Raw genomic sequence first — 72,089 nt, 5'->3', positions numbered from 1 at the left:
TGGGGCTCATCAAGAAATGATTTATAGTCTTAGATGTCCCCTTTCCTAATTATCCCAATGTCCAAGTATTTTGGTCTTGAGAGAAATTTCTTCTTTAATTGGTCTTAACAGCATACGTTTTCCCCTTGTTTCTTTCTTAGCATGGCATTCAAAACTCCCTGTGTTCCCAGCCCGTGTCCCCTTGACACACACACATAACATACTTCATCTACCTTTGCTATACCTAGAACACCTATTTCACTTTACACTTCATATTGTTTTCTGTGCTTGGATTTTTATTTTTTCCTCTTTTCCATCTAACAAACCCCACGCATTCTTTAAGAACCAACTCAAATAGGATTTCATGTGTCGTCACCTTTTTCCTAATGCCCTCTGTTAGAGGGCACCTCCTCTCACCTCAGCTCCTGCAACAATGTCCCCACATGCCCATTGTCCCCTGTTATCACATTGCCTGCATTAGGTGAGCGTGCAGTTATACCACTCACCTAACACCTTCAGCACAGAAACCATGTCTAATTCCTGTCTCCTTCAGCTTTGAAACCTCAAAACTGTGTGCAGTGCTTGAAGCCGTCTAGATAAGCACTCGCTTTATGAATGCACGCGTGCACGCATGAGTAAAGGAAGGAATGAATAACACTGTAAGTGGTAAAATAAAGACTGGTTGTTACATTCCTCCATGAAATAGTCTTTAATTCTTTAAAAAGTATCAAACCATTCCTTAGCAAGTTGGCCTCTCAGAAAAATAATTCCCACTTAAAGTCACATTTGTATGTCTCATTTTATAACTCCTTGTATAGTGGAATTGCTACATCTAGGATTTAAAGTACAGGATTTACCATTAAGTATTCATTAAAAAGGTCAAAGAAAATTTCAGCCTTTGGGTTCTAGTTCTTGCTATTGCATATTTAAATGTTCAGGTGTTTCCAGCTATTTGGAAGTTAATAATTAAACCCTTGAGGTTTCTCTTATTTGTCTGGGTTATTTATTTATTTATTTATTGTGCATGTGTTTGTTTGTTTTATTCCTATGACAATTATTACATTCCTCTTGTAATTCCAAAGAGCAACTAGAAAGCTTCCGGTGTAGGTAGATATTATGTTTTTAGTGAGTAACTTACTTAACCATGGAAATTTGCTCACCATATGTAATAGGCTGCTAGATTTGCTTCCTTTCTGTCAGACCAACCAAAAAGTTTTTGCAAATGTAAGGACATTGGAGGTGAAGGGCCAGACTGAAAGGGCCAGTTTATTAACTGGTGATTAATAGGTAACTTTTATGGAGGGTTATCCTGGGCTAGACACTGTGCCAAGTACCTGTCACCTGTTACCTCATATTCAGTGTTCACAATAGCCCTGCATCAAACCCATTATTATTGCTATTATTAATCTATCATTATTCACAGGTAATAAAAGAGAGCCTAGGGGAAGTTAAATCACTTGCCATAGCACTCATAACTAGTAAGTAAAAAGAGGTATAGCTGAAGCTCTGCAGATTCCAAAGCCCTTGTTCTCTTCACCAGATCCCGTTATTCATGTCAGTAGAAATTTGGTAAGTCAGCAGCGCCTGATAATCGGTTTTTATCAGATTCCTGCAAGGCTCCTTAAAATACTTCACTCACCGTGAAAAAGCAAGTCTTCTGATGTGCAGGGTTTCCCTTGGGTACACTGAGTAACTGAGCTCCTCAAGAGCCACTCCCTCAGGAGAGCAGGTGTGAGCCGTGACAGTCTCACCCAAAGTCTCCTGCACAGGAAGAGCATGTCATCTGAGTTATTCTGCAATTAACTCAGGGTTATTGTTTTTTCTCAACAGCCCACAATTCCCAGCTATCCCATTTTCACAGACCAACTTTTCAGTCTTTGCTGCTTTCATAGATTCTTGTTTGTTTCTTGGCTCCTCATTTGCTTATTTGGGATGGAATGAGGAAAGGCCATGTCCAGACTTTCCATGTGGATCAGAGATGGTAAAGTGAGCCCTGTCCCTGCAGAGTCCTTCAGGGCAGAGCCTGGAGGAGAGAACCTGATTCCATACACCTACTCACAAACAAATGAATGAAGTCTTTACTAGCAGCTATAACAGCAACAACAACAGAAAGCTTCTGCACTCACACAGCCCTGCTGGCCTTGAACCTGGAAGTACCTAGAAACAATCCTTGAAGCTATTGCAGGCAACTCAATTTCACCTGCTCAGGGCCATAAAGATAGCTCTAAACACAGCAGGGAAGAACATAGGGATTATCTCTGGACCTTCATCCACACCCCTCACCTGAGCAGTGTTATGATATCAGTTGCCAGCTGATAAAAGCTTTCCCTTATCACTTTCCTACAAGAAGAATTTGCCTGTTGACAGATGAAGTGAGGAATTCACCAGTTCTAATTTAGTGTTGAATATTTATTTCCTCTTGTATAGTTCTATTTCATATATTTTTCTCTTCCCAGTTAGAATTGATGAATTATATAATCTGTCAAGCATTTAATGAGATCTCTTCCATTCCAGACACTGTCAAATATAAACTCTGGTTGCCAATGCATGTTTTATTTACCTTCTTCACCTAGGTAGCTTCTAGTTTGAGTCCAACAACACCTGGAGCTTTATGGGCCACTCAAATTCAAAGGAACATTAGAGAACCACAACATTCATCTTTCCTCTTATAGTTCTTCCCTCCATTCCTTCCCTCAGCCCTGGTCTGCTGGAAAGTATTTTTGTTCTCTTAGTTCTTACTCCTCCATGATTGTGAAGGAAATTCAGTGCTTGTCTGCTTGCACCTAGCTTTTGTGATATAAAGTAGGGAAAGTGCAGAGAGAGAGAGAGAGAGAGAGAGGGTGGGGGGAATGAGGAACTGAGACAGAGAGATTGAGAGAGAGTCTAGGGAGGAAGGGAGGAAAGGAGAAGGAACTTGAAAAACTAGGACCAAAGGAAGCTGTCTGTGCAGAAATCTGGAATGCTGAGTTGAGGGTAAGGCTTTATTTTGTTTATGTATTTTAAAAGATTTTATTTATTTTTTCTTAGAAAGAGGGGAAGAAGGGAAAATCGAACTGGTGAACACCCAACCAACTGAGCTACACCAGTTAGGGTTAGAGTAAAGCTTTGAAAGTGCAAGAGGTTCCTGAGTAGCAATAGGTGTGCAAAGGAGCTGGAGAGATGAGAGCAAGAGTTTTAAGAAAAATTTCTGAGGGTTGTAAATTAGGTCTTCTTCCTTAAAACTTTCTCAAGATACATGGTAATGATCGCAATTACTTTTTAATTTATATTGGTGGGTACACAGTGTTTCTCGGAATAGAATGGCAAGTCAGGAATGAGTCACATAATCATTTTACCAGCAAGTATCAAACACCTATTTTGTTGTAAGGATGCAAAGATAAGCAAGGTAAGAGCTTTAGCAGTAAGAATCTTACAACAGGTATCTCCCTTCCTACCTGGATTGATAGGCAGAACTTTGCCCTTCTTGGCTCTGTGCCTGATAGACGGACCTGTACCCAGTAGGGAAGAGAACAAAATGAATTCAAGGTTCTTGGCCTGGGAGGGGTGGACTATAACCCACAAAACCAGATGGAACTAAAAGGCAACTTATTTTAACCTATCTGTTTTACAAATAAGGAAACTGATACCCAGAGGTGAAGTGGCTTACCCAGGGCCTGTGCAGCAGGACCCCAACAGGGACTAGAGACACCTCACCATCCATCTCCTCTCACAGTGGGGCTCTCTGGCATTACTGGGGTGAATCTGAGACCCCTGCAGAGAATCCCATCTCACTGATCCATAATTGTGAGTACAGGGCATTGTCAGGGACTGTGGTAGGAGCTGAATAGAAACTAGAGGCTGGAGGATGCTTGCACATTGCCTAGCTATAAGTCGCTCTCTCAGCTGGAGTCCTCTCTCTTGGCTGCTCTCAAGTCCTGTCTCCCCTTGGATTTGGGGTTGGCATCCCCTGCATGTGGGTAGAGGACTCTGGTCATTCAGTTTTACCCTTTGTTGAGGGGAGAGGAACAGAGAGCTAAAGAGTCTCTGCTCTTTTCTGGACAATATTGGTTTTCTTCCTCTCTCCACAGCCTCATCGGTGGAGGCCCACTCATTGGTGATAAACTGACACTTGGGAAGATCAAAGCTTCATCAGGGTGCAGTTCATTGTGGTGATTTATCAGCTATGTGGGAAAGAAAGGACAGTCTGCTTGAGGTGCCACCAAAATGCTGCCTGCATGGCAGTGGAGCCAAGGAGGCTGGGCATCTGGACATGCCTGACCTGGGCCATCGGTCAATGGTGTAGGTTGCCCTGACACCTGACTTACTTGTTCATTTGGCACATGGGAAGGAGGCATACCACTGACTGATAATGTGGTGTGGATCAAGTCTGCCATTCTCCTGTGGAGCAGCTCAATTGACGGAATGCACTGTCCAGACAGAGGAAGAATTGTGTGGGGGCAGATTTTGTCGTCACCAACGAGTCCTCAGAGCTGTGGGTCTGCGAGGTCCCACAGTTGAAGGAGGTAAGGCAGAACTTTCCCTTCATCGCTTTCTCTCACATGCACAGGGCCCAAACCTGTACAGCCCCCAGAACTGGTAACCAGGGTGTTGCCCTGGTGGCACTGTGACTTGGGGCTGGCCCTGGCCTATGGTCACCCCACTGGGGGTCAGTGTAGATGACTGTCATCCTAGCCTTTCTTACTCCTCTCCCTGAAATGCAGGCCATGCCCTGAATGGACTGTGTGATCTTGAATAAGCCACTAAACTTCTGCACTCGGTTACCCATCTATCACCTCAATTTAGAGTGTGGTTTGTGCCACCCTCTGCCCCCACTGCCTATCAGAATTCCTGGGGAGGTTTACTTAAAATATGTATTCTGAGATTCTGTGCCAAGCAATTGTGATTTTATGGTACTGGGTGGGTCCAGATATCTGAATTTGTAACAAACTCCCAAGAAGACATTTTAATGCATATTGCCTCTCTAAATCCATGGAATGTTGGTAAACTGAGATATTCATTTAGTGCTAGATCATGTAATATATTGTCTTGATTTCTAATTCTTTCACTCACATAATGCTTTGGCTAGTGTGCATGCTCCATATGAACCAGAATTATATATATATATATCTATATATATATATATATATAGATATAGATATATATAAATTTTACAAAATTACCCTATAGGGGAGATTAATTAGAAAGTGTCAAGGGGAAACTTTGTAGGGTACTAGAAATATTAGGTGTGTAGGTGACACTGACTTAGTCATTTGCTAAAATTCACTGAATTCTAACACAAAGATACTTGGGATTGCATTTTACAGTATCTAAGCTATCCCTAAATTAAATAAATTCACATTAAAAAAACAACACTGATTCAGAATTCCCTATAGACAACACAAAGGCAGACAGCATAAATCAGAAATGTGAGCAGCATTAGAAAATGTGATTCATATACACAGAGGACATTTTGCCAGTTGCCAGATAAGAGGGGCTTTAAGGGGCTGGTGAGAAATGTGAAGGGATGGAGAAGTACAGATTTTCACTTCTGGCCAAGATGGAGATGAAGGTAGATACGCTTTGCTTCCTTGTATAACCAAAAGAAGGACAACCAATTTAAAAACAAAAACAACCAGAACTGCTAGAAAATTGAACTGTATGGAAGTCCAACAACCAAGGAGTTAAAGAAACATTCATCCAGACCGGTAGGAGGGGTGGAGACAGACAGCTGGGGTGGAAAGGATGTGTGGCAAGGCTGTGGCTGGGGGACCTGAAGGGTGAGGAAGCAGCTGATGGACCAGGCAGTCCCTGTGCAGATAAACAGGGAGGAACAACCTGGGAGTGAGACGGACCATGCAACCCAGGGTCCCAGCACCGGAAACTAAAGCCTCAAAACCTCTGACTATAAAAAATTTGTGGGGGCTAAGGCAGTGGGAGAAGCTCCTAGCTTCACGGGAGAGTACCTTGGAGAGACCCACAGGGTCCTAGAATGTACACAAACCCACCCCCCTGGGAATCAGCACAAGAAAGGCCCAATTTGCTTGTGATTAGTGGGGGAAGTGACTGAAAGGCAAGAGCCAAACAAGTGGCATTGTTCCCTCTCTGACCCCTCCCCCACATACAGCACCACAGTGCAGCCAAATGTGTTGCCCTGCCCTGGCAAATACCTAAGACTCTCCCTCTTTCATTGTAACTGGCGTGCCAAGACAAAGAAGTATAGCCCAAATGAAAGAACAAATCAAAACTCCAGAAAAACAACTAAGCAACAAGGAAATAGCCAACCTATGAGATGTAGAGTTCAAAACACTGGTAATCAGGATGCTCACAGAAATGGTTGAGTATGGATGCAAAATAAAGGAAGAAGTGAAGGCTATAAAAAGTGAAATAAAGGAAAATATACAGTGAAGGGAAGGAAACTGGGACTCATATCAACAATTTGGAATAAAAGGAAGAAATAAACATTCAACCAGAACAGAATGAAGACACAAGAATTCAAAAAAGTGAGGAGAGGCTTAGGAACCTCTGGGTCAACTTTAAATGTTCCATCACCTGAATCATAGGGGTGCCAGAAGGAGAAGAGGAAGAGCAAGAAATTGAAAACTTATTTGAAAAAATACTCAAGGAAAATTTCTCCAATCTGGCAAAGGAAATAGACTTGCAAGTTCAGGAAGCTCAGAGAGTCCCAAAGAAGTTGGACCCAAGGAAGAACACACCAAGACACATCATACTTAAATTACTCAAGATTAAAGATAAGGAAAGAATCTTAAAAGCAGCAAGAGAAAAGGAGACAGTTACCTACAAAGGAATTCTTATAAGATCATCAGCTGATTTCTTAAAAGAAACCTTGCAGGCAAGAAGAGGCTGGAGAGAAGCATTTGAAGTCATGAAAGGCAAGGACCTCCATCCAAGATTACTGTATCCAGCAAAGCTATCATTTAGACTGGAAGGGAAGATAAAGTACTTCCCAGATAAGGTCAAATTAAAGGAGTTCATCATCACCAAGCCCTTATTATATGAAATGTTGAAGGGACTCATCTGAGAAAAAGAAGATCAAAACTATGAACAGTAAAATTATAACAAACTCACAACTATCAACAAGTGAACCTAAAAAACAAGAACAAAAACTAAGCAGACAACTAGAACAGGAACAGAATCACAGAAATGGAGATCACATGGAGGATTATCAACAGGGAGGGGAGGAGGGAGAATGGGGAGAAAGGTACCGGGAACAAGAAATATAATTGGTAGGTACAAAATAGACAGAGGGAGGTTAAGAATAGTATAGGAAATGGAGAAGCCAAAGAACTTATATGTACGACCCATGGGCATGAACTAAGAGGGGAATTCTGGAGAAAGGAGGGGTGCAGGGTGGAGGGGAATGAAGGGGAGAAATCAAGAAAAAAAAGAAGTACAGATCAATAGTTACAAAGTAGTCACATGCATATAAAAGTATAGCATAAGGAATATAGTCAATGATATTGTAATAACTATGTGTAGTGCCAGGTGGGTACTTGATGTATCAAGGTGATTACCTAGTAAGTTATGTAATGTCTAATCACTGGGTTATACATCTGAAAAGCTGTAATTAGAAAACAAAAAATTATTTTAAAAAATTCTCTCACTAACAATTTCTTTCTAAAATTAACTGTTTCCTACCAATGGGAAGGCAAGCCAATCATAGTATTAGCAACAGGAGTGGGGACTGCCAGTGACTTTGGAATGATTCAGGGAAGCTGCATGGAGGAGGAGTGTCTGTCTGTCTATCCCTTCCTAGGCTTATGTCTGATCTGCAGACCCCCAGCACTTTCTCCCTGTGTGCCTACTGCCACCCTCACTGGAATAAAGCTGTGAAGACTGCCTCATCGTCATTCCAGACATTTCCCTCAGCCTGCTTTCATGAATGAATTTATTCATTCATTCTTTGAGCATCTGAGCATCAGGCCTTGGGCTGGGCACTGCAGTCACAGAAATGAATGAGAAGTTTCTGCCTTCAAACCGCACAGTAAAGGGAGCCAGCAAAGTGTATGTGAAATTTTATGGCAGGATGTGAACCATCGATCTGTCACAGATTCAGTGAGCCTGAGACCTCAGAGGAAGAGCACATTACTTTGGGGTGGGGGGAAATGGCTCCAAGGAAGGGGCTGCTTTTGGGGGTGGGCTCTGGGAAGAGGAGTGGTATTATTTTTGCTGGGATAAATGATGCAAAAGGAGGTTTAGAAAAGGGGGGTGCCATGAATTGTCTAAGGAGTTTGTACTTTATCCTAAAGCTGCAAGTCCTATTTATTATTTCATTAAAAAAGTACAAGACAATAGCCAGGGGGGGAGTGGGGAGGGGACAGTGGGAAGAGGGGATTACAGGAACTACTATAAAGGACACATGGACCAAATCAAGGGGGAGGGTGGAGGTGGGGGAGGGAGATGGGTTCAGCTGGGGTGGGGTGGAGGGATGGGGAGAAAAGGCATACAACTGTAATTGAATAACAATAAAAATTTATTTAAAAAAAAGTGCAAGAGTGACAAGCTTTGTATTTTATTTCCCTTCCCTTTTAACCTAAGGAAATGCACAGTAATTTCTGTCATCCTTGTCCTCTTTGGGGTTGGATGCCCTTGGGTGCCACCTCCTTCACCACTCCCCTTCTAGTGATCAGGAAACCCACAGGCACATCATATGAATCTCAGGTTCTTCAAATGCCAGCTGAATACAGCAACCCTTCTCTTTCATAATTATACCTGAGGCTCTTACATTTCTCACTGCTTTTCGTGATTTCTATACTGTCTTGTTAAATAACTGGTTCCACCAGCTGAAACATCAGTAGCAGTTCATCCATCCCAAGGTGGTTTGTCTTGTAACCTCAACCACACCAAAGGGAGCTGGGAGAAAGAGCATCTCCAATGTATAAAGTCAATGCCATCAAATCATTCATGTTTTTGACATTGTTAGGATGTATTCAGTCATTCAGTTCTTTACTTGGAAGCTGATCCACTCATCTTAAACACATTTGGGACAAGCCTGGAATTTTCCATTTTTCAGCCCAGGAAAGATTAGAAGTAACAGTTAAGTGGGAGGGAAAGAACAACTCATAGCAAGCAGGCCAGAAGGAAAATTCAAAAGGCACAGCCACCTGCAGCCACTGAGGAGAGTGATAAGTGGTCTTACACTGCTCCTTGGCCATGCGGGCATTTTCTCTGGTGGAGCACAAATGAAACAACCATTTTTAGCCATCATGTAAAGGCTGCTCATGATTGCCGAACTCTGTTTCATAAGACAGGAACATGTGCAATATGCTTCAGAAAAAATGTTATCGAAATGATGACAGCATAAAAATGTTGGTGATTCAGGGAAAATATTTCAGTTGTCTGGAAATTTCACTTACAAGGACTACATCAGTCTCCCATGGTGCAAATGAATGAGACAGTTCTGTGTTTGCAAATTACACTGAATTGGTGGCAGTTAGATAATATGGTTGAAATGGTCTTTACAGCTAACCTTGCAAATGGAATTGGAAACCTCTCCATTCCCACAGTAACAGCTCTCCTTTGTGGATAACAGAGTACTCAGAAAGGGCTCCTTTACCCATTTTTACCCTAAGGACTAGTGGAGCTCACTGAGGCTGGCTCAAGAGTCTTTCTAACACCTGAGAGAAGACACCATTTCCTCCCTGACCCTGAGGACTCCATTGGAAGTGGTTGCATCTCAGGGTTAGCACTCCAGCAGCACCTGTTCTTAAGTGAAGGCACTATTACAAAGGAATTCCATATACATTAGCATTTGCTGAGAGTCTGCTGTGTCCATGGTCAATCCAGCTTTGTGTAGGGAGGTGTTGGTAGAGTGTTTGGTGGAGGTGAGATTCTGATGCTTGAGGCTGAGTAAGGCTGAGATCCTTGATTGGTAGCCTCGAAGCTTAAAATCCAGGGATGGCATGAGTGGACTAAAAAACTCTCTAGGAGCTATTATTTGGTCCTCTGAAAACACTTTATGCTGGTCCAAATCTCTCAAGTTCTATTCTCTTTCAGTAATAAATTATTCTCTACAATTTACAAAATGCTCTCAAATATATTACCTTTCCCCACACATACTTCCCAGTGCTTCTAAAAACCTCTGCTTTCTTCTTGCTTTGGCTCCATTTGAAAAAAACACATTGGGACGAATGGCAAGTCCATGTTTCTGTTCATTCTATTGACAAAATGGGAGCCACTTTATGGCCTAAACTGTGGGATTTCTAACGTCTTCAGCTAACGACATCAACAACAACAAATTAGCAAAATCAAAAGAGGAAAATAAAAGTGTTATTTTCCTTTTTACATGTTTACTAGCATCTTTTAAATTCTTTCATGTTGCTCCTGACAAATAGTTTGCTAGGTGAGGTTCAAACACTTGTGCTCAAGTCAGGGTTTGGGTTATTGCTCAGCGCTGCCCTCACCACTCCACCCCCACCTTTCCCTGGCCTTCCTTTGAAAGGAATCATTGCAGCTCAACAGAAGAGCACAGAGGCGTGGGCTTCTGGGCTACAGCATGAGCTGGTGTATGGCCAGTGGGACACAGTCTGTGAAAGCACTCTTTAAAGCAGACTCCTCACATCAGGTCGAGACAAGGTTCATTATCCAGGACAGTAAGGAATTGCAACTCACGGGACTAGAACCTGCCCTTTCTACTCTTTGAGGAATTGTTAGAATTAACCTCGAAACCAGAAAAGTTGCAGAGACTGTCTATGTGTTTTGGGGTACAATGTCAAGTTCCATGCTTCTTCTTACCAATTCATACAAAAGCGTCTCCCTTGAGAAATGGTGTGGTTAGGGTTACTGGGTGTGTCCCGTTAGCTATTGAGATGGGGTATTGTCTGAAGCAAGAGTATGAAGAATATCAGGAAAGTCCATTTGCATCTTCTCTTTACTTGAAATGTTTTCTATATGCACTCATTCTGATTCCGGTGTATTTGTAAAGGGATGATGAAACAGCCAGCTGCTGCTGGTGGGGATTCCTGAGAGCATTGTTGCAATCAGTCCCATTGTGTGAAAAGATACGGTCAGTCACACTTCTTGTCACTGTGCACATTTTTAGCTGCTAAAACATTTCTAGTGGAGGGGGTGGATAAGAGACTGTACAGTGTCTGTGGTATGAATGCAACTATCCTGACATTTACAACCTCAAGAGTCTGCAGATTTGGGTGGATGCTTTATTTGCCTTTCACCTGCTTTGTCAAACTCCCAGCTGGCTGGTATTTCCAACTCCCTGTTGTCTACTGCAGCTGGGGATGTGTTTGGCTATTCAGTGCTTGGAACTAATCATTAACTCTGTGGGGGAGGTTATTGTTTTATGTTAATAGCATTGCAGGGGGCTTTGAGATGCTGTGGCCTGATAAGACCTGAGGCTCTTCTCTTGGGGTCTCCCAGAGAATGGCACCCTGACCCCACACTGGGACAGACCTAGTGTCCTGAGGAGGAAATGCTTTGCAGTGAGGGCAGAGAGAGCACCCTGTCCTCAGTCTGGCTTCCTGATCTAAAGCCAGGAACTTTAAGCAGCCAAAATCCTTTAGGCGATGAGGTTCAGGTTTCACATAGAGCTGTCCTATTTGTCAAAAATAAGCAGCCTGTTCACATATATCTTGGACCACCCCTCTGGGCTGCCTGAGGACACCTTGCAACCTGTTGTGCAACCTGCTTGGTGTGGAGAGTTATGGGGAGAACAATTTGAGAAAGACATCCAAAGTGAGTAAGCTGAAACTGTGTTTTGAGAGTTCTTTTGGGGCAGATGCTGCATGGACTCTGGGAGGCAGGGAGAGGAGTTAGGGGATCAAATGGAGAGAATGATGTGGTTGAGGAAAAGGACTAAAGTGGGAGAGAGAGCTCCCCCCACTTTGCCCTTGAGCAGTGAGCACTTTAGCACAGAGACAGCACCCAGGCCCGTGGAACCCTGCTGGGGCTTAAGGACATGGTTCCCCCTGACTATGGCTATCACAAATAGTCCAAGTGAGGCAGACAGGACTGAACTGGAAGCTTGATGCTCTGAGTGTGCATGCCACTTTGGATATAAAGCAAATCTTTGGTTAGTTTCAACTTTTCAACATTTCTCAGCCCTTAATATGAAAGCCATCAAACTGGTGAAAATCATTACTATGCAATGCTGGCCCCGCCCCCACCTTTGCATGGCCTAAGCCCCAGATTTTGCACATCTGTCTACCCTCCTGGTCAGCTCTTCCTCCTGTCTCTAATTGCTCAGGGGCTGTCTTTTCACCTATTCAAGCAATCCTGACCCCCAAACAAAGCCTGCTCACTAGGAAAGAGCCTGAACCAAGACCGTTCACACTAACAAGGCCAATATGTTACCTCTTCCAATAACATTGGCATAATTATTATCCTCATTAGGGAACAAAATCTCTGAAAAGAAAAACATATCTAACTATAAACTTTTGAGAGAAGTGGAACAGCATTTAGTGAGTGCCTACTATGTCCCAGGGATCATGCTGTGCCCACGATCTGATTTAATCTTCAAAACCATTCTCTGAGGAGATAGTTTTATATTCGTTTACCCAAGGAGGAAAATGACAGTAACCTCTTTAAAGCTACATAGTGGTTTTGGCCTAAAATGGCTTCAGATTTCATTGTTAGACCCCTGGTTCATCAGAATTCAGGGTTACATGGAGGAATCCTAGAGCTCCTCCCAGGAAGCTGAGCAAGTGAGGAGAGTCTAGCCCTTTCTTCTTAGCTTCCCCAGAGCAGTGCCATTTGCATATATTTCAAATATTTGATTTCAGAAAAGCTTCTGTATTAAGAGTTCGACTAAAACGAATTTTTAAAAGAACTTCTTTGGAAAGGGAATCTTTTGAAGGGATTTAAGAAGGAGCATAACATGGTCATATTCCCCTTTTAAATTATCAGCCTGGGATGTGTGGAGAATGGATGGAGCTGCAAAAACAATTCCCCAGGACAGAGAGGCACAGAGGACCTGAACTTGATGGGGGCAAGAGGAGAGATGTGAGAAATGCCAAGGCCAGTCTCCTGGACCCAGTGACTCCAGGCATGGTTTCAGCATCACTGGGGAAATTGTGAGAAACACAAATTCTCAGGCCCCCACCCTAGATCTACTGGCCCAGAATCCCAATTTTTACAAGATCCCCCAGGTGATCCACATGCTCGCTGCAATTTCAGCAGCTCTGTCTAGGACTGCTTCACTGGCAGTGTGGAATGAAGAAAGCCTATCTGCTGACTGTGACCCTGTGTTTAGACATCACAAAATAGGCGAGACCTTTCAGAAGAGTGCTTCTCCCTCAACAGCTCCCTCAACACGTGCTTATGGCAAGGGTGTTCTGGTGTCATGACATTTATCTAAAGGAGCCGGTGATAATGACACTGATGTCCTACTTCAGGCATAGCATGAGAAGGCACAGTTCTTTTGAATAAGACTAGAATGCTGGGAAAAGTAGAAGGCAGCAGGAAAGGAGCAAGAACAAATATGAGATGAATGGTTTCCACAAAAAAAAAAAACCAAAAAAAAACCATGGGCATGAGTCTGTAGGAGGTGAGCAGAGCTTTTGAGGACAAGCTATTGTGGACATCACTCATTTACAGGGTTGCCAGGAGTCAGACCTGACTCAATGGCAGGTAACACACATTTGCTTTTTTATTATACTCTCCTTTTCTCTGTTGGTACAGATTTTATCAAGCACCCAGGACCATTTTCCATGACTTTGGGTGTCCTACAGATTTGGTCCATTATAAACCTTTTATGCCTAGGCTAATTTTGACTTTTTTTTTTATTAGATGCTTTCTCGTCTAATGTTTCTTTCCCTCAGGGCTTGCTAAGTTAAGCTAAAAGGCTGATGGCAAATAATACTCAGATATTTTACTTTTTTAAAGAAACATTTCAGTATTAACAGAACCCTAATTCAAAGTTATTACAGATGAGACTATTTTCAAGCATCGAGTTAATGAGGAAACATTTGGAGGCAGGGGGTCTTTAAGATCCTCTAAAGTAGACAACATCATCTCCTGTTGCTCTTTCTTGTACTCCTGAAATTCTTGATCTGAAAGTACTATATTCACTCATTCCTAAATTGCTACACCCCAGTTCCCCTGCTTCCTCCAGACTGAGCTAGGTGCCCCCACCTGTGTGGTCTCCTTGGGCATACTTCCATCACAGAGCGCTATCACACTACACTCTAATTGTTGATTTACGTGTCCCTCCCACGCTTGATTCTGTGTCTTTTTATCTTGATACCCTCAAAGCATAACAGAGTGCCTAACTCATACCTGAGGCATAATAAATATTTGTTAAATGAGTCAATGAAAGAATGTGTGACTGTGGTTGAGGCTGGTTTGGGGGTAGGATGGGTTTGGGGAGGCAGCACAGTAGTGCACTGAGCAGTAGGGGTTGCATTTAGCAGTAGAGGATTAGAACCCATGAACTTCTAGACTTAGGCTGAGATCAGGGAGCTAGTCTGTATTCTGACGTGGGTGTTGAATATCTCTGAATTACAGTACTCTTAACACCCTATGTGCCCTTCTGGTGAGTGTGAGCTAGAACATTCCTCCTCACCTGAAATTTATGGGCAAGCATTGAAATCTGCTGCTCAGTGTTTTTTCTTGAAGAAACTTACATACCTGTAAACTGGGTTTGGTCACTTATTTTTACTTTTATGTGTGTTTTATTATTAGTTGAAGAGATAATTTTAATTTGCCTTTGCTTGTTGAACAGTTAGAGCTCAAAGAACAATAGACTTGCCCTTAGCGCAAGTCAACTCTGCCAGCACTGTTTGCGGAGGGATTCCCGGGCTTAAGAATGATGCCCTTTTACACAGTCTAAACACCCCAAACAAATTCCACGGCAGTACAGGATGTCAAGAATACCAACGGGAGAAAATACTTTTGTTGTAGTTTCAAGCTCAAAGGACACATTCCTCCCCAACTTTATTTCAATAATCTCTCTACAGAAAGAGGAAACAAAGATCCCTGGGAACAAAGAGTAATAGAGTATGTGTGTACATGAATGGCCACATGTGGTTTTTTTGTTTGTTTTTGTTGTTTTTCTCAATGATCCTTTGTTGTTGCAAACACAGACTATAATTTATCTTGATTGGCAAGCGGGCCTTGTGATTTATCTCTTATTTCTTCTCTTCTAATGATCCTCTGCACAGCCTACTGATGACCTCTTCCTTGCCCTTTACCCTCTATAAAACACCCCTGACATTTTGTTTTCACTCTTCATACTTCCAACTCACACAGTGGCCATCTCTTTTCTTTAATTAAGCTCCTTGTTTTTGCACAGCTCCACTTACTGTATAACATTATTACTGTATTAATGTATAACATGTATAATCCATGGTTATATGTGGTTACACATTAGTCTTTTCTGGTCATTACCACCAGACTTACATACTTATATGTATTATATAAGAATACTGAGAGTCTTGAGTTAAAAAAAAAACCTCAAAATTTATTTTCAGCCTTTTCTTTCCCATGGCATGGGAACACTGCTTGGCTTACCAGAAACCACGAGTGAGGCACTCATATCGATCAAGATCATGTTTCCTGCTCTCCAGCATGAGGACCGTAGCCTGCCCCTCCTGCAGCATTGGAGAGAAATGCCCCGATGTCATGCTCTGATTATCAGAATTTAATGTCATGCACATGGTCAAGATCAAAGTGAATGAAGGCCCTAGAAGTAACATTCACTGAAAGGAGGGAGGCACAAGGACCCAATTTGTCTCTTTCACAAATGTTTCTTAGAGACAATTCCAACGTTAGTTATATTACTTTTTGTTAAATATTTTATTTATTTATTTTAGACAGAGGGGAAGGGAGTCAAACTGGCAACCTTTTGGTTTGTAGGCCAGTGCTCAATCCAATGAGCTACACCAGCCAGGGTTATTTATTTTTAGAGAGAGGAGAAGGGAGGGAGAAAGAGAGGGAGAGAAGCATCAATGTGTGGCTGCTTCTCACACAACCTCAACTGGGGACCCGGCCTGCAACCCAGGCATGTGCCCTGACTGGGAATCGAACTGATGACCCTTTGGTTAACAGGCCAGCACTCAGTCCACTGAGCCACACCAGGCAAGGCTAGTTATATTACTTTTCATTTAAGAAACTTCACTGGATTTCTCCAGCATCTGCTATAGTTTTTATGCAAATTCTCACAACAATATTGTTTCAACTGTAACAATTTTTGACCAACTGGAATCTAAGATTGACTTACACAAGGCCAAGTAGGCCTGCAATGATTAATATTTTTTCAAGTTCCTTTGTTTCATGTCTTGAGTTAAATTTATGTCTAGGTTAAGATTAATAATCTATTGTGAACTTGGGTTACCACTACCATTTAATCAATGTAGATCCAAGGATCTTTCAACACAAAAGTGGATGCCTGGCTATGGTGTGTTCTCATAGCAAAGCAACAACTCTTAACTTAATTTTGTGCTTCATTTATTATGGAGAAGCCAAAAAAATGAAACACCATGGCCAAATTAAAAAATACATAAACATATCTTAGTGAAAATAGATTTGTCTTTTTTAACATCTGCAGAATGGGCACAAATATATTGGGAATCCTCCATTTCATTAAAAAAAAAACAACATATGGGCAACACTTTGCATTTAAAGTCCCACATTGCAAAAAAGCATAGAAGCATTATTCCTTGCTTCATCTTGATTATTTTTAACTCCCCCCCGCTTTTTTTTTTGTATGTGTCTGTTTTGCTTTTTTGCTGTCTGGAAGATGACAAATAGTATAGTTCAGTTACATAAATTACCTGAACAACTGACTGGAAAAATTCCTGGCAGAACTTCTTTCCACCTAACTCCTATGTTTCCTTCTTTGCTGCTATGAGAACACAATGTACCCTCAGGAGCCTGGTGAGGCCTGGTTGGGCTGTATTATTTTCACATCCATGGTCAGCTGTTTACTCCAGAGGTAGTGTGTACTCTCCCACTCTGCCTAAAAATGGTCATGCCAGACCTTGTTATTGCTCCTTCAGCCCTGCTATTTTGCCTCCAGTAATGTTCAGTATTTGATGATTTAGGGAACAGAGACCACCAGTTATATACCTAAAGAATTACAAAATGAATGTTTTTCATGGTGTATGAGAATTTCATAAATTCCAGCCTGTGATCAGTTCCCACCCTGAAGAATGTGTTCTGATTGTATCTATCTTTTCTGGCATGTCCACAAATAAGATATAAACACAGTTATTAATCGTCTGGCACCTTTTAAAGAGACACAATCATCCTACTGTCTAGTTTTTGATATTAATAAGGTCTGACATGCAGTTGTGGGAGATTCTAGTGTTTCCTTTAGTGGCTCTGAGTCAGTGATGCTCAAATGTTTGCAGACAAAGGCTCAGCCAAACCTCTCAGCTGCAGAGGCTGCTTTCACCTGACCAGAAAGTGGTGGCTCCACCAGTTTCATCCCTGCTTGTTTCTTTCATACTTCTCCTGGAGGGCATACATATAAATACATCAGCTGTGCCTAGAAGATAAAAAGTGTGGGTAAAATAGTCTCTATTGCTTCAAAGTATTCCAGGGCAGGGAATGGAGTAGGATTACCCACCTCTCTTCTTTGTGGTCCAGTCACTTCAAATGTGAGTTTGGTGTTGCCCAAATGCCAGACACACAACATGCCCAACACCAAACAGAACAGTAGGTTATAGCCATCGGTTTCTCCCCGAGGTGGTCACCCTGCCCCAAATTCCTCATTTCTCTAATCCCAGTATCCCAGGTGTGATTTTGAACACCTGACCCCCTTCACTTTCTACAGCCTTGGGACAGTTCTTAGATGCATGTCTTTGCTTGTGATCACTACTACTAACCACCCAAAATAAGGTTCATATCTGGATTGTGGAAGCAGCTTCTAATCATTTTATTTGCCTTTAACCTTTCTCTCTGCCCTTCATGTATCTGTCAGAACAAGCTTCTGCAAATGCTGTTTGCAGGTTATCCACTGGCACGATACAAATGCCAGACTATTTTCACTTGGGCCCTCCATCAATTGGCTTTATTTTTACTTCTCTTCCTTCTCTCTTATTTCTCCCCAACATGTCTTTTATTTTCAATCAGAAAATGTGCTTATACTTCACAAAACTGGTTAGCTCTTTGCTCTTTAGGCTTCACTCAAATCTTTCCCCTAATCCGGCATAATCTCTTCCCTATTCTCTCTGTATCTCTCAAAACCTGACCTCCTCATCCAGGAAATCACTCTAGTTAGGCTCCCACTCTGATTACCTCTTCACTCTGCTTCCTCTGATCCCTGTAAATTTTCAGTCTACTGAAGCTTGACTCAATGTTAAATAACTTTACACTGATGAGATTTGTTTTATAATTACTCACAAAGTACTTCCAATATATTTGGAACGTACCTTAACCAAACTCCCCTCAACTTATTGACATGATAGAAAACTTTCTGAGTTGGAACATGTCTTCTATTGTTTTTTATGCCTTCTCCCCACCCCAGTATCATGTATCTATTCAGTATTCATTCAACAAATGTTCATAAGCTGCATATACATGAGTGAGGGAGTCGGACTGCTCCTTGCTCTCAAGAGCCAGTGTAGAGTAGGCTAATAGGATTAATATCCTTGGAAAATAAAGAGAAAATTAAGCACATATTTATTAAAGGAATAAGAAGATATGTGTGATAGCTTCACAAATAGTGGCAAAAAAATGGGAGAATTACATTCAATTTTAGATTTTATGATGCAACAATACAATTAGAAAATAATATGACAGATATTCGAGACAGGGCACCTACCACATTGTGTAGACCTACTGTGTCCTCCCAAAATAGTAGGACCAGTCTTCAAAGGGGCTCAGAATGTTCTTCATTTTGATCTGGGTAAGTATATACATAAAAATTAATCAAACTGTAAAAATATTATACCTCAATAAAAAGATTATTTTAATTAAAAAGAAAAATGCTAAGAAAGCAAAGTATAAAATCTTGGCTTTGAGCATGTCCATGGGCTTAGAAATTCCAAGGATCAACTCCACACAGATCTCTAGGACCCAGGCTGGAGATGCTGTTTGTGAGCATAAAGCCATCTGATGGACTCTTGACTCTCCTAGGCACATGCGCCTTGGGGTGAGGGTGAGTACAAAATTTGTAGAATGCTGAGGGATTGGTAAAAAGCCTAAAGGTCAGTGCAGTGGTTCTGAACTCTGGTTGTGCATTAGAATACCTGGGGCATTCTAAAGAAACACCAGGGCATGGACCTCTCACCCTCAGGTACTCTGATTCAGTTGGTCTGGGATGGGGCCCTGTACCACTATTTTTTAAAAAGTGTCCCAGGTGTTTTTAATGTGCGGTAAGCATTAAGACTCCCTAGTGAGGCCCCTGCCCTCTTTATAGGCTAAGGCAGAGATTTTTAACTGGTGTGCCGCAATAAATTTTAAAACATGTAATACCTGACTACTTAGTCAGGGGCACTAACCTTTTTCCCCTTAGACTGTCAAATTAAAAAATGACAACAGGCCACACAACAACAGCTGTCCAGTATGAATGAGTCAAAATTATACCTTTTTATTGTCAAATCAGCAAAAAAAACCCAAATATATTTTTTGATGTGCCGCAGAATTTTAGTAATTTACATGTGCCATGAGATGAAGAAAGTTGAAAATCACTGGGTTAAGGTAATGTAATCTCACAAAGTTTAAGTGATTGGCCTGAGGCAGTGCCTCGGGGTGCCCCTCTCAATTGTGGGGAACACGTGGAGTGTACCCATGCCTGGGAAGGACTGCTGGCTTGAGGTTACAGAGGAGTAAATCGTCAGAGCCAGGAATTAAATCCAAGTGGTTTGATCCCTAACCTCTAGTTTGTTCCACTTCATCTCCCTCAAATGGAGACATCATTATTGGCAAGAGCTTTTGAAATCAAAGTTGCAGCCATTCCTTTAATCTAAATTTGAACTCATTAGAGCAACCCCACAGACTGGGAACATTAGAAAGAATCTAGGAGGGTGAAATTTACTCTTCCAAATTCTTCTTTATGTGAATAAACATTGCCAAGAGCCCTTCCAGGTCTTCTTCTTAATTTCCCTCCACACCAGCCTGTCCTCATCCCCCCACTGATGAAACCTGTCAGTTGGGTTAATGGTTTTGATTTAACAGGTTTTGTGGCATCTCTCTGCCACACTCCCACATTAAAACATAATAATTCGAGAAACCACAGAAATAAAAAATAGTCAGAACAAGACTAACGGAGAAACTGATGTATATTGAAATATTTACTTGAGAAAGGGCATTGGTGAGATCTTTGCAAGCTAGCTTAAGACTTCCAGCAATATGTAAGCTGCCCAACTAAAATGACTTCAAGACTCTCTAAAATGGTTGCTTGAAATCTACAAGAGCTATTTAAGACATTGAATACAATGTCTGGTTTTGATGGCTCAAAGAAAATTCACTTAGAAGAAAAAGTGAAGAACTTTCTCAGAAATTCATTACCCAGATGGACTGAAAGTAGTCCGTTTTCCTACTGCTTTTTACCATAGCTTTCCTTTGAGAAATTTCTTCAGAGATTTCTGCCAGAGCAATTTCTTCATTCCCATGTGATGACTGCTTTTTCCTTTATTTTATCACTTTCATCTGGATAGCCATGTAAGTTTTCACTGGATGATGATTATGTCTTTAACAAGGACACACAGTATATTCAAATACAAAGGAAAGGTATGTCTGTTAGGTGCTGTGGAAACATGGTTGAGTGAGTTCATGTAGGTGAGAGATTGGTTTAAGTTGGCTCTAAACTTCTTTCAGGATTGGCAAATGTGGGGATTGCATTACAGTGGCGCTCTGATGCCAAATAACACTCCAAATGTAGCTCTGGTCTGACACGAAAGATGGCGTGGGGAACTTGTCTTTCGATGCTCTCAACCTGTCTCTCTGGCTCAGAGAAAGAGTGAGTTGCTTCATCTTCCTTTCCAACATTATACTCCTAATTTTTATTCTCTGTCCTCCCCCATCCCACCTCCTCTAGGAACTTGCTATATGTCTTCCTGTTTTTTTAATTTTCTTCAATTTCTAACCTCTATATAGGTTTTACTCTGCTGAAAACAGGAATAGTCTACTTTCATTTGCAGAAAAAAAATACAGACAAAATGAAACTAATAAGCTGATGGTTGACCACCTTGACCCTTCACGCTCTCACTTATTTAATCTCTTTCATTTGCTCCCAAATCTCTGAACCATATTGTCCAAACTTCTTGAGTTCTGTGCATCATTTGCTATCAATGAACACTCTCTTCTTGAAATTCTTTTTTTTCTTGGTCTCTGGATCATGTGAATTCTGATTCTCATCTTTCCTTGTCTACTTCTTTTATGTTTCTTTTATCTGTGGTGTTTTTCACCTCCCACCTCTTAAATGCAGGGTTCACACTTGATTTTACTTTTATCACCCCATATCTTCACTTAGAACTCATTCACTCCCATAATTTGAACTGTTTTCTGTGTGAAATGACTTTCAAGATTGTCTCTGGCTCTGACAGCCTTTCCTAAAGACTAATCTCATTTCTTTTTTTTTTTTTTTAATTTTTATTGTTATTCAATTACAGTTGTATGCCTTTTCTCCCCTTCCCTTCCCCCCACCCCAGCTGAACCCACCTCCCTCCCCCACCCCCACCATCCCCCCCGATTTTGCCCATGTGTCCTTTATAATAGTTCCTGCAATCCCCTCTTCCCACTGTCCCCACCCCACTCCCCCCTGGCCACTGCTAGACTGTTCTCAACCTCAATGTCTCTGGTTGTATTTTGTTTGCTTTTTTTTTGTTGTTGATTATGTTCCAGTTAAAGGTGAGATCATATGGTATTTGTCCCTCACCGCCTGGCTTATTTCACTTAGCATAATGCTCTCCAGTTTCATCCATGCTGTTGCAAAGGGTATAAGCTCCTTCTTTCTCTCTGCTGCGTAGAATTCCATTGTGTAAATATACCATGGTTTTTGGATCCACTTGTTTGCTGATGGGCACTTAGGTTGCTTCCAGTACTTGGCTATTGTAAATTGTGCTGCTATGAACATTGGGGTGCACAGGTTCTTTTGGATTGGTGTTTCAGGGTTCTTAGGGTATAATCCCAGCAGCGGAATTGCTGGGTCAAAGGGCAGTTCCATTTTTAGTTTTCTGAGGAAATTCCATACTGTTTTCCACAGTGGCCTCACCAGTCTGCATTCCCACCAACAGTGCACTAGGGTTCCCTTTTCTCCGCATCCTCTCCAACATTTGTTTGTGGATTTGTTTATGTTGGCCACTTTGGCTGGTGTGAGATGGCACCTCATTGTGGTTTTAATTTGCATCTCCCTGATGGCTAGTGATGCTGAGCATCTTTTCATATGTCTCTGGGCCCTCTGTATGTCTTCCTTGGAGAAGTGTCTGTTCAAGTCCTTTGCCCATTTTTTAATTGGGTTGTTTGTCTTCCTGGAGTGGAGTCGTGTGAGTTCTTTATATATTTTGGAGATCAGGCCCTTGTCTGAGGTATCATTGGCAAATATGTTTTCCCATACTGTTGGTTCTCTTTGTAATTTGGTGCTATTTTCTTTAGCCTTGCAGAAGCTTTTTATTTTGATGAGGTCCCATTTGTTCATTCTTTCCTTTATGTCCCTTGCTTTAGGGGACATGTCTGTGAGGATGTTGCTGTGTGGAATGTCTGAGATTTTCCTGCCAATGTTTTCCTCAAGGACTTTTATGGTGTTACAACTTATATTTAAGTCTTTTATCCATCTTGAGTTTATTTTTGTGTATGGAGTAAGTTGGTGATCGAGTTTCATTTTTTTGCACGTAGCTGTCCAGATCTCCCAACACCATCTGTTGAAGAGGCTGTTTTTGCTCCATTTTATGCTCCTGCCTCCTTTGTCAAATATTAATTGACTGTAAAGACTTGAGTTTATTTCTGGGCTCTCTGTTCTGTTCCATTGGTCTATGTGCCTTAATCTCATTTCTTTAGTATCTCTTAAATGATATTTTTGAACAATTTCCCACTCCCTAACAGAATTCACAAATTCCTGCTTAATAAACTAGCTCTTTTCTTTCTTTAAAGAAAGGTTTATTGCATTTTTTCCCATTACCATTTAGTCCCCTTATGCCTCCTTTCACCCTGCAATCACCACACTGCTTTCCATGTCCATGAGTCCTTTTTCCTCTTGCTTAATCCCTCCATCCCGTCACCTCCAGCTCTTTTTCTTAAAATCCTTATTCACAAATGGGACTTCTTTCCAGGTACCCATGCTCAAAATGTGAGTCATCTTGCTCCTTACTCTTATATGACTGCTATGACCAATTAATGGCTTGTGGACTACTGATTTTTAAAGATCTCACTCTCATTTTCCTTTTATTTCAATTTCCAATGTGAGGCCAAGTTCAGCTCCTTATTATATCATGTCAGTATTATTATCGTAACCTCCTTGCTGATCCTATTGTCTCCAGGCTCTGACCTATTAAGTACGTTTTAGGCAATATGCCTTAGTAACTCTTTCTTGTACATTGTCATTTGTATAACATTGTTTCAACTAGATTGTAAACACAGCAAAAGTTTGGTTAAAAGCCAAACTTTTAACCAAATTTACACATTTTAGGTAGTTAATAAACATTTGCACATTTGTTCATTTATCCTTCCAACCAATATTATAAAGTCAGAAACTGTTTTTGACTATTTCTATTGGTGTTAGACTCTACATGTGACTAAAATACAGCCCATGACCATAATCATTATGGTTTTGTGGATTCCTTGTAGAATGAATGAATATAAGGAGGGAAGCAAAACAAGTGTATAGAGGGTATGGATAGAGGGTGAGAGAAAGAAAGACTAGTCATTTTTGCCAGCCTGTGCATTGAGGGTAACAGAGGTGGCATTTTGTTAGATGGTCAAGACTGACAGAGGGCAGAGAGAGCTAGAAAGTTCAGAAGGACAGATTGGACACCTTAGGCTGAGATTCTTATTAGCTACCCAACTAAAGATGTTGAGTAGACAGTTGGATACATAAGTCTGGATTTAGACTAGAAGTCCAGACTGATATATAAATTTCAGAGTCTTCCTAATACGCTTACATATCATTAACTAGAACTTTGTCATATAGTAAGGCTACAACTAGCTGCAAAGAAAGCAGAGAAAGCCAACATTTACCTTTCCATCTTCCGTAGAGAAAAATAGCAAGAGAGAAATGGATTGGTCATGTCTGTTGGGTCATTCAACAAGCAATGTCTATACTTAATTTCTCCATAGTTCTTCACATACAAAATAAAAATAATAAAATCTACTTTGCATCATTGGTGAACTTTACCTGAAGTTACAGAAAGTTTCAGTCATATATAACATGTTTTTGAATATATGAGTCCCCCTTCCTTCCCTTTCAGTGACTTAAGAAGTCATGGTAAGTTGTTAACTCAGTCTAAAATACTTATTTTTGGACTTCCTCATTTAATGAAACAGTGGCACTGCTATTTTTGTAATCACTACTGTGTCACCTCTCCCCTAAAGCCACATATTTTCCGGAGCTGGGTTCTCTTCCTTTCAGTCATTCTTTCTTCTCATTTCTAAGGTTTTGTTTTCACTCTGATGTGTCAGTCTCTGTGCATAATGGTAAAGTATTTCCAAATTCTTGGTAATGATTAACCATTCCAAGACAGGCATAACTTTTCCTAAATCTAAGACTTCACTGGGGAGTGTGTGGGAAGAATGCTCACAAAATACAAGAAGTCCAAGGCAAAATGAAGGGTGTCTAGTTAGAAGCCAAATGAAGGCAGGTGTTTGAGTCAATGGAACAAAGTCAAAGAAAACCTGATGACCATCAGATGAAAAATAACTCTAAAGAAGTTATTCTTCTGCAAAGAGAACCCTCCTGTCCCAAATTTGGCAGAAAGCTATGTGCAAACATTTGTAAGTCTTTTCCCAGCTTTATCAGTTGACTTTATGTTAACTTTACACTCCTTTCTCTCTCCCAGTACATGGATAAGGCAAGATGTTTGTACCTAGAGATGATGGCCATGAAGTCTTGACTTTTAGATGATATTATTTTATCATTTATTGTAATATAATAATAAATCTTTTAAAATGTGTTTTTTTCCAGACTTTATGGTCACCCTGTGTGTGTATGTGTATTTATATGTATTAGTTTGCTAGGGCTGCCATAACAAAGTGCCACAGACTGGGTGGCTTAAGTAACAGAAATTAATTTTTTCTGGAGGCTAGAAGTTCAAGATCAAAGTGTCATCTTTGGCTTACACATAGGTGTCTTCCCCCCTGTGTCCTCAGATAGTCTTACTCCTGTGATTTGTCTACAGCCCAATCTCCTCTTCTTATAAGGACCTCAGTCAGACTGGGTTAGAGTCCATCCATATGACCTCATTTGAACTTAATTTACCTCTCCAAGTATAGCCACATACTGGGGTACTAAGGGTTAGGACTCCAAAATATAAATCTTTTTTTTTTATCCTCACTCAAGGACATGCTACTTGAGTTTAGAGAGAGGGGGAGAGAGGGAGAGAAAGAGAGAAAGAGGGAGAAAAACTCCAATGCGAGAGAGAAATATCAATGAGTTGCCTCTTCTTATGTACACCACAACTGGGACCAAACCTGCAGCCTAGGCTTATGTCCTGAATGGGAATTGAATCTGCAAACTTTTGGTTTATGGGACAATGTTCCAACCAACTGAGCCACACTGACCCTAGCAATATAGATCTTGAAGTGACACAATTCAGCCCATAACCGTGTGTGTGTGTATGCATGTGCATTATTATATATGTGTGTATGAGATTTATTATATATGAAAATAAACATATAAAATATACATTACATTACATGTAATATATTTATACCTCTTATACATACATATACACACATGCACTACACATAAAAAATTCTGAGATGCCATCCAATTTACGCTTGAAACTTCCTCCAGTCTGTAGAAATACCAGTCCCTTTATGCCTGGGGCAGTTTCCCTTTGTAACTGTAGAGCTCATATTCCTCTGCTCTGCCAGAGGCGGGTTGTCCTGATTAGTTAATCTTTGCAAAATGCTTTGAAGGACAGGCTACTTTAACCTTCTAACCTCGTTATGCCTCTTAAGTAAGAAGGGAGGTGCTCTGCTCCTGGGGCAACTTCACCTGTGGAGCCAAACAGCAGAATCTTAAAGAAAATAGTTCTCCTGGATGGACTGTGGAGGGAGTAGGGGACTCTGTATTTTTGTTTTCCTAAATATCCTTTAGCAGCAAGCAGGAAAATTGACTACAGTAGGGTAGACTTCTGTTTAGGCTGAAGAAGCAAGGAGGCAGCCAAAGACCAGGAAAAGGCCCATGTTTCTGGGTTAAAGATAAACCAGAAAGGTATTTTAAGAGGTAGCTGTTAGGCCAGTGGGAACAACACATAAACTAAAGAGCCAGGGATTAAATCAATTTCATCTCTGAAGGTTTTTTTTGGTGGGGGGACTGTAAATGACATAAAAATTGGCAACAGTCATTCACTTGAAAAGAGATTTTTCAAGAAACCTTGACTTTCCCTTAATAGATGATGGTTAAAATGAGTAGAAGAAGCTTATCTTTTATTATAACCTATACTTCACTCATTGGAGGTGATTTTTCTACTTGTTAGTTAACAAATTGGTCAATGTATTTTAACTCATATGTAGGTACTAATTTGTCTAACTCCCTGCTACTCAAAGTAGCACAACTGAACCAGCAGAGTCCATGTCTCCTGAGAGTTTGTAAGGAATACAGAATCTCAGGCCCCACCCAGACCTGCTCAATCAGAATTTGCATTTTAACAAGATCCCCAGTTGACCTATATTCATAGCTCAAAGTTTGAGAAACTGTGGTATGAGTCTCTCCCATTTCATTAGTGATTTTTCTGGAAGGAGGAGGCCTCATACTCTATTAGGGATTATTTTCACCATAGTACCTGATGACCAGTAGGTGATAAACAAGCATATTCTGATGATTGGTAGGTCCAGCTTCTTTCTGCTTTTTAGTCTATACATTTACAGCCTTATTATTTATCTAATTACACTATTTTTATGCTGTGCTCTCTTGGATCAGTTACTTGACCTTCTGTCTTCTGTAAAATGGGATTTAAATAGTATTTATTTCACCCTGGCCAGGTGACTTGGTTGGTTGGAGCATTGTCCCCTATACCAAAAGTTTTTGGGTTCAATCCCCAGTTGGGACAGGTATGGGAGGCAACCAGTTGATGTTTCTCCCTCACATTGATGTTTCTCGCTCTCTCAAATCAATAAACGCATTCTCAGGTGAGGTTAAAAAAATACTACTTACAGTATTTCATAAGATTCTTGTAAGCTTTAAATGAGTTAATACCTGTGAAGCACTCATTGGCATACTGTAAATACCCAATAAATGTCAGCTAAAAACACAACACAGCAGAACCTTCATAAATGCTTATGCTATTCAATTCTTTCCAGGTGAGAATTGCTATGATGTTTTCCTTGAATGTGTTACATTTGTATATGACCTACCCTGTTGCTTTCTTTAGGTTGCTTAAAGGAAGAGTAAAATATAATCACCATCTCCCTATACTGATATATGAGTATACTACATTGGTTAGCACACAACTGATTCTTAGTCAATATTGTGGAATTATCTATGTTAATAGGCACAATTTTGATGTTAAAACTGATTTGACTTGTTTGGCATTTTCTACTGCTGCAATGGCTAAATTGGCTGTAGTTGTGCATTTATTCATTTGACAATTTTTTTAATACCTACCATGTTCCAGATTCTGTCCCAGATGACAGAAATACAGCAGGAACAAATCTTCTGAAAATCCTTTGAGAAGTCTTGCTCTAAAAAGAAGCAGAAACATTAATTGGTCATGGAAGGAGATGAGGGGTGTGAGTGTCAAGAAAAGGTTAATAAGATGGAGGAAGTTATAGCATGTGTGCATATTCATGGAATTAAATGAGATGATGATGATGATGATATATGTAGAGAGAGATCCTTGAGACTAGAAGAGAAGATGCAATCCAATGCGCAAGTGCTGCAATTGGCCTTGATTGGCAGCAATGACAGCTTATCCTTAGAGAAAGCAGAATATATAGATATGCACATACAGCAGTGGGATAGATGTGATGGTGGGAGAATGGGGAACTTCTCTTCTGATTGCTACTTAAAATGTTGCAATAGGAAGCAAGGTTGGTATCAGCTTAGGGAAATACGTAAGGAGGAGAGATGGAAAGTTTCAGAAGAGAGAAGGTGGAAAATAGTCTTCAGTGAGAGTGGGGGAGGGAAAGGGGTCTGCACACACAGAACGCCCCACAGCAGTAAGGCCCATTTGAGGTTTGTGGTCATGAGTTTAATGTGGGGCCAGGCAGCACATTAGTGTGTTTTTCTTTGGCCCCTTTCAGCTATCCAAGTGTAGGTGTGGAATAGGCCAAGAGTTGTGCTTCATTAGGTTGTATTCATGGTTTGGAACCATGTGCACACAGCCTGTGGAAAGAGTAGATGCACCAGCTTTTTAAGAACCCAAAACAATTACACTGGACATAAATTATTTATTTACATTATGGGAAATCATTTATTTCCAAAGAATATGCCATTTTCTTGGTGTTATGTTGTTCACATTTGAAGTCTAATTCCTATTTTCAAAGACATTTATCCCTGGAGGTGGGACATATATCACACATTCTTTCACCCATGTTATTCTTCAACTCTGCTTAGACTCAAAGTTTACCTACACTTTTACATATTCCCTAAACCTTGGTAACCTTATTTAGTGCCTATGCTTTGGAATGGGCAGCCCCCACCTGGAAACCTCTTTATTTTACTGACTCACTGATTTGTTGAAGAGCCTGAAAGGGTTAATGCAGCTGTTTCTGGAGCTTTCATATTTCTTGTATGTCAGAATATTGCCTATTTTATATCCCAGTTGAAACCTTTGATTTCTCCCTTAAGGTTGAAGAAGTCTTTAAGGATATATTAGTGGTGGCACCCAAATGTCCTTTTTTGTCTCTTCCTCCACAGTCGACTTACATTATTACTAACCGTGCATGACTGTTCTTTACCTGGAACAGCAGCATTTGAAAGAGTTCTTAGAAGCTTAGGGCCCCAACACGAAGGAAATGAATGAGATTTATTCTCTCAAAAATCTTTTGCAACTTCCTGTGTTGAGTGCAGGGGTTGCTCTGTGCACTTAAAATTTTCCCTGTTCCAATCTCTTCTTGGGCAATGGGAAACTGTCTGTGTTTTTGGCCACTAACTTGTCTTTGACGTGGGGTTTTATTGGCTGCATATTTCTTACCAGGTGCAGGAAGTACCCAGGGGGCTTCTCCACAGCTCTGATTATGCTCATTTGGTTGGATCACATCCTGTACCCTCTTCACACATCTCCTCCCTCAGTCCTCCCTGATAATGCCAAGGTAGGAACATTCTGTTTCAAGTTCATTAGTCAAGAATGTTACCAGATTGCTTCAAGGAAGTTTTTCTCTGATGCAGGCTCTCCTTGATTGTGTAGAGAATCTGAAAATCCTGCTGTTTTTATACTGAGATCAACCCAGCATGGCATTTCCTCACCTGTGTCTAGCCACTAGTTAGATGACATCTTATGATTCTAGCAAATTCACAAAATGCCAACATTAACAGTTATCCAGCATGTGAAATAATTGGATGGCTCTCTGAACTATTAATTGGATGGTCGGTCATTCTTATACTCATTTTTCTAAATGGTTCAGGATTCGGCTTGTCTTGCTGGGGAGAGTAGCACTTTTAATACTCTAAATCAGAGGAGGTAACATTCTTGTCTGCCTGCAGCCTCTTTGTGGGAATCCTTGGGAAAGCTAAAGGGTTAAGAGTAATTCAGGGCTATTTATTAAGTGCCTACTATGTTACAGGTTCTGTACTTTAGACAAGTGATTCTCAAATTTTGTTGCATTTCAGAATCCCCTGGGAGCTTTAAAATAATTCCAATGCTTGTTTTACAGCCCATACCAAACTCTGGGGAAGGGACCCAGGCATGAGAATTTTTTAAAAATATTTTATTTATTAATTTTTAGAGATGGCGAGGGAGGAAGGGAGGAAGAGTCACATCAATGTGAGAGAGAAACACTGATCAGTTGCCCCAACCAGGAACTCGAACAAGCAACATTTTGCTTTGCAAGACAATGTCCAACCAACTGAGCCACGTTGGTCAGGGCCAGGCATCAGAATTTTTTAAAGCTCCCAGCAGATTCCAATGTGCAGTCAAAGTTGGAACCAGTGTTTATGACAGTGCTCAGCTTTCATGTGAAATCAAGTTCCCTGGACATCTTACTAAAAATGCAGATTTTGAGTCAGTAGGTCTGGGGTGGGATCTGGGATTCTACATTTTTCTAAAGTTCCCAGAGATCACTGATTATGCTGGTGTGCAGACAACACTTCCTGTGGCAAATAGTATGGTTCTCTTATTCCTTGATGGGTTAAACTTTCCTGCTCCTGAACAGGCTTTTCACTTTCCCTGGAGCCACCTCCCCGGATATCCTCAGCAAAGGTGCCTCTTTCATCTATCAGTCCTTCAGTTTCCCCCTGACCACCCACTATAGAGTAATCTCTATCCTCTTTCCCTGTAATTTTATCTATCACTAGGTTCTGTTTGCTGACTTCTTGGGATTATCATAATTAATAGTTATTTATTTGCTTCCTTGTTTCCTCAATGGTCACTCCTTCTAGTGTTAAAGTGCCAAGAAGTTAGGAACCATGTCTATCTTGTTCTATATAAATTATATTCAACACTTAGCAGTTTCTAACACAGAGAAGGGAGTTGATAGATACTTGTTGAATGAATGACAAGAAAGAGCCTCGCCAGTTTCATCACCTTTTCTATTTCGGTTGAGTCAAGAAGCGGGAGGGAAAATAATTCAAAGTTTGCCATGAGATAGAAGAGACTATCTTTGGGTATCTGAGAGTATGACTTATTTGTCCCTTCTTCTAAAATAAGCTTTCAAGAAGTCTGGTCTAGCTCAAGAAATGTAGAGACCTTCTTAAAAACAGAGCTTGAGGGAAAACACTAGGAAAATCTACTGCATTGACTAGGAAGTCACCCAATTCCTATAAATAAAAGGTTGAATGATCAGCTTGCCGGTATTACCTTTTCAGCTAACTGCAGTTCACTGAGATAGCACCAAAGTAAATAATCAACAGAGAAATGTCAGGAATTGAGAAGAAAGTGAGGAGGCCTTGGAGCTGATTCATTACTAACCTGACACCGTATCAGAGGCTCTAACTTGCTAAAAGTAGAATCTCTTCCTTTGTTAAATCTGGGACTGAGATGGTAAGGGCACCAAAAATATTTTAAATTTTTAACTTTAATTCATGAACACACAGAAAGTCCTATGGATTTCTCATGGATGGTGTAGAGATCATAGATAATAAAGTCATGGAAAGCCTAACTAAAGTAATTTGGTGAGATTAAGAGATACGAAATTTATCATTTCCCTACAGCCCAGAATGTGAGGAGAAAAACATTATTGTCTCCCTTACTCTTGAGAAAACTAAGGTGTATAAGGACGAACTGATCACCTGAAGTCACTAAACAACCTTAGGTTGGGAAGGTTGGGTACAAGAATAGGACCAGAGCATCTCTGCTCCCAATGGAGGCCTCAATTTGCACAGTTATACAGTTTCTTCCTAAATTCGACAGTTTCTTTCTAAATTCACTACAAGTGATGTATATATTATGTTTTCTTTATTTTTTTAAAAAAAACATTTTATTTATTATGCTATTACAGTTGTCCTATTTCCCCACTTTGTTCCCCTCTGCCCTGAACACCCCCTCCCACCCACATTGGCCCCCTTTAGTTCATGTCCATGGGTCATACATATAAGTTCCTTGGCTTCTATATTTCCTATACAATTCTTAACCTCCCCCTGTCCATTTTCTGCCGACCTTTTATACTACTTATTCCTTCTACCTTTTCCCCCTCTATCCCTCTCCCACTCCCCCACTGATAACCCTCCATGTGATCTCCATTTCTGTGATTCTGTTCTATTTCTTTGCTTAATTTGTTTTTGTTTTAGGTTCAGTTGTTAATAGTTGTGAGTTTGTCATTTTACTGTCCATAGTTTTGATCATCTTCTTAGATAAGTCCCTTTAACATTTCATATAATAAGGACTTGATGATAATGAATTCCTTTAACTTGATGTTATCTGGGAAGTATTTTATCTGCCCTTCCATTCTAAATGATAGCTTTGCTGGATAGAGTAATTTTGGATGTAGGTCCTTGCCTTTCATGACTTGGAATACTTCTTGCCAGCCCCTTCTTGCCTGTAAGGTCTCTTTTGAGAAATCAGCTGAGAGTCTTATGGGAACTCCTTTGTAGGTACCTGTCTCCTTTTCTCTTGCTGCTTTTAAGATTCTCTCCTTATCTTTCATCTTGGGTAATGTAATGATGATGTGTCTTGGTGTGTTCCTCCTTGGGTCCAGCTTCTTTGGGACTCTCTGAGCTTTCTGGGCTTCTTGGAAGTCTATTTCCTTTTCCAGATTAGGGAAGTTCTCCTTCATCATGATTTCAAATAAGTTTTCAATTTCTTGCTCTTCCTTTTCTCCTTCTGGCACTCTTATGATTCAGATGTTGGAACATTTAAAGTTGTCCTGGAGGTTCCTAAGCTGCTCTTCACTTTTTTGAATTCTTGGTTATTCATTCTGTTCTGGCTGACTGTTTATTTCTTCCTTCTGGTCCAAACCATTGATATGAGTCCTAGTTGGCTTCCTGTCACTATTAGCTCCCTGTACATTTTTCTTTATTTCACTTTTCATAGCCTTCATGTTTTCCTTTATTTTGCAACCATACTCAGTCAATTCTGTGAGTTTCCTGATTACCGGTGTTTTGAACTGTGCATCTGATAGGTTGGCTATCTCTTTGTGGCTTAGTTGTACTTTTTCTTGAGCTTTGAATTGTTCTTTCATTTGGGACATTTTTTTTTTTTAATCTTGGTGCACCTGTTAGTAAGGGGCGAAGGCTTAGGTATTCACCAGGGCAGGACAACCCATGTCATTGAGTTGTGGCACTGTCTGTGGGGGAGGGGTCCAAGAAGGAACAGGGCCACTTGCTCCACTCTCTGCTGGCTTTCAGTCACTTCTGGGGCTACCCACAAACAAATTGGGCCTTTCTCGTGCTGATTCCCAGGTGGGTGGGTTTGTGTACATTCTAGGACCCTGTCGGTCTCTCCAATGAACTGTCCTGTGAGGCTGGGAGTTTCTCCCGACACCACAAGCCTCACAGGTTTTTTCAATCAGATGTTTTGAGGCTTTATTTTCCCACACTGGGACCCTGGGTTGCGTGTTCTGTCTCACTCCCCAGTTGTTCCTCTCTGTTTATGCGCATGCAAATGTGGGACCACCCACTCTGCCAGCCGCTGCCTCACCTGCTCTAGTAGCCACTGCCTTGCCATGAGTCCTCTCCGCCCCTGCTGCCCGTCTACAGCCTCCCACTACCAGTCTGGATGAATGTTTCTTCTTTAATTCCTTGTTGTTGGACTTCCATACAGTTTGATTTTCTGGCAGTTGTGTGTGTTTTTTTTAATTTGTTGTCCTTCTTTTGGTTGTGCAAGGAGGCACAGTATGTCTACTTATGCCTCCATCTTGGCTGGCAGTCCATGTTTTCTTTAAATTTTCTAAATGGGGCATAACAGAGTCACAAGGCTATAAATATACATTCTGAGTTTTTGTGTTTGCCTCAAGTGTTTATTTAGTTTTTCATGTTGAAAAATCGTCTTTTACCATTGACCTTCTCCTTGGTGCTGAGAATTGCCCCTGGGCTGTGTATGCTGGTGAATTAGTGACGCCACGTTTTCCACATTTTAGAACAATAAACAGAGAAATATGGCCTGAAGGCACTGGGGTGATACTTACAGAAAGGACACATATCTATGGTTTTGGTGACACTGCTTGAATCAGTGCCACGAACTTATTTAACCTGATCCCCATGTGGAAAAGGAAACTTTTAATAAGGCTGTCCATCTTGATCATATTTCCAAGGTCTAGAAGTCTTTATAATACCTTGAAATGACATGTTCTGTGTGATTAAAGCCCCTAGACATCTCTATTTGTTCTTCAGCCATTCAATTCTAAATTCTAGGAAAAGGGAATGAAATTCATTTTGTTGTGGTATCTAGGATAATCTTTGAAGAACAAGAGTTTGATAAGGGTTCATTATCTCACCTTGCCAGCAGAGCTGAAGATGAAGGTTCCTTGAAAGATCATAAATGCCATAAGATCTCCACACTGGATACCACCTGGATGGTCTCACCTTTTGCAGTCCTCCTCACACAGCATCCCCACATGGCTGGTGAAGAATGGAGAGCTCAAATCTTTGCAAAAAGTCATGGTCTGTTGGTTCTAATTTCAAAAACAGGTTTTTCTTAATTTAAGCCTGTGCCTGTATCACTCTAACTTCTACACATGTATCTTAGTTTCACCATTTCGTACCCTTTTAGAAGTAAAAGGAGTTTAAGTAGTAAGTCTAAAAATGAATGATTCCTTCCTAACAACAATCCAACAATCTTTTGGACATCTAAACAAAGATTTTAAGACCTTACTTAATGTTATTTTTTACACTTAGAATGTAAATGATTGTTTTTTGTATATGGTTCTAGACCTCTCATGCTAGATGTCCTTCATGCATTCACTTATTCATCAGGCAATCACTTATTCACACAATGGTCTATGTATTTTCTGAAAAATAAGTTCAATCCCTGATTGGGGTGAGTAGGTGAGGCAACACATCAATTTTTCTCTCCCACATCTATGTTTCTCTCTTTCTGTCTTTCTCTATTTTGTGTCTCTTTCTATTCCTCCCTTCCTCTCTCTGTAAAATCAAAATATGCACTCAGGAAAGGATTAAAAAAGAGAGAGAGAGACATAAACAATTAGAGTTTCAAAGAGGTAGTGGGTTGTCTTTTGGGGTAGAAATTTCCCCTAACTGGAATTTTTTTAAAATTTATTTATTTTAGAGAGAGGGGAAGGGAGGGAGAAAGAGAGGGAAAGAAACATTGATGAGAGAGAGAAACATTGATCATATGTACCCCAAATGGGAACCAGGCCTGCAACCTAGGCATGGGCCCTGACTGGGAATCAAACTCTTGACCTTTTGGTTTGCTGGACAATGCCCAACCAACTGAGGCATGCCAGCTAAGACTTCACTGGAATTTTTTTTAGATGTTGTTGAGGGGCTTCCTACCACTAACAGCACAAACTACAAGATTTGATTCAATTAATTGCCACAGATTTTACTGGTCTCTGTATCTTTTTTTAAAAAAAGATTTTATTTACATACTTTTAGAGAGAGAGGAAGGTAGGGAGAAAGAGCGAGAGAGGAACATCAATGTGTGGTTGCCTCTCACATGCCCCCACCAGGGACCTGGCCCACAACCCAGGCATGTGCCCTGACTGGAAATCAAACCAATGACCCTTTGGTTCACAGGCCAGCACTCAACCCACTGAACCACACTAGCCAGGGCTAGTTTCTGTATCTTTGGATTTCTGTACTTTTCTTGCTCAGTTATTTGGTATTGTTTTCAATACTGTAGAGAATTAACCCTTCTCTCTGTTGCATTGCTGAATAAAGTAACCAGCCCACTCTTTGCTCCATGGAGCCATCCATGTATGACATGGACAGAGACGATGCCATTTACTTGGTTCAAGGCATGGCTCTGAGAGCTTCACATGCATTAATCTTGTGATTCTTCTAATAGTTTTATAGTTCTAGCTCTAATATTTAGGTGTTCAATTCATTTTAAGTTACCCTACACCTACATGGTGTAGGGTAAGAATCCAAATTCATTCTTTTGCATGTGAGTATCCAGTTTTCCCAACATCAGTTGCTGAAGACATTATCCTTTCCCTATTGAATGGTCTTGGCACCCCTGTCAGAAATCATCTGTCTCCAGGGTTTGTTTCTAGACTTTCTATTCAATTCCATTACTCTAAATGTCTGTCTTTATGCTACTACCACATTGTTTTAATTACTCAAGCTTTGTAGACAGTTTTGAAACCAGGAAGCATAAGATCTCCAACTTTGTCCTTTTTTAAACAATGGTTTTGGCTATTTGGTGTGTCTTAAGAATCCATAGCAACTTTAAGATAAGTTTTTCTATTTCTGCAAAAACACCATTGGGATTTTCTTAGTGATCATATTGAATCTGTAGGTTATTTTGGGTAATATTGACATCTTAACAATATTAAGTCTTCCAATTCACTAACATGAGACATCTTTCCATTTTTTGTGTCTTTAATTTATTTCAGCAATATTTCGCAGTTTTCAGTGTATAAGTCTTTTGCCTCGGTTAACTTTATTCTTATGTATCTTGTTCTCTTTGATGCTATTGTAAATGAATTTTTTAAAATCTTGCTGTTAATGTCCTGTTTTATAGATGACAAAACTGAGGAACAGCGAGATTAAGGGACTTTTCCCACTAGTAGTCAAGGTGAAGCCATGATTTAAACTCAGGCAACAGGACTCCAGAGTTGTGTCCTCGAGCGCCTCACTGCATTGTCACTGCAGGAAGTAGACTAGACCCTCAAGAGCCTACAAAATAGTAAAAACATCTAGCTGATTTACAGTGGAAAATCAGGATTTCTGTAATTTCTGACCACCCTCTCCCTGTCCTTCCTTCACCCTTCCAGACTACCTCTTTTCAATAGTTCCTTATGAAAGGGAGACAAATTATAAACAACAGACCTTCAGCTTTCAAACTTTAGAAGCTTGGTGAAGATTTATAACCCATTCTCTTTAGAGTGCCCCTTTTCCTTCCTTTCTTAACTGGACTGTGAATAACTCTTATCTACTTAATTTTTTTTTACATTTTACTAAAATTTCCCAGAATAATTTTAATAAATGACTAGAAACCAGTTTGGACACACAGCAGAGGTTTTTTGTTTTTGTTTGTTTTTAATTGAGCTTTGTAGCAGTAACTCTGACATTTTCCTTATCATGGATATGTCTGGACTATACAGGGATCTCTTTGTATAACCAGCCTCAATAAACTGATGGGCCAAACAGAGACTTCATTTAAACTTGGCACAGTAGCACTAACCTATTTCAGGTATCAGACATGAATTAGTATGGTAATGTCTCTCCTGAGCCCTGGTGTCAAAGACATGAAAATGCTCATGGAAATACCCTAGTGTTTCACTTGTTTTATTAGCGCAGGGTTTTATGAACTCAGTGGGGGATCCCCAAATGAGACTACTAGGAAAATATCTATTTTGTAACACCTTGTATGCAATTTAATAGAAAAAAAGCAGTGTTTTTTCATTCTTTTCTATGTCTTCTTCCATCCAATTAAGCATCAAACATTACTCATCCTTATTCCTAAATATCTTTCCAGTCTATTCACTCTGTGTGTCCATTGTCACTATCTACTTTTATTATTTGCCCAAATTACTTCTGTAGTTTCCTGACTGGACCCCTTCTTACAGTTTCCCTCCAAGGTAAAGATCCTGGGGGAAAAAATCTCATCAATGAATCTCTTCACTGGAAAACATATGATCTTCTATCATGCTACTTCCCCTTGGTCTCCTCTCCTCCCATTATATTTCTGTCTTTCTTTGCCTCTAGCAAGACTAACTTTTAGGATATGCTATGCTCTCTTTCTGGAATACTAGTCCTCATTATCTTATATATCAGTCAAGATCCACTCAGGAAAATGAAACCACCATAAAATTTCAGACAGAAAGAAATTTAATAAAAGAATTGGTCACCTGGATGGTGGGAGAACTGATAAAGCTAGCATGGAGGTGAGTAACCTAGTGAATGCCAAGAACAAGGAATAACTACCACCCTTAGGCTTGGAGGGATAAAGAGAGAATATGGTGTTAATTGACACTAGAAGCCAGGTAGATGCTAAAATCAAAGCAGAAGCTGGGGCCATGGAGAGAGGAGACATATGAGACCTGGAGCCCTGAAGGAGATGCAGCCAGTGCTTGGGATCCTATTGAAAGAAAAAGGAAGAAGATGACTAGTATTGAATTTTTCTTCCTCTCACCATCTGGTCCCCCAGTGCTTCTCACTGGCTGAATTTACATTGAAGTCAAAGGAGAGAAGGCCTGAGAAATGTGACTTGTTCTGATACACAGCCAGGCAGAATAGGGTAGTAGAGTGATTTATATATTCAACTAATTTCCGTTTTTTAGGATTCAGCTTAAATATCATTTTCTAGAATACTTTTCCTGATGTTGCTGTAGTATCTAGTTGTGGTCCTCATATTAAATTTATTAACTTTTATTATTGATGCTCATTTAATTGTTATTTTCTGAGCTAACCTGTAAGGTCTCTCAGAGCATCCATGGTGCAAATAGCATAGTGGTGTAATAATAAATATTTGTTGAATGAAGAAATAATGTTGATAATTGCCCTCTGTAGAAGTTGTATCAGTATCCAAAATCATAATGGAGATACTAAGACTGCTTTTCCAGTATGCAATAGAAAAAGAAAAGAAAAGTAGTAAAGATAAGGAATACTATATTAACTAAGTTAGTTTAATTGATGATAGAATATTGCATACAAAAATGATGGAATCAACATTTTCAAGAGGACAGAGAATATTTTCTAAAATTGACCATATGTTAGGCCATAAGAAAGTATCAACAAATTTCAAAAGATTGATATTATTCAGGGTGTTTCTTTGCCACAATGGAATTAAACTAGAGATCAGTAACAAAAGAATAAATAGAAAATTCCAAAATCATGGAATTAAATATACTCTTCTAAATAATCTGTATGTCAAAGAAAAGATAAAATAGAAACTGTAAAATATGTTGAATGAATGGTTACAAAAATACAAATCAGAAAACTTATAGAAATCTAGCTTAAACAGTTATTGGAGGAAAAATGATACCCTGAAGTATTATATATACTCACATATATTAGAAAGTAAAAACTGTAAAAATGAGTGATTTGAATTTCTATCTCAAGAAAATATAAAAATAACAGCAATCTAAAGTTAGGAAAGTAGAAAGAAAAAGATACTGAAAAGTAAAAATGAAATAGAAAAGATACAAGCAATTGAGAAAATCAATAGAAACAAAAATTGGTTATTTAGAAAAAATAGAGAATAGTATTAATAAAACTCTATTAAGAATGAAAAGTATACTTATGGTCAAGATGGAGGTGTAGGTAGATACACTTTGTTTCCTTACACAAACAAAAGAAGGATAACAACCAATTTAAAAACAAAAAACAACTAGAACTGCCCGAAAATCAAACTGTATGGAAGTCCAACAACCAAGGAGTTAAACAGAAACATTTATCAAGAGTGGTAGGAGGGGTGGAGACAGGCAGCCAAGGTAGAGAGGACATGTGGCAATGTAGTGGCTTGCAGACCAGGCAGTCCCACATGTGTGTGCAGATAAACCAGGAGGGACAACTGGAGAGCAAGACAGGCCACACAACCCAGGGTTCCAGGATGGGGAAATAAAGCCTCAAAACCTCTGGCCATAAAAACCTGTGGATGTTGCAGTGGCAAGAGAAACTGCCAGTCTCACAGGAGAGTTCATTGGAGAGACCCAAAGAGTCCTAGAACATACACAAACCCACTCACCTGGGAACAGCACCTGAAGGGCCAAATTCGCTTGTGAGTAGCAGGGGAGGTGAGTAAAAGTGGGGTGAGAGCCGAGCAAGTGGCATTGTTACCTTTCAGACACCTCCCTCACATGCAGTGCCACAAGGCAGCAATATGGGTTGCCCCACCCTGATGAATACTTAAGGCTCCGCCCCTTACTACATAACAGGTGCACCAAGACAAAGAAATATGGCCCAAATGAAAGAACAGATCAAAACTCTGATGAGGAGATAACAAACCTATCAGATGCAGAGTTCAAAACACTGGTAATTAGGATGCTCACAGAAATGGTTGACTGTAGTCAGAAAATAGAGGGAAAAATGAAGGCTATGAAAAGTGAAATAACGGAAAATGTACAGAGAACCAACAGTGAAAGGAAGGAAACCAGGACTCAAATCAACAGTTTGGAGCAGAAGGAAGAAATAAACATTCAACCAGAACAGAATGAAGACACAAGAATTCAAAAAAGTGAGGAGCTGCTTAGGAACCTCCAGGACAACTTTAAATGTTCCAACAACCAAATCATCCAAATCATAGGGGTGACAGAAGAAGGGGAAGGACAAGAAATTGAAAACTTATTTGAAAAAATAATGAAGGAAAACTTTCCCAATCTGGCAAAGGAAATAGACTTGCAAGTTCAGGAAGCCCAGAGTCCCAATTGGACCCAGGGAGGAACACACCAAGACATATCATAATTACATTACCCAGGATTAAAGATAAGGAGAGAATCTTAAAAGCAGCAGGAGAAAAGGAGACAGTTACCTACAAAGGAGTTCCCATAAGACTCTCAGCTGATTTCTCAAAAGAAACCTTACAGGCAAGAGGGGGATGGAAAGAAGTCTTCAAAGTCATGAAAGGCAAGGATCTACATCCAAGATTACTCTATCCAGCAAAGCTGTCATTTTGAATGGAAGGGCAGATTAAGTGCTTCCCAGATAAGGTCAAGTTGAAAGAGCTTACTATCTGCAAGTCCTTATTATATGAAATGTTGAAGGGACTCATCTGAGAAAAAGAAGATCAAAACTATGAACAGGAAAATGACAACAAACTCACAGCTATCAACAACTGAACCTAAAAAACAAAGACAAACTAAGCAAACAACTAGAACAGGAACAGAATCATAGAAATGGAAATCATATGGAGGGTTATCAGTGGGAAGAGGGCCAGGGGAGAATAGGGGAAATAGTTCAGGGAATAAGAAGCATAATTGATAGGAACAAAATAGACAAGGGGAGGTTAAGAATAGTATAGGAAATGGAGAAGCCAAGAAACTTATATGTATGACCCATGGACATTAAATAAGGGGGTGGAATTCTGGAGGGAGGTGGAGTGTAGGCTGGAGGAGGACAAAGGGGAGAAAAAGATGGACAAGTGTAATAGCATAATCAATAAAATATACTAAAAAATACAATAAGAAGAAAAGAAGAGTGATCACGTAAAAGAGAGAAAACAAGTTTTAATTCTCAGTAATGAAAATAGGACATCAGTACACATCCTAAGACATATGTAAAAAATACAAAAATGTTATGTACAATTTTATTTTAATAATTTGAATCTGAAAAAGTGGAATACATAGAAGCAGAGAGGAGAATGGTGGTTACCAGGGACCAGGAGGAAGGGGGATGGGGGGAATGTTGGTCAAAGGGTGCACAGTGGCAGTTATGTCAGATGAATAAGTTTAGAGATTCTTCAATTTGTTGGTTTACTTGACTGCCTTTCATGGTTCTCACCTTACTTACATACTTTCTGAATTCTAAGAATTACCTTCTCTGTGGATTTTTTTCTTCCCATTGGACAGTATTCTGGTTACTTAAGCCTCTAGCCCCACAGATGCTGTGTTTGAATCAGTGGCTATACTTAAGGCTCTCATCCTGTGTATGTAGCAAAATTAAGTGCCCAGCATCCTTACAATGGTTCAAGCCCAGATACCACATCAGCACCTCTGAGTTTGCCTTCAGGCATTGTGAATTTGAGAATTTTTTGTTGTGAGGGGTCTGTCCTATGTCCTGTAGGATGTTTAGCGGCATTGTTGGCCTCTACCCACTAAATGCCAGTAGGGCTCCACCTCCAGTCATAACAACAAAAATGTCTACAGACATTGCTAAATGTCCCTTGGGGGAGGACACATGTTTTTCCTGACCAAGAACCACAGTTGTACAGGAAAGAGTGTGGAGGTAAGGGGGATAGAAAAGTTGGCATAAACCTATTATTGCAACCTGAGCAGCTACTCCTTATTCCCTGGTAGGGCCCAGAGGACACTTTCTCCACCAAGGCATTAGGAAATGAACCAGCATTCTCAGAAAGCTATGTAGTGGTTTTGCTGTGAAGACTGAAGATGGTTGTGGGGAATTCTGCTGTGGAAATTAGTTCTCTAATCTCAATAGGAAATGAGATTCTTAGGTGATGGAGATCAGGTGGCTGTGTTCTATTCTCAGAGACACTGTGGGTTTAATTACCACAATAATACAGAAGGATAGAGTAATATTCAAAGGGTTTGGCCCACAGGGATCTGTGGTAATGGCTGACTCCTAGGAGTGATTTTAAGGGACAGCACACTGAAGTATTCCTTGTTGTACATTGGTAGAAAAATTCTAGGTCTGGTGGGTAGAAACATAACTTTAGTTGCCATAGGGGGTGTTTATAACTTCTTCATCAGCTTTCAAATCTTAAGCTAATACATAGATTTTGAACATGTCAATTGAAAGAGAGACCAAGTTCCTTTAAGAAAAGATTCTTCAATGAGGTCACAAATATATCCATCACCATTTATTATGACAGATCTGCACTGGAAGAGGGACATACCTGAATCATCTAAGACTAGTAGATACTGGCAGTGAATTGATGCTAATCCTTAGAAATCAAAATTATTACCATGACCCACTAGTTAGAATGGGGCTTAAAGGGATCAGGTGACAGAGTTTTGTCTAACAGTGTCAAGAAGAATCACAAAACTATTATGTAGTTATCTCCTTAGTCACAGAATATGTAATGGGTATACATAAGCTTACTAACTGGCAAAATTCCCACATTGGTTTCCCAACTCTTACTGTGAAATGTACTGTAGAAGAAAAGGTCAAGTGGGAGCCCTTGGAACTGGACCACAACCACCTAGCCAAGATAGTAGTACACAAGTAGCCTAACATACAGAGATCAGGGCCACCATCAAAGATTTGAACTCACCTTTTTAGCCAGTGCAAAAGCCAGATGTATTTTAAATGATTATAAAATATTGTAAAGTTAATCAAGTACTAAATTTTACTTATGATGACCTATTTTTCTGGAGCAAACCAATACCTGAAAATTGATATGCAGCCTGAAAAATGTTTTTATTCCCCCTGCTTTAGTCAGAAAAAAGAGTGGGAAATAATTTGCATTTACATGGCAGAGACAGCATTACACTGCTGTTTTACTGCTTTGCCTTGGGCTGTGTCAATTCTGCTCTCTATTATAATATAGTGTAAAAGCAACCTGATACCTGATATGCCTCAAAACATCTTTGGGTATCATTATGCTTATAGGAACCGGTTTCTAGATGCAGCAAGAGCCCTAAATGCCTTTGTTAAACACAAGAGTGCCCAAAGATGAGAGGAAATAACCACAAAATTTAAGGAGCCTGAAATATTGTTGAAGTTTCTAGGGGTCCAATTTCTTGGGGGCACTTGGGATGATATCCCTTCTAAAGTGAGACAACTTGTCAAACCTTGCACCACTGACTAAAGAAAAGGGCACATGATGGATAGTTCTCTTTGGATTTTAAAAGCAACATAAACCACATTTAAGCATCCTGCTTTATTTATCAAGTAATCCGTAAAGATGATAGGTTTGAATGGGTCTGGAAGAATAGAAGGCTCTGAAGCAGGTTTGTGCTGTACCACAAATCGTCCTGGCAGTTGGGTCACGTGTCCCTCCAGATCCAATAGTAATGGAAATATCAGTGATTCTTAGAAGTCTCTGAAAAACCCTAAATAGGGATTTAAAGAACAAGGTCAACATTGTGGATTAAGGAGTAATGTCCTCTTCTGCCAACAATTCTTCCTTTGAAAAGCAGCTCCAGATTGTGTGGGAAGACAAATGACTATGTAACTCCAGCTTCTCTCAGTGAACTGGGTGTCATCTGATGCACTGAACTGTAACATTCCATTTTCAAGTGGAGATGGCATATATAAAACAAGACCTGAGTCCCAAGTCCAAGTACACTGTGCAAGTAGACAGCTCACACTCTGGTACCTGCCTGTACCACTTTGGAACTTCAGCTTTGACCCATACTCATGAGCAGCCAGTGGAGGAGAAAATAATGTGAGCCTGGTTTACAGATGTTATCTACACAGTAGCTACATTGTAGTCCTACGTGGGGCTGTCCCTGATGTGAAGGGAAAGCCTCCCAGATGGCCAAACTTCATAAAATATATCCAGTCCATTTCATGTGGAAAGAAGATGGCCTCATAAGGATCTACATTCATTCATGGGAAGTGGCTGGTGAGTGGATCTGCTGGGTAAGAACTTAAAAATTTCACATATTTGTGCAAGAAGTTTTGGGGAAAGTAGTAGTTGAGTGAACTTTTGGAATATGCCCAGAGTAGGTAAATAAATATTCATGTCTTACATAAATGTCCAGACGGTATCCATTACAGATACTTTCAATCATCAGGTAGTAAAGAGAAGCCACCCTGTGGATCTCAGTCAGCCTCTTTCTCCTATCACCCTGCATTGCCATGCAATAGGGCATGAATGGCCATGCTTGGAACTTAACGGATTCACTGGGGTGCCTCTGAACACTGCTCTTTTGCCCAACAGTTCTGGTAAAAGGAAAACTGTGGCAACCCAATAAATATAGGATGACTAAACACTCACATCCCACAAAAAAAGGTAAAGATTTAGCTACATCCTCGTAGAAAATCCTGTCAGGCTACAGTGACTGGAAGGGGCCATGTTTATCAACTCAGTCTCATGACCAGCTGTGAGAGTAGATCTGTGTTCAATATTAATTGATACTCCACCCCACCCCAATGTCTTATACTGTATATTAAGAGTGTTGACAGGGACTAATGTTTCACATTTCCAATGGAAGTATGACTGAATTTATCCTGAGAAGACACAGCAACTGCTAGGATTGTGTGTGTCTCCTGTGTTGGCATCATAATGTTTTCATCCAAGGAACAAGAATATTTAATTTTGTGCATTGAATCCACTCTCTACTCTTCCCCCTCTTACTCTGGGCACAGAGAGGGTAACTTTTATGAACTACATGGATGGGCATCTCCACCTTCTGCCTTCTTGTTGGGTTTGGCCAATAAAAGGTCCCAGCAGGAGCCCAGAGGGCAAGAAGAAAGAGATTTAAGTCAGAATATTTATTCTCTTTGCTTCCATCCAGGAGGTAGGTTGCATTGCTGTACTTAAGGCTCAGTTCTTATTAGGAGATTCTCAGACTTCTAGCAACTACTCCTTCTCTGTCTTCTTTGGGTCTAGTAGTGGTAATGGCCCCTGCTGGGGTAATGTGCTACCCCTGTTGGTTTCCCTAAACCTTGCACGCAAACTTTGTAATTAGGCTTTCTACCAAATTCCTCTTAATTACTTGAGAATGCCATGTTTTCTGCAAGAACCCTGACATATAAATATTTTATACTTCCTTTCAAAATGTTTCTTATTAATGCGTTCCAGATCTTGACATATGACATACCAAGTTACTCAGACCAGATATCTAGGTGACATCCTGGCAGAGTCTTCTCCTCTCAGCACTCATACCGTATTCACAACCAATTTCCCTCTTTAACGGTACCTTTAAATGTCAGGTAAAATTAAACATAAGTGGAAAAAGTGGAGAAGTTTATTCCATAGCCAAATACAATTGACTTTAGCATGCTCAAATATCATCAATAGTATTAATACATTCTTCCATTTTATATTGTCTTATGGTTTCCAAAGATCTTTTGTACACGTTTTCTCTTATAATTTTTATAACCACTCTGGGACAGAGTGTCAGTGAGGATGTGACTTGCCAAATACAACACAATTATTAAACAGCAGAACTTAGATCAAACCTGGTTGTGTGTGTGTGTGTTTGACTTCTCTCTATACCATCTTATCTTACTGGTCTCTAAATTTTTAGTATAAAATGTTGAGTTTTAAAGCTCTATTTTCTACTGAAAACAATTGTAAAATAGGTCCTGACTCTGTGTCATAATGATTTTTTAGAGCAATGTAGAAAACATGTTTGGTGAAATTTGAAGGTGATTCCTCACACTTGTTAGAATGGCTATTGCAGAAAAAAAAAACCCAAAAGATAACAAGTGTCAGTGAGGATGTGGAGAAATTGGAATCTCTGTGCTCTGTTGGCATAAATGTAAATTTGTGCAGCAACTAGAGAAAACAGCATGGTGGTTCTTCAAAAACCTAAAACTAAAATTACCATCTGATCTATCAACCCCAATTATGGGCATTTACTGCAAAGGGTTGAAATCAGAATGCCACAGAGATAACGCACCCCAGAGTTCATCACCATGCTGTTTACCATACTCACATTCTGAAAATAACCTAATTGTTTGTTAATGGGTGAATGAATAAAGAAAATGTAACATGCACACACACAGGAATATTATTCAGTCAAAAAACAAAAAGAAACTTTATTAAATGCTACAACATAGATAGACCTGGAGGACATTTTGCAAATTAATATAAGCCTGTCACAGAAGAACAAATACTACATAACTCCACTTATATGAGGTGTCTAAAAGAATTATCCTTGTAGAAAGAGAAAGTAGAATGGTGATTGCCAGGAGCTGGTGGGAGGGGGGCGAGGGGTTGCTGTTCAGTGGGTATAAAGTTCTACTTATGCAACATGATTAAGACCCAGTGATCTGCTGTACAACATTGTGGCTATACTTAACAATATGGTATTGCGCACTTAAAATGTTAAGAAGGTAGCTGTCAAATTAAGTGTTCTTAATATGATAAAAAAAATGGAGGTGGTCTGTTGCCCAGAATAGATAACGTAGAGCTCCACTTTTCTGTAAAATGCTGGAGAGGGCCCTGGCCCGGCAGCTTAGTTGGTTAGATTGTTGTCCCGATTTGCTGAGGTTGCAGGTTTGATCCCCAGTCAGGGCACATACAAGAATCAACCAATGAATGCATAAGTAAGTAGAAAAATAAATCAATCTCTCTCTCCCCCCCCTTCTCTCTCTCTCACCCCCTCCACTTCTCTCCCTCTCTCTCTCTAAAATCAATAAATAAAACATTTTTCAAAAACTAGATGGGTCGTTGATTTACACAGCAGGCTGCAACACTAGGCATCCGCAGCAGGTCAGCCTGGCACAGATGCTGCCAAACGAAGTAGATAACATTGCAGAGCCTCAGTTGGTAACTCTGTCTTAACATTTTCAGTTACCATTTTTTAGGCATGTACTGGAATAGGACACAATCTTCTGCTTGCTGAGTTACATGCTCCAAAATTTAAAGCTGATGTTATTGTTTGCATTTTTTATACCAGCCAGTCTCTCATTTTTCTGTCTTTTTCAGGAAACTCTCCAAGACTCTGCCAACCAAAAACTACTTGGCATTTATTCCATCAATATTTTCCCTGTGCATTTAGGAAAGGACCCTGGAAAAGAGGTGGAATTGACACCAGAGCCACAGCTCTCATCCAGGACTCATGTCCTTTCAGATTCAACATTCAGAGTATTTTCTTTCTCTTTTAAATTCAGTGCAGTGATGAAAGACATCAAAGGAGGCTGTGTGGATTGCTTACAAGATGCAGAAACATAGAATCATGTAGAACATGGTGTATCATGAAATATCCAGGCCTTCCTCCCTCTCTCTGCGGGGGTAGGGTTCCAGAGTGTTTTTATTCCTCCAGTGAGGAAGACTCAAAGACTTCTATGTGTAAAGCATAACCAGCCTTCCCACATCAGGAATACTCACACATCTGTTTGCAGAGAACTGCTGGAGGGGGTCAGTGTACCCTGGCTCTGCAGGCTCATGCCATCACAGCAAGTCACAGCATCTCTCCCCGGAGAAGCTCTGAGTTGTCCACTGCTGCAGCTGCAGCTTCATTCTAGCTGATGGAGATTTGCCAATGATGGAGGCACCCTTCTCTTCATGCTGCTCCCTAGGCCAGACTGCCCTGGGGATGTGACACCTGGGGCATTCTGGGAGTGAGATCTCTAACTGTAGTTGCACATCCACCCAGACCCCATCTCCCTTCTGCCATTTCCTTGTGCATGTGCCCAAATTTGGCAGCTAAACTTCAAGTCTGAATTATGCCATCTTCCTGATTGCCCATGTCACCCTCCTGTCTTATAGTTGCCTTCTTAGCTCCTTTTACCAGTTTGTTCTGGTCACAACCATTTCTCAGGTGTTGAATTAAAATAACCAGCATGATTAAGAAATTCCTGCATTTTCACAAAAATCCTTTATTCAATCATGCCTTCTCCTGGAGGCTTAGGTTTGAGGTCAGAGTTTTAATGGTGTTCATTCCAAGGTGTCTTCAGTAGAGGTTCTAAGTCTGTAAGTGCTCAGATGCTACCATGGTCTGAACTAGGACCTAAAACAATACATTCATTCTCTGCACCAGTATTTCATGGAAATCCAAGTGTGGTGAGTCTTACTTTTATTTAAAATTTTCCAGAAAATAAAATTTCACACATCTAAATTTCAAATTATCTTAATCATTTCTTTAACTTTTAGGGAGCTGCCTACCTCTCACTTTGGTCAACATAATAACTCTTTAGAAAGGATAAAGGGGGAAGGAGGTGTTGAAATTGTAAGGACACGAGGAGCAGGTCTTATATTTGCTACAAAGAGCAGATGTTTCTGATCTATAATAGTGGGCCATGCACTAATTAGATGATTAGGTCCTGTCTTGGTTTCTTTCTCTAAAACTGTCAAAATAATAATTCTGTACATTTCTTTTTCTCCAAACTACATATTTTAATCGACTCTGACTTTTATAAAAGCTCCTGATTTTTTTCAGGACCTGTACCTTTGTCCTGGGGAAATTTGAGAAATATAAGCCTCTGATTTCACTAGGTCTGAGAAGTTACAAGAAAAGGCGATTATAGTACAGCAGGACCTAATACATATTTTTAAGTGATTAGAAACATTTTTCAATTAATTTTTTTCAAATTTGTTTTAACAAAGTACATACTAATTTGTATGTTTATTCTAACCCCTGTGGAAGGCAAGAGCCTGCTGGGTCATGCTGGGGTCTTGTGAAATGGCCTCCTTTCTTACACGCACGCTACTCCATGAGAAGAACAGCTCTCTGGGAGAGTGTTATTACTGCTACCACTCTAACGAGGGTCTATGAAAACAAATAAATGTACTCAGAGTAAAACACAAATATAAATTAATCATAATAATACAAACATAAAACATCGTGGAGCCAGAGTTGTAACTTCTTCAAAATTTAAAGTAAGAACTGTGGAAAATTGAACTCCAGTGGAAAGTAGCTTAGATTTCTGGCTTGCATTCCTATACCAAAGAGAATTTATCTGTTTGCTGGTATATTATCCATTCCTTGGAAGTTTACAACTGTTGTTCTCATACTCTTTCCTAGTTAATTATTAATTTTGAATTTATCTGAGGAAATCATTCTCTTCTATTTAAACTTCATCGGGATTAAGATTACTTAAATAAATCCAGATTATACAACAAGACTATTAAAGATGCTTTCTGAAAGATGCCGCCAAGCAACATGCACATGCTTGTGTATTTAAGAGCACACGTGTGCACAGGGGCACCTGTGTGCATGCACACACATGCATTGCTTCAGGGGCTGGCGGTAGGACAATTCAGTTCTTCCCCACCATGTGCTCTATGCATACCCCTTTCACTGGAGCCTGCCTGTTAGTGGTTCAGTTGAAGGGGTTGGAAAGAGGAGTGGCATTTTAGGAGCCTGCTCTGAAGATGATTAAGACGGACTGCTTAATGGGCAGAGCAGAAGATCTTTTGTTGTGGATAGCACCCAGCAGTAGACCTGCCAGTTCAGGGCTTAGTTAGTCGGCTTCATTGATTTCCTGGGGCTGCTCCTACTTAGCACTGAGTAAAATCTGACTTGCAATATTTGGAAATGTGCTCCTTATCTGGGCTGCCCCCTTTTAGTTATTGGCTGTCTGTATGCTCCATAGGGTCATGCAGTAGGTATACTGAGGGCATATTGTTTATTATCCCCAATTTATTTGAAGACTTATGTGTTTCCAATTTCCATTCTACTATTGAGGAAACTGAAGATTAGACAGGTTACCCTGGCTTCAGTCTCAGGGCTACTGAATAGTTTAATCTTGGGTCTGTTGGACTCAAGGCAGATACTTCTAACTCCTCTGCTACATTATATCCAGAGTTCTGAAATCTAGCCTGGACCAAAGGTCCTCTCCATCTCCAGTCTAAATTTAAATTAAGAAAGAAAGAGAGAGAGACGTGGGCGCTGCTACTCCATGCTGGGGTCGCTGCGCCGTCGCCGGGATCATGGTGTTCTAGTTCACCAGCAGCAGCATGTCAAATTCAAGACCACCGGTGTTATGGACCCACAAAATACCTCACTTTGCTCATGAAGAGTTAACTCATCTGCTTACACTATTTACATGGGAAAGGGTAAATATAAAAATGAGGATCTAATAAAGTATGGCTGGCCTGAAGATATTTGGTTTCATGTGGACAAAATCTCTTCAGCTTATATATACCTTCAATTACATAAGAGGGAGAAGATAGAAGACATTCCAAAGGAAGTATTGATGGATTGTGCCCATCTTGTGAAGGCCAATAGCATTCAAGGCTGGAAGAGGGACAACGTTAATGTGGTATATACACCGTGGCCTAACCTGAAGAAGACAGCTGACATGGATGTGGGACAGATAGGCTCTCACAGGCAGAAAGATGTAAAAATTGTGACAGTGGAGAAGAAGGTGAATGGGATCTTGAACCGATTAGAAAAGACTAAAACAGAGTGGTTCCCAGACCTAGCAGCAGAGAAGGAATGCAGAGACCATGAGGAGAGAAATGAGAAAAAAGCCCAAATTCAGAAAATGAAGAGGAGAGAAAAGGAAGAGATGAAGAAGAAGAGGGAAATGGATGAACTTGGGAGCTATTCTTCACTAATGAAAATTGAGAATATGTCTTCAAATCAGGATGGCAACAATTCAGATGAATTCATGTGAATGGAGAAAAGGACTTTTCAAAGATGAGAATTTAGGGATGTTTTGATTTCATCCCTGTTCTGAGTTACAAAAAACAACCAACCAAAATTCTACTTTCAGTCTACACAAATATCAACTTGGGAGTTTTTTTAAAAAAATTGTTCCATTTTTTGCTGACAGAAAGGATCAGATATATGTATCAAATATAGTAGGACTTGAAGACAGCATAAAACTCTAGGAAAGTGAAAATATATGTGCCAGAACATGTCTTGGTAGCTCACAGAAGTTGGCTGTCCTTGTTCTTGGGATAGGCTTTAGAAAGAACCAGCTCAGAAAAGTATTTCTGGTATGTGGTCCGTCTCTGAAAACAGATGTCTTGAAAAGCTTTTTATATTCTTAAAATAGCTTCACTTCTGTGAGGAAGAAGATGTTGGTGAGCAATATATAGGAATGTTCCATTCACCCTTGATTTCCTGATTAGAAAAAGAAGCATGTGGGTTCTGAAGATGATAACGATGTGTCCAGAAGATGGCTGGCTCCATTGTCCATGTTCCATTGTGTTGTCTGATGCAACAAGCAGAGTTGTCCTTGCCTCTGAGCTCACCCTGGGTTCTGCATTCAACACCCGTACTGTCCCTGAGTGAGGCCTCCACCGAGGCACCGTCAGACTTAAAGAAGCAGTTGGTGTTAGTCAAGGGTGGGACTTGAGGCAGTGTTTACCTGAGCACCATTGACTCTGGCCACGTGCATTACCTCCAGGCCCTGGAGTCGTTTCTGGGCACTGAGAGGAGAAATAGGGAGGGGTGCTACGTGAATCATTGTGAGGATGTAGGTTACCTGATTTTTGTCTTGGAATGCAGCATAAAGCAAAAGTCCAGGTTGTAATTACGATTTTAAGAAGATTAAGCATTTCATTAGCTAGCCAAATAATTTGTTTATTTACCTCGAAATAATATTTATTTCCAGTTGTAACCCCAGAGTTCAAATTTCTCAATTGTAGACTCAGTAACTTAATATGTAATAGTACTACTCATTCAAACTACCTGCTCTCCAGTGTGATTCTGAATAGAAGACACATTTTTGTTGAAACTGTAAGGCAACCCCTGTAGAGAAAAACAAAGCAAAACAATTAAAGGAAAAGAGATCACAGCCTGCAGGTCAGGAGGCATGTAGACTCACCTTTTAACTACACCCAGAACTGTGTGTGCATCATTTTTCTGGTTCTGACCCAGCAACAGTGGCCCCCAACAAGTTGTTTGTCTATAATAGCACTTTGGGACTACAGCTAAAACCAAGAGACTTCCATATTTCTTTTTATTCCAAGTTGGTGTATGGGGTTGAACTAGAAATTTTCCCTGAGGCATAGGCCAAATTTTGAGACAGAGTATGGTGGACAACTCCAGAAATTAGTGATTGTGTGTGTGTGTGTGTGTGTGTCTAATGATATTCAGCCCAGAGTTCTGTGATTTAAAAATATAATAAAGACTTTTTTTAAATTGGGAATTAAAAAGAAAGAGAGAGACACTTACATATTCATTAAGTTTCTCTACAAGACTATTCTCCAGAATAACCAGAGTAACTTCCCTTACAGAAAGCCCTAATTCAAGAAGTTTCCTGAGTCACAACAGCCTGAGGTTTGGTAGTGTTATGGTAACAGCAATAAAACAGAAATCTATGGTTTATCATCCATTAGTAGGTCACTAGAATCCCACTGTAAACCAAAATTAACTTTAGACTGTAATAAAAATTAAAAAGCATTTATTTGAGCAAATGGGGCTGCAGTTCGGGAGATGAAGATTCAGGTAGCAACTTAAATTGTGTTCCCAAAGACAAACGGGAGGCTGGCTGCCTTTTACAGCAAAAGTACCTGCCCAGGTTCCCAGTTAGGTCCATTTAATGTAAATGAGGTATTCAAACTGTGCAGTTCTGATTGGATGGGGCGTAGTTCAGTCCATTGGTCGAAAACAAAAACCAGTGATTCCTTGAGTTCTTAGTTTCTCATTGTTCTTTCAGCAATTCAGCACTCTATTCCCCCGTTTCTTTATGGTCCCCTAGTTCTTCAGTCACTAAGTTCATTCACCAAGGCAGTCTGTAAGATAATGAGTGTTGGGTCCCACACTGTAGTTAGAGCCCAGAGGCAATGTCAGTCACCTTGCCCCTCTCTGCCCCTTAGGAGCCAGGCCTGTATGTCAAGGAGTTGCCTCTATTCCAGGAGAGCTCTGTTTCTGGATTGTAGCCCTCAGCCTCCCCGTGTCTAGTCACTGTGCTTTTCCTAAAGCTACTAGGGCCTCCAAACAGGCTCAGACATGCTTGAATTCTTCTTGGGTTCACATGATTTAGGCCTTTGCTTGACACCGTTGCTTCCTATTTTTTGTGCCTTTTCTCATGTCAATAATTATCTGTCAGATCTTGTTAACACTCTAAATCCCAGTTGTTAACTTTCTGAATGCCCCCACCTACACCCTTCTAACTCCCAAAAAGTATGGTATCCACATTTTTCTGTCTTTTGTGACTAGTGTTTCTAAACTATTTTCTTTTCCTAGGACACAATTCCCTATCATTGGATTTAATGATGTCATAGACATGAGGTGCACCAGGCTGCTGCACCTGGAAGTGAAACCAGAAAAGCTGACATTTGTGCTGCCTGTTACCTACAAGAACCAATAAGCAGAGACATGGATTGAGTCTTTATGAGCACATTATTCAGATGGTCAGCAATCTGAGAAGACGGTGCGTTTGTACCCTGAAAGACCATCTTAAATTCCATTTTAAAGCAACCTTTTTTATAAGGAGAGGAAAAGTGTAGGTAATGGGTTCAGAATTCAGGGAAAAAGCTATTCAGATAAAAGCTACAGCATCCTTTCATCTGTGTCCTGGGCAGTAGTCTTCAGTTGTGCCCTGGGTGGTGGACATCTCACCCTGGAGCACAATGGCTCAGATACCATCTTGATTGCTTGAGACCTCCTGAGGCACAGAGGTGGAACTGCTTATGGTCTCCTCGAGCCAAGGTGGGTTATACCTGCAGTTCCTGAAACAATAGCTTTTTACATGCATTGATCACTAAGCTTATTAGCTATTACCTGAAACTAAGTTTTCCAACATTTGAGTCCCCCATAGGAAGCACTTCTGCTCATCATCCATGTGGGTCCAAATTGAGACATCCCTACCTTGGCTGGTGAGCAAGGCAATCTTTTGGCATCAGAGGAAGAAAATATTGAATTACTGTTTTCATTTATGTTTCACCTAAAAAAAGTAAACAGTAAACTACATAGTCTCTACTCTATGTCTTACCACTGTTGCCTTTAGTTCGAATGACAAAAGGGACCTTAACACACATGGTCCATGAGGAATCCCAAGGGAATTGGGTACTGGAGGACTGACAGCCATTTGTTAGCACAGGGACTCACATTGTTATTTGTGTTTGTCTGCTTAAGTGAACTGCAGGTTATATTATCTGGCTTTGCTAAATTAAATCTCATAGTATGGTTCGGGGGCATACAAAAATGGCTTCAAAAAGATCACCAGTTAAGGACTTCCGGCCAAGATGGAGGCATAGGTAGATACACTTTGCCTCCTTGCACAACCAAAAGAAGGACAACAACAAATTTAAAAACAAAAATAACTAGAACTGCCAGAAAATCAAACTGTATGGGAGCCTTACAACAAGGTATTTAAAGAAGAAACATTCATCCATATTGGTAGGAAGGGCAGAGAAGGGCAGCCAGGGTGGAGAGGATGCACAGCAAGGCAGCAGCTGGCAGAGTGGGCGTCCTACATTTGTGTGCTGATAAACCTGGAGGAACAACTGGGGGAGCAAGACCACATACCCAGGGTTCCAGAATGGTGAAATAAAGCCTCAAAACCTCTGACTGAAAAATCCTGTGGGGGTTGAGTTGGTGGAAGAAACTCCCAGCCTCACAGGTATGTTCATTGGAGAGACCCACAGGGTCCTAGAACATACACAAACCCACCTACCCAGGAATCAGCACTAGAAGGACCCAATTTGCTTGTGGGTAGCAGGGCAAGTGATTAAAAGCTGACAAGAGCTGAGAAAGGGGCATTGCTCCCTCTCTGACTCCTCCCCAAATACGGTGCCACAACACAGCCTTGTGGGTTGCCCGCCATGGTGAATACCTAAAGCTCTGCCTCTTACTACATAACAGGTACACCAAGACAAACAAATATGGCCCAAATGAAAGAACAGATCAAACCTCCAGACAAAATACAACTAAGCCACAAAGAGATAGCCAACCTATCAGATGCAGAGTTCAAAACACTGGTAATTAGGATGCTTACAGAAATGGTTGAGTGTGGTTGCAAAATAGAGGAAAAAGTGAAGGCTATGAAAAGTGAAATAAAGAAAAATGTACAGGGAGCTAATAGTGACAGGAAGGCAACTGGGACGCAAATCAATGGTTTGGACCAGAAGGAAGAAATAAACAGTCAGCCAGAACAGAATGAAGAAACAAGAATTCAAAAAAGTGAAGAGCAGCTTAGGAACCTCCAGGACAACTTTAAATGTTCCAACATCTGAATCATAAGAGTGCCAGAAGGAGAAAAGGAAGAGCAAGAAATTGAAAACTTATTTGAAATCATGATGAAGGAGAACTTCCCTAATCTGGAAAAGGAAATAGACTTCCAGGAAGCCCAGAAAGCTCAGAGAGTCCCAAAAAATTTGGACCGAAGGAAGCACACACCAAGGCACATCATCATTACATTACCCAAGATGAAAGGTAAGGAGAGAATTTAAAAAGCAGCAAGAGAAAAGGAAGGAGTTACCTCCAAAGAGTTCCCGTAAGACTCTCAGCTGATTTCTCAAAAGAGACCTTACAGGCAAGAGGGGGCTGGAAAGAAGTATTTGAAGTCATGAAAGGCAAGGACCTCCATCCAAGATTACTCTATCCAGCAAAGCTATCATTTAGAATGGAAGGGCAGATAAAGTGCTTCCCAGTTAAGGTCAAGTTAAAGGAATTCATCATCATCAAGCCCTTATTATAAGAAATGTTAAAGGGGCTCATCTGAGAAAAAGAAGATAAAAAATAGGAACAGTAAAAAGACAACAATCTCACACCTATCAACAACCAAACCTGTAAAAGCAAAAACAAAAACAAAAATGAACTAAGCAAACAAGCAGAACAGAACAGAATCACAGAAATGGAGATTACATAGAGGGCTATCATCAGGGAGGGGGAAGAGGGGAAATGGGAAAAGGTACAGGCATTGAACCTGTAAGTTTAGGCAAAGAAGCCTAATATTAGTCAAAGAAGCACAAATGGTAGGTACAAAATAGACAGGGGAGGTTAAGAATAGTATAGGAAATGGAGAAGCCAAAGAACTTATATGTATGACCCATGGGCATGTAAGATGGGGGAATGCTGGTGGGAGGGAGTTACAGAACAGAGGGGAATAAAGGGGTGAAAAAAAGATCACCAATTAAGAGAATACTAATAATATCTGGAAAAGGGAAAAATAAAGGTGATGTTGACTCTTCTTCATTCCATACACACTCTAAAAAGCAAAATTAGGAGGGAACAAAGTAATATTTAATGTGACATTGTTACCAAACAGCAAGTGGGTCTTGTTGCCTGTCTCCGGGCAAAATTCTGGGGGCAAAGGTTTGGTGATAAAGGAAAGGAGTCTTTATTCAAAAGCTTCACAATTTTGGAATCTCTTACAGCTTTACTAAACTCTTACAGCTTTAATCACTTGAGCCTGTCAATTAAAGGTAAAATCTTTAATACCTGAGTTCCCCTATCATTTCTTCTGTTAGTTTTTAATTATCTTATTTCTATAGGATGAATTTACAAACTAGAACAACACAGAAGACAAAAGCTACACAATTTTGGTATACTGGCAAGCCTCTTCCTCTGAGCTCATCCCCTCTAGAACCCCCAAAGAATAACCACCCTGCCACCCTCTGCCAGGCCAGCCTGATCCTAGGCTGTGCCTGGAGTTTCTTCTCCCATCCAAAATCCATCCAAAATACCGTTGTTTGGGAAATGCAGGCAGCTGCAGCATGATCATCCAGGCATCCTCCAGGAAGGGAGCCAGCCTCTGCCCCCTTTTTATGTTAAATCTTCTGGCCCATAATTCCATTAACTCTGGAGGAATTGTCTTCTCAGCCAATCTGGTCCTAGACTGTTTACCATTGCCTCCTCCTATGGGCCCTCCCTACTCTCCCCCAGTGATCTAATCAGATCTATCTGCATCAACATCAAAAAAGAGGTCAAAGTAATAAGGATCAAAAAGATTACAAAAAAGAATCAGGAAGACTATTTAATATATGGATTTAAAGTCATTATTATTAAGAAAAACTTAAATAAAGTCATTATGATTAAGAATGAATCTCATTTAAGGATGTATATCTGTGGTTTGAAATATCAACTATTCCAATTAGAAAAACATTTAAAAACTAAGACTCCAAAACATTATTGATAATACTTTAGGTGGGAGATAAAACTTTGGTACCATTAATAAATATAAAACAAAACTATTAACAAAATAGTACAATAAGAAATAAAAATTACTTTAAAATATATTTTATTTCTATTTTATCTTTTTCTAACATATTTTGATTATGCTATTAAAGTTGTCCCTGTATTTCCCCTTTTGCCTCCATCCATCATATACTCCTCCATTCCCTCTGGCAACCCCTGCCCCTTAGTTCATGTCCATGGGCCATGCATATAACTTATTTGGCTTCTCAATTTCCTATATTGTTCTTAACACCCCTCTGTCTATTTTGTACCTACCAATTTGTACTTCTTAATCCCTGCACCTTTTCCCACATTCTCCTCCTTCCCCCTCCCAACTGATAACCCTCCAAATGATCTCCATATCTATAAGTCTGTCCCTGTTCTATTTGCTTAATTTTTTTAATTTAGAAATGATTTTATTTATTATTTTTATTAAATCACTTTTTATTGTTATTCTCTTACAGTTGCCCCAATTTTCCCCCTTTGCCCTACTCTGCACATCCAGCCTCCCAGGCCCCACTCCCACAGAATTCCCACACTGTTGTCCATGTCTGTGGGTCATTCACACATGTCCTTTCTCTAGTCCCTTCCCTTTCTTTCCACCATTGTACCCCTCCTCCCACTCCTCTGGTTACTTTCAGTCTGTAGCATGCGTCTGGTTTTATTTTGTATGTTAGTTTATTTTGTTCATTAGATTTCTCCTATAGGTGAGATCATATGGTATTTGTCTTTCACCACCTGGCTTACTTCAAGGCCAAATATGCTCCAGTTCCATCCATGCTGTCACAAAAGGTAGGAGTTCTTTCTTTATGTTGTGTAGTATTCCATTGTGTAAATGTACCAAAGTTTTTTGATCCACTCTTTTACTGACGGGCACTTAGGCTGTTTCCAGCACTTGGCTATTGTAATAGTGCCCCAATGAACATAGGTCTGCATAAGTTTTTTGGAATTGGTGATTCGGGATTCTTAGGGCATATTCCCAGCATCAGAATCACTGGGTCAACAGGCAGTTCAATTATTAGTTTTTTAAGGAAATTCCATACTGTTTTCCAGTGGCTGCACCAGTCTGCATTCCCACCAACAGTGTACTAGAGTTCACTTTTCTCCACAACTTTGCCAGCATTTGTTGTTTGTTAATTTGTTAATTATAGCTATTCTGACAGGTGTGAGGTGATATCTCATTGTGGTTTTAATTTGCATCTTTCTGAGAACTAGTGATGTTGAGCATCTTTTCATATGTCTATGGGCTCCTTGGAGAAGTATGTCCTCCATGGAGAAGTGTCTATTCAGATCCTTTACCTATTTTTTAATTGGATTGTTTGTCTTCCTGGTGTGGAATCATGTGAGTTCTTTATATATTTTGGAAATCAAACCCTTGTCTGAGATATCACTGGCAAATATATTCTCCTGTATAGTTGGTTCCCTGCTTAGTTTGTTTTTTTTAGATTCAGTTGTTGATCATTGTGAATTTATTGCCATTTCACTTGTCAAAGTTTTGATCTTCTTTTTCTTAAATAAGTCCCTTTAACATTTTACATAATAATGTCTTGCTGATGATCAACTCCTTTATCTTTACCTTGTTTGGGAAGCACATTATCTACCCTTCAATTCTAAATGATAGGTTTGCAATCTAGGTTGTAGAGCTTTGCTTTCCACCACTTTAAATACTTCTTGGCAGTTCCTTCTAGGCTGCAAGATTTCTCTTGAGAAATCAGCTGACAGTTTTCTGGGAATTCCTTTGTAGGTACCATCTGCTTTTCTCTTGCTGCCTTTAAGATTATCTCTTTAAAGATGCAAATTAAAACCACAATGAGATACCACTTCACACTGGTCAGAATGGCCATCATAAACAAATCAACAAACAACAAGTGTTGGAGAGGATGCAGAGAAAAGGGAACCCTAGTGCACTGTTGGTGGGAATGCAGACTGGTGTAGCCACTGAGGAAAACAGTATGGAATTTCCTCAGAAAACTAAAAATGGAACTGCCTTTTGATCTGGCAATTCCACTGTTGGGATTATATCCTAAGAGCCCTGAAACACCAATTCAAAAGAACCTAGGCACCCCAATGTTCATAGCAGCACAATTTACAATAGCCAAATGCTGGTAACAGCCTAAAAACCCATCAGTAAATGAGTGGATCAAAAACTGTGGTACATTTACACAATGGAATACTACTCAGCAGAAAGAAGGAAGGAACTCCTACCCTTAGAGGTAGCATGGATGGAACTGGAGATCCAGGTGATAAAAGACAAATACCATAAGATCTCACCTATAAATGGAACATAATCAACAGAACAAGTGAGTGAAATAAAACCAGAGACGTGGAAATAAAGAACAAACTGACAGTAACCAGAGGGGAGGGGGTAGGAATAATGGGGAAAGAAGGGAAGTACGATCAAGGAACATGTATAAAAGACCCATGGACAAAGACAATAGCTTTGGGGAAGAGGATTGAATGTGGGAGGTGGGGGAAGGTAGGGCAGGGGAGAGTAATGGGCAGAAAATGGGGACAACTGTAATTGAACAACAATAAAAAATAAAAAATAAAATGAAATTTGAGGACAGTAAAAAAAAACGATTATCTCTTTATCTTTAACCTTTGGCATTTTACTATGATGTGTCTTGGTGTGGGCTTCTATACATCCATCTTGATTGGGACTCTGTGCCCCATGGACTTGTATGTCTATTTCCTTCACCATATTGGGCAAGTTTTCTTTCATTGTTTTTTCAAATAAGATTTCAATTTCTTGCTCTTTCTCTTCTCCTTCTAGCACCCCTCTGATGTGACTGTTGGTGCATTTGAAGTTGTCCCAGAGGCTCCTTAGCCTATCCTCAGTTTTTTTAATTCTTTTTTCTTCTTGGTGTTCTGATTGAATATTTTTTTCTTCCTTATGTTCTAAATCATTGATTTGTTTCTCAGCTTCACTTGCTCCACTGTTGGTTACCTATAATTTTTTCTTGATTTCACTTAGTGTAACTTTTATTTCTGCCTGGATCTTTTTTAAGTTGTTGTAGCCCCCAATGGGCCCCCTGAGCATCCTGATAACCAGTGTTTTGAACTCTGCATCTGACAGAGTGCTTATCTCCATTTTGGTTAGTTCTTTTTCGGAAGTTTTTTCTGTTCTTTCAATTAGGCCATACTTTTTGTCTCCTTTTTTTGGCAGCCTCCCTGTGTTTGTTTCTCTGTATTAGGTAGAGCTACTTTTACTCTCTGTCTTAGTAGCAGGGCCTATTGCAAAAAAGCACACAGCTGAGTTTGATGGGGTGGAACCTTAGGTAATCACCAGGGCAGGGCAACCCACATGAATCAGGTTGATGGGGTCTCTGATAAGGTGTCACCACTCTGTGGCTCTGTGTGAGGAGGGCTCAGAGAGGGGATAATACCACTGCCTGGACTCTGGAGTTTTGTCCAGGAGGAAACTTTCCCCTGGCATTCGCCCTGATGCCAGACACTTCAATTTCTCCCTGTCTGTCACTGGTGCCCTTCCAGCTGCTGCCTCAGTGCTGAAGCCAGAGAGAGTGAGTCTGTGTAAGTCCTAAATGTGTTGCAGGCCTGTTAAGAGGAGGTTCCTGAGAATCTCTTGCCACCCCAACCCCCACGGGCTTTTACAAACAGAAGTTATGGGGATTTATCTTCTTGGCACTGGAACCCTGGGCTGGGTGGTCTGGTGTGGGGCTGGGATCCCTCACTCCTGAGGTATCCCTCCCAATTTTTATTCACACATGTGGGTATGTGACTGACCATTCTGTTTCCATACTTTGCACCTCTCTAAGCATCTCTGCCCCTCCTACCCCTCTGGATGAATGTAATTCCTTGGTTGTCACACTTCTGTACAGCTCAATTTTCATATGATTCTGGGTAATATTTGTTTTGTAGTCTACTTGTAGTTTTTCTGTGATTGTGCAAGGAGGTGAGCTGTGTTTACTTATGCCTCCATCTTGACTGCAAGACTCTATTTTATCTTTCAATATTTATTCTTTATAGGTGTCATAGATGATATAGATATAAATATATAATTTATAGTAATGAGATGTGTATATACTGATATATTTTTAATATTTTATTTTTCATGCTATTATGGTTGTCCTACTTTTTCCCCCATCACCACCCTCCCCTCAGCCTGCCCCCCACTTCCATAATCAGTCCCCTCACCTTTGTCCATGTCTATGGGTCCTTCATATATATTCTTTGACAAAATAACTAATGAGCAAAGTAGAACCACAGTCATAGAATCATGGAATAGACTGATGGCTATAAGACAGGCTGGAAGAGGTGGGGGCTGATTGAAAGAAGGTGAAGGGATTACAGAAATATTTTTTTCAGTACTTTTGTATTGATAGGAATAAGTTGCCAAAATAGATGCTAAAAATGGTGTCTTTGAGAAGAAAACAAGAAGAGCATTTTGTTTTTATGGAAACTTGTATTAGAAACATTTTAAAATCATTGTATAGTGAGTAAAAAGGAATTATTTTCCTTTGCCTTTTCTCCTATAATTTTCTCTTTAGAATTTTTCCTAATTCCAATGACATCTCTCTTCTGTTTTCCCCTTTTAAATGGAAATATACCAGGCCAATTTCATCTTAATATCATAATACTAACCAACTTGGTCTTAATTTGATTAAGACCAAGCACATTAAATTCCAATGCCATATCCTCCACTGTTTTCTCATGTCTATACCCCTATAGTGACCTTCAAAGCCTTACAGGATCTCTACCCACCCATACTGTCCCAACTTCGTCAACTACAATTCTCCTGTCTTTACAAATCTTGCTTCTTCCTGGCTGGCCTCCTTGCTCTTCACACATGTCAGGCAGATCCTCCCTCTGGCTTTTGTTGTTCCCAGATTTTCACATGGTTGTTTCCCTGACCTTGGATCTTTTGGGTCTTTTCTCCACTATTGCCTTCTTAGTGAGGCCTTTATTGGGCTCCAAAACCACTGTTACCTTTCTTCCTTGCATTATTTATCTCTTAGACACTTATCATCATCCAACATACTATCTATTTCATTAATCTGTTTTATGCCTGTCATCCTCCAGTAGGAGGTATCCTTCATGAGGGCAGAACATTTTGTTTATTTATTCAGCTCTAATACCTGAACACTATCTGGCATATAATTAATAAATGCTTGTTGAAAATAAGAAATAAGTGAACAAATACATTGTACATTTTCTTTTAAGTTAATTAACAGATAATTTAGTTATAATTTTAACTGTTATACAATTTAAGCATTGTAGTTTTATTGGGTTGGCCAAAAAGTTCATTTGGTTTTTGTCCATAAGATAGCTCTAGTAGTGCTTAGTTGTCTTTAACTTCATGTGAAACAATTTTGTTAGATTGTATTGTCATAGCTGTCATATTAGTATGCATTTAAAAAACCTTACAATCAAAATTAGTTAATTTTTATGCAGCCATTTTAATATTGAAGATGGAAGAAAATATGCAACACTTTCAGCATACTGTGCTTTATTATTTCAAGAAAGGTAAAAATGCAACTGATTTTGTGCAGTGTGTGGAGAAGTTTCCATGACTGATCAAATGTGTCAAAAATGTTTTGCAAAGTTTCGTGCTGGAGTTTTCTTGCTGGATGATGCTCCATGGTTGGGGAGACCAGTTGAAGTTGATGGTGATCAAATAGAGACATTAATTGAGAACAATCAATGTTATACCACACGAGAGATAGTTGACATACTCAAAATATCTAAATTGATAAAGTTATTGGTGAAAATGAAAAATATGTCTTTTATTTTATGAAAAAAGCTAAAGGGACTTTTGGCCAACCCAGTATAACATATGGAAAGGGAGGTTTGGTTCATCCAAGGACCAGGACTTCCTACAAGGGCTCCATACTGTTATTTTGATGTATCATATTTGAGAAAAGAAGAAAAGATTTCATCAGAAATAATTTGCCCTTTCAACATAGAAAAATATTTAATTTTGAAGACTTATGCATCTATACAATTCCAAAATATATTTAGAAGAATTCTCTTTTGACAAAATTATTTCCTGGAATATTAAAAGGACTCCATGTATAAAATACTTAGAATCTAAAATAAATTACCCAATTTATAAATGAGAGATTGAATTAAAAATGAGGTCCTCTTTAAGCATTTTCTATGGCAACCTTAGAGAGGATAAGTTCATGGATGCAGAATTGAAAATAATATAGATTCAAAAAATAACTTCATTCATTTTCAACTGCCACAGAAAAGTAACCAGAAGGAAACCACCTGTGGAGTTATAGAGACACAGAGCTTTGGAAAAATAAAGGCAAGTGATGCTGTAGAATAGTTTAGGAGACAATAGAATGAGGCAAATCCACTGAAGAAAAAGACACTTTACGGGTAACTGTAGAGAAGTGAAACAGCATGAGAGTAACATCAACTTTAGAAAGCAGAGAACATTGAGAGAAATTGCTATTTTACAAAATAATCTATCCACTTTTAGAAGGGGAGAGACCTCAGTGGGTGATTGAAAAGCAGGTTTTTATCAGTAGAAAATAAAGAACTTCTGCAGAAATGTAATCAGAGTTATTACCAGACTTCACAGAAAATGCTCACTTTAAAGGGAATGGACAGCACAGATACCTTCTTCTCTTATGGCTCAGTCTAATTCTGGCCTAAAAATAATGGAGAAAATAAGACCTCATGAGGATGATGATACTTCTAAGTTATTTCCTCTTCTCTGTTAGTACCACTCTTTTTATCAGCAAGGAAGGCTTTCAAGAAAGGTCATGCACTAATTATCACCAGTTGCACACACAACTGGCAGGACTTTCCTGAAGTCACACATTTCCAGGACACAACTGAGATAACTGCAAAATGAACCACAGAGTTAATTTTCATCAGCTCTAAAAGGACCTTGTGCAGCATCTGATTCTTATAGATAAGAAGGTCTTATAGAGCAATCAAGTTATCAATGGGATGCTGAATAATTGGCCTTATTTTTTATTGTTTCTGTTTTTTCTTATATAGAGACACTAGTTCTAGGATATATAGTCTATTTTGATAGTTTTGTGGGTTGACCAAAATTCAACTTTTTATGACATCATGCAAGTATTAAGTTTTAAAAATGTAATCTTGCCTTCATGATCCCGATGCAAGATACCTCTACATTCTTTTGTTAATGGACAAAGATCTTTTCATGGTAATCAATCACTAATCAATTATTATATTTTGAAATTTGTTATGTGGAAGAGCTTTCTTCTTAATTTTAAGATCTTTGAAGATAAGGGCTTTATCTAATTTTTTTTACAACATTGTATTTTCACATGATGCTCAGTAAAATTTCTTAGATAAATGAATAATTCAATCAATAAATGAAAGATTGAATTAAAAATAAGTATCACACACAGCCTCCATCCTTAAGAGTTAAAATATAGGCGAGGAGACAATACACAATCTAGTGGAAACATTAACATAGAATAGTAAATATCAAACAGGTGCTACTGCTCAGCTTTAATGAACTCCTGCAGTGGAAGACCTGCTGGTGGAAGCTGAATTTAAACTCTATATTGAAAAGTGAATGGGGTTTTAATAACTGGAGAAAATATTAGGGTATGTATAGCAGGGTAGTTATAGGAGTACAGACCTTGAGATGGAAGATCTAATAAGATATGTCCTGGGCATAGTGAACAGAGTAATTTAACAGAGGAAGCAGACCTAGAATGCCAAAGGAAGGGGTTCGGACTTTTTCTTGTGGAAATGTTGAACAGTGTGCAGTCATAGAATTCATTCAGTCACCAAATACTAATAGACTCCAGAGGAGATGTTAGAGACACAGGTTAAGGACAGACATAGACACAAGTGCCACAGAAGTGATAGGTGCATTGATGAATGTGTGAATTAAGGTACGGTAGTTGATTCTGTCTGTTGGCTTAGTACACAGCCCTGCCGGGTTCAGCACTGTCTTTTATGTGGAACATTTTCCACTGTGCTCAGATAGAGAAAGAAAACAATGGCTGCGTGAAGAAGGGCCCCAGATGCTCGGAACCAGGAGCCACCTCCAGGCAGTTCATCTCATTGTCCAGTCATTTCCCATGAGGGCAGAAATCCTGGCCACCAGACAGCCTCCAGCAGCACTAACTCTCAGTGTTTCCCAAGGGCTCCAAGTCTATCATGAGTCGTGTAGAAAATTTCTAAATTTATTTTAAAGTTCTTTAAAAATCACAGGGAAAAGTCATCATTTTTGTTAACATTTAACACATGGGACATTAACATTTGTTTACCTTGATCAAAACATATGATAGAAAATAACCAAGACTTCTTTGCAGTTTGGTGACTGTGAAAATAAAATGAAGGACACACACAGAATTTTTTCATTATTTTTACCCCGTTTCAAGGAGTAGTAACAAGAGCTAATAAGTACCCAATTTAATTTTTGGCAATTAAACAATTATCACAATGGTTTCAGTCTGGACTATAAAGACATGCTTTTTCAAAAGTCTACAACACAAACTTTTAGTTTTCAAGTAAGAAAAGAATATTTAAATTTTGGCTATGTTTGTGGAGGAGGCACCTTAGCTCTTGCCAGAAATCTACCTTTCTTTAAAAGTGAACTTCAAGAAAACAAATCTACTCAGATTTTTAATGCAGGGATGGGAGCTTTGCTTCAGCTAAGACAACTTGGTATCTTTTGCGGTTGAGCTTTTCCGTCTCACAGCTTTGTGGACTGAAAAGGGTGCTGTGAACTTGGAAGCAACTGGCCTAGAAACTCCTACGCACAACAGGACTTGGTGTTAATGACTTTGGTAGCTTAGAGAAATGAAAACAGAAGAGCATGTCTCTCACCAGGCTAAAGGAGTCAAGCAGCTTTCATATTTCCAGTGGACTTTGGTGTTTATAAGTAGATGTAGTCAGGGTCCTTGCCCTGCTGTGGGGGGTTCAGGATGACCCCTCTGAAACGCTTCCCCTTCCTGTCCTGATGAAGCTCCACATCAGGCACCGTATAAGCAATCCCTGTTTGTGACTGACCTTGTCTAAGAATGTTTCACATCAGCATCGTCTACGTGCAGCTGTTTTTACCCGACTTTTTCTTAGTTTTTTAGCATTTCCTCTGCCCAGACCTCAGATACCTGTCTTCCCAATAACCTATGACTAATCACCTTGGATCCCTACCTTTGTTCCTTTCTGATCTCTGATAACTGTATACACTGTGCACCTTTCACCTTGATCACCTTAAACCTGAACTTCTGACATCTGGCTTGTGCTTGCATTAAGCCCAAAGTGCACTCTCATACAGTTGTTAGGTTTGCTAGTTCTGACCTTGGCTTTGATTTCCTCACTGAACTGCCATTCTCAGACACCACAACACTGTAAGACCTCATTAGGGAGGTTTGTGGAGTCACTTCCTTGGGAAGTTTTCATAAGAAAGCCTGAATAAACTTGCTTAGATATATGAGTCTGGTCTTGGACTCAGAGGCATCCTAATAATTCTATGATCCTTACCAACATTGTTGCTACAAACTACATAGTTCCCTGGTACAAAGGAAGAATTTCTGTGGATTACAAAAGTTTTCTGATAACCTCGGCTCAGGTTCAACTTCAGGTCACCCTCATATGAGATGTGTCCTCTATGTGTGGATGCAAGTCTCACAAATACTAAGAGAAATGTGGAATTGTGGTGATATAAGCCAAAGCAAAAACTGTACAAGTGAAGAATTTTTATTTCTCCTAAAACAATTAAATATATGTAGTAACAAATCTAAATTGACATTCTGTGTCATTTGTTTCACCTTTAGAGAAATGTATGACCACTTGAAGACACTTTTATTTAAATGGTTTTGTCTTGAGAGTAATAACAATAAATATTAATTAAAAATAAATTATTGTATATTGCTTTTTAATGAAGGGACTATAAAAAGTGAGGCCTTTCTGAATGAAGCCTTCCCACACACACCTGTGTGAAGGAGAGAGTTGTGAATACTTTCGCAGAGTGAGTCTGTGGCCCAGGAAGGTGCAAGATGAGAGCAGGTCTTGAAAATAGAGGACAAGATAAATCAACATCAGGCATCAAAGAGTCTGGAAAGGATGAGGCCCTGGCAAGGCTGCCCCATATCAACCCACTGTGGGATGTGCAGGACCCCTCAGAGGTGAGGTGAGGCAAGTAATGGGATCAGGCTCAAGAAAGCCCTTCTCTTTCTCCTCGTGTGTTGGTTTACACGCAAGGCTGCTGGGCTCCGGCTCTGCCTTTCATGTTGGATGTTCCCGTTGTGCCCAGATAAAGAAGACAATGGCTGTACGAGGCAGGGCCCCAGATGCTAGGCTCTGAGAGCCATCTCCAGGCAATTCATCTCACTTCCAACTGTCCAGTGTTTTCCCACAAGAACTGAAATTCTACCCGACACACTGGCCACCAGACAGCTTGAACGAATTCCTCGTGTCTTTACAGGAATCCTGACCCAGAAATGCACCTCAATAGGTGAGAAGTTAAAAAACACAAACAAACAGGGGAAATAAACCGAGAGATAAAACATTCTTGGGCCCCGGGGAACTCAGAAAGGGTATTTGGAGCACAATTCAGACTTGGACCAGCCAGCTCTGTTCATGCTGATAAGTCATTTTGAGAAAAACAAATGAATTCATATCTGATAAACAGCACATTGATAATACCAAATTCCTTTTGCTTTTCTAAGGCTCTGTCAGGGAGGGGGATAGATAAGTTCTTGCTGTGCAAGGGCCGAGGGAGGTCAGATTGACTGTAGATGCCACACAATGGAATATTTCTCAGTTAAATCAGTTTCACAGGGATTGTACTGAGAAATGTCCCTTCCCCCAAGTAATTAAGACATTCCTTTACGTCCCCATACCTGCTATTAGAATGGCAGTCGATAAACTCTGTTTCAAGAGTGCCCATTGTTCCAGATCAAATAAGAACAGCTGAGAGGATCCCAGGAGAGTTTTTTTTATTATTTTTTAAAGTTTTTGAGGGGGTAGTTCAGGTGCTGACCCTTATAAAAGGTACTACCCATTACACACATGTACACATATACACACATACATAAAGGTTATTCCCCTTGTAATTTGCCTCCGACACCTAGCAGCCCAGCGACCCCAGAGAAGAACAGGGTAAATCAATTAGAGACTGGGTCTGGATTCTGAATTGCTAGCTCTCTAGGTTATAAGAGCAACTTCTGAATTCTGCCTCTGGAGTTAGCACTGATTTACATTTGTCATTTATTCTTTATGATGTTAGATGGTCAAACAAAAAGTAAAAAAAAAATGCCTAAATAATCTAGTGGCTGTAAGCAGAGCTTATACAAAGTAGAAAGGAAGCCCAGTAGGACAATTTCTGATTCTTTTCTGGGCAAGTTGAAGATTAGTTTATACAAAAGATGATATTTAATCAGAATCTTAAAAGATGGGTGGGAAATAGGCAGGTAAAAGTTCATTTCTAAATGCACCTCTCCCACTGTAGGCATACTGAGACATTCATTCACCAGAAAAACCTATGTAAGCACTGGCAATATAATAACTAATAAGATGGACTTGGTTGTTTTCATCACACAAAATGATATAGTTCTTTAAGGGCTACAGACAGCCAAAAAGACAATTATAACACAGTCTGATAAAAACTGAAAAGGACTAGGAGAGAGGGGCAGGTGCTACAGCCACGCATAGGGGAAGGACAAAGGAGATTAGGCTCTCACTGGCACTCTGCCCTCCTTGGCCCTTCCTCACTAGAAGGCAGAGTGTTCTCTTGTTATTGTTTTCATAGTAATTAATCAACTTACTTCTTGGAGTCCCTTACAAGAATATAATATAATGTCACATATATGTTGTCTCACATAATTTTGATTAAAATATTCAGAATCAAGGCTAAATTCATCCTTCTGCTTTGTTGCCTAAAGTCCAAATTAATGGGACTTAAAATATGGATTGGGGTTTGTTTTCCACCACCGTGCACAGGCCTTAGTGTATAGTTCCTCTCCCTTCTCCCTGTTCAGTGCTGCAGGTTCTAAGAAAGTTCTCAGAGTCCTACAGAACATCCTAGTCCAAACTGGGATGTAGATGCCACCCCCTCTTATCTGCAGCCACTTCAACTGAGAGTGGGGGTGGATGTTCTTCTAGGCCTCACATTCTCTTACTTTTAAATAAGTTTAGATAGCGAACATGAATGTCCTTTTCAACCCTCTTACATTCAGAATTTCCTTTTTGGTGTTTTTGTTAGGAGATGAATCTTTGAAATCAATAGTGCTTTTGCATCATTAGAGGGCAGACTTCCCTTGGAGTAGGAAATGAAGGAGAGTTTTGAGCAAGTAAAGTACTTGATATGAAGCATTGGGTTTTTCTCTTGGTGAGTGAGCACTAGAGAGGGTAGGAATGGAGAGCAGTGGAAAAAGTGAAGGAATTGCCCACTGACCCTGGAGCAAATGTTCACTATTAATCAAATGCTTAGTATATAGCAGACTGTGTCAAACTATTGGTCACATTAGTAGATCATGAATCAGCTTATTCCATCAAAAATATCATTAAAAATAAAATAGAACAAAATAGAAAATGGTGTGCTCCATGTAGTAAGAAGAAATACTACTTCATGAAATTCTGCTTTATATGTATGTGCATGGGTATGTGTTCTGAATCAATATAAAATGTATTTTTAACTGTATTCAGAGATCAACTATATTTTGTGAAATGTTGGTCTAAGGGACCAAATGTTACTTTTAGGGTTAAATGTTTAAAATATTTATATGCCATCATGGAAATTGCAGTTTGATATCTGGTTGAAGCAGGGCAAGACTCACACAGATAAACCAAGAGTAATAAGTATCACAAGTCAAATAATCTTGAATAAATAAAATACATTCTATTTCATCCACAGACACCGACATCTTTTTCCTTGGGATTTATAACACTTTTCTTCTTTCAGAAGTCCTTCCTTTTTAATATTCATAAACCAATTATTGGCTTTGAAGTCAAACCTGCATACAGATCCCGATTCTACCATTCCCTGTGTGGGCACCTTGGGGGGAATTATTTAGCCTCTTTCTGCTCAGTTGTCATCTCTTTAAAATTGGGATAAGTGTACTTTGCCCTTGAAGTTGTTTTCACTATATGAGCTAATGTATGTAAAGTATTTAGCCCCACTCCTAGCACGTAGTAAGCTCTCAGGAAATGATTCTTCTCATGGTTAAAAGAGAATTTAACAGTTTTTCCTTCTGCTATATTTAGGAAGCCTAAGTGCAGAACAAGCCATGTGATGGATGTAAGCCAACAGGGAGATCCATCCAAGTTTGAGCAGGTTACATCTTTGACCTCATCCACCTCTGAGAATCTACATATTATGTAAGAATAATAAATTAGCATAGATAACAAAGAATAAAAGTTGATCTCCGCTCATATTCACCTTCTTCAAAGTTCCACTTCAATCTGGCTTCTTAGAAACTGTATCATTTCTGGGCTATCTTCCAGTGGAAAAACTAAAGAGCATGCTGTCTCTGTTTAGGGTGATTAAGTTGACTGCTGGCTTGGGACGACTCACTGCTTAGAATGGCATCCCTCTTCTCACATCTGCTTCAGGTGGTAATCCTGAAGAACAGCGTAAACTGGCATGTTTACATGCAGTAGCCTTTAGAGTGTCCCATGACAGAAGTCCATACAGGTGTGCAGTTGTTTTTTAATGAGTCTCCAAAAGTCTTGTTATTTGTGAACATCACCATTTGGAGGTGATAAAATTTATATGACTTTATGGAACATGAAACAACTTTTATTTTGAAGGTCATCTTGTGTCCTCTCTTATGGTCAACAATTTTAGGGGACGTAGACTTGGAAACTTCCAGAGATTGAGCCCACAGTCCACAAAGTTATGCGGGCTGGTGGAGAGATTGATGGTTTGTCTAAAATATAGGACAGAGTTATGTAATTTTTGAGTTGTAAGACATTACAGAGATAATCTAGGACAAATCCTTCATTTTACAGGTGAGGAGACGAAGCCCAGAGATACTAAGATTGTCTGCTTAATTTTGTCACATGGTTAGTGTGTGGTTCAAGACTTGAATTCAGACATCCTGTCTCCAAGCCCAGTACTCTTCCCACTGCATTCTAGATTCCCAACAATGGGTGTGAAGTAAAGGCAGTTGATATAGTTCAAGGCCATGGCGGGAGTATTTAGAGTAAGTAGCCTTTACAAAGAAAGCTGGCTAATTCTCACTCAGCCTGACCACAGGGCAGACTTCCCAAAAGAGGCAGGAAACTTGGCTTTCTGCCACTCAACATGCCATAACAGACACACACACACACACACACACACACACACACACACACGGTTGATTCCCCTTTTGAAGGGCATTTGACTACATCTTTGCAAAGTTCAGGGAATATTTATAACTTTTACCTCAATGATTCCAGTCTTAGAACTTAATCATGAAGAAAGACTGTGGATGAGGGCAAAGATTTAGCTTCAAGGATGGCATGGCATTGTTTTTATAACAACATTTAGGGCACAGGAAGAACTGTTTAAATAAATGATGATATATTAATATATCATCTTATTTTAGAACCATAAAAATGTGGTTTAGAAAATAGCATCTAATAACCTGGGGGAAATGTTCTTGATGTATTATTCAGGAAAAATATATCACAAAAAAGTGTATACAGAACAATTCTAATTTTGTAACAAAAATCTATATTTATACTCATATCTGTTTAAAATAAGGATTTAGATGAAATATTTTAACATATTTTGAGTGGGTGGTGAAATGACTGGGTTATTAATATTTTTGCTTTGGGGTTTTGCTGTGTTTTTCAAAATTTTGAGCACAAACATATGTTATTTTGTACTGAGACAAAAACATTACTTAAACTCTGATCTCTTCATTTACTATGCTGCTAGAATAGCTCCAAGAAGCTGCAAATATAAGGTAGACCTCTGTACCTTAAGTTTGGGTGCAGTGGTGGGAACAGGGAGGACGATGCTCTGAGGATTTATTGCATGTACTATTTCCAGTCCTTTGGGTCAATTGTAAACTTCATAAAAAGCAGATTAAAAAATGTTTTCTTATAGACTACTATCTATTTCCACTCTCCATTTA

General features: G+C 39.8%; 1 pseudogene; it reads left to right on the top strand.

Annotated features, from left to right (window-relative positions):
* Positions 1-49,916: 49,916 nt before the first annotated feature.
* LOC112309386 (coiled-coil domain-containing protein 25-like) lies at positions 49,917-50,605 on the top strand (annotated as a pseudogene).
* The last annotated feature ends 21,484 nt before the right edge of the window (positions 50,606-72,089 follow it).

This window comes from Desmodus rotundus, chromosome 3 (assembly GCF_022682495.2).
Source record: "Desmodus rotundus isolate HL8 chromosome 3, HLdesRot8A.1, whole genome shotgun sequence".
Lineage (NCBI taxonomy): Eukaryota > Metazoa > Chordata > Mammalia > Chiroptera > Phyllostomidae > Desmodus > Desmodus rotundus.
The sequence above is the reverse complement of the archived record's forward strand: the minus strand, read 5'-3'. Positions and strand labels throughout refer to the sequence as shown.